General features: G+C 42.9%; 1 protein-coding gene across 2 annotated transcripts; it reads left to right on the top strand.

Annotated features, from left to right (window-relative positions):
• Nucleotides 1-12,423: 12,423 nt before the first annotated feature.
• Nucleotides 12,424-40,355, top strand: DRP2 (dystrophin related protein 2; the record flags this gene model as incomplete). 2 transcript variants are annotated; one of them, XM_079727356.1, is made up of 22 exons in its annotated part: nucleotides 12,424-12,540; nucleotides 16,647-16,810; nucleotides 18,400-18,556; nucleotides 19,970-20,090; nucleotides 22,081-22,349; nucleotides 22,727-22,873; nucleotides 23,321-23,399; nucleotides 25,040-25,100; nucleotides 25,420-25,481; nucleotides 26,893-26,967; nucleotides 28,130-28,331; nucleotides 28,554-28,639; nucleotides 30,536-30,693; nucleotides 31,039-31,205; nucleotides 33,351-33,462; nucleotides 34,718-34,854; nucleotides 35,176-35,241; nucleotides 35,506-35,571; nucleotides 36,463-36,606; nucleotides 38,401-38,638; nucleotides 39,788-39,908; nucleotides 40,231-40,355. In XM_079727356.1, the coding sequence occupies 22 exons, from the start codon at nucleotides 12,424-12,426 to the stop codon at nucleotides 40,353-40,355; spliced, it is 2,874 nt and encodes a 957-aa protein (XP_079583482.1). The 2 variants fall into 2 exon arrangements, with proteins under 2 accessions (XP_079583482.1, XP_079583483.1); XM_079727357.1 differs by having other exon boundaries at nucleotides 28,130-28,288; nucleotides 28,535-28,639.
• Nucleotides 40,356-72,089: the final 31,734 nt, after the last annotated feature.

Consider the following 72,089-nt stretch of genomic DNA (forward strand, 5'->3'; position numbering starts at 1 on the left):
TGCAGTTTCTATTTCAGTGCTTGTGATTGGTCTGTTTATATATATATATATATATATATATATATATATATAAATTTATTTATTTTATTTATTTATTTTTGGCTGCATTGGGTCTTCATTGCAGTGCATGGGCTTCTCATTGGGGTGTCTCGCCTTGTTGTGGAGGACGGGCTCTAGGCACGCAGGCTTCAGTAGTTGTGGCATGTGGGCTCAGTAGTTGTGGCTTGCAGGCTCTAGAGCACAGGCTCAGTAGTTGTAGCACACAGGCTTAGTTGCTCCGTGTCATGTGGGACCTTCCCAGACCAGGGCTCGAACCTGTGTCCCCTGAATTGGCTGGTGGATCCTTAACCACTGTGCCACCAGGGAAGCCCCTGGTCTGTTTATATTTTCCATTTCTTCCTGGTTCACTCTCGGAAGGTTGTGATTTTCTAAGAATTTATCCATTTCTTTCAGGTTGTCCATTTTATTGGCATATCGTTGCTTGTAGTACTCTCTGATGACCTTTTTTATTTCTGAGATGTCTGTTGTAACTTCTCCTTTTTCATTTCTAATTTTATTGATTTGGATCTTCTCCCTTTTTTTCTTGATAAGTGTGGCTAAAGGTTTATCAGTTTTGTTTATCTTCTCAAAGAACCAGCTTTTAGTTTTATTGATCTTTGCTATTGTTGTCTTTGTTTCTATTTCATTTATTTCTGATCTGATCTTTATGATTTATTTCCTTCTACTAACTTTGGGGGTTTTTGTTCTTCTTTCTCTAGTTCTTTTAGGTGTAAGGTTAGTTTGTTTATTAGAGATTTTTCTTGTTTCTTGATGTAGGCTTGTATTGCTATAAACTTCCCTCTTAGAACTGCTTTTGCTGCATCCCATAGGTTTTGGATCATTGTGGTTTCATTGTCATTTGTCTCTGGGTACTTTTTGATTTCCGCTTTGATTTCTTCAGTGATTTCTTCGTTATTTAGTAACGTATTGTTTAGCCTCCATGTGTTTGTGTTTTTTACGTTTCTTTCCCTGTAATTGATTTCTTATCTCATAGCGCTGTGGTCAGAAAAGATGCTTGATATGATTTCAGTTTTCTTAAATTTACTGAGGCTTGATTTGTGACCCAAGATGTGATCTATCCTGGAGAATGTTCCATATGCACTTGAGAAGAAAGTGTAATCTTCTGTTTTTGGATGGAATGTCCTATAAATATCAATTAAATCTATCTGGTCTATTGTGTCATTTAAAGCTTCTGTTTCCTTATTAATTTCCTGTCTGGATGATCTGTTCATTGGTGTAAGTGAGGTGTTAAAGTCCCCCACTATTACTGTGTTACTGTCAATTTCCTCTTTTATAGCTGTTAACAGTTGCCTTATATATTGAGGTGCTCTTATATTGGGTGCATATATATTTATAATTGTTATATCTTCTCTTGGATTGATCCCTTGATCATTACATAGTGTCCTTCCTTGTCTCTTGTAACATTCTTTATTTTAAAGTCTATTTTATCTAATATGAGTATTGCTGCTCCAGCTTTCTTTTGACTTCCATTTGCATGGAATATCTTTTTGCATCCCCTCACTTTCAGTCTGTATGTGTCCCTAGGTCTGAAGTGGGTCTCTTGTAGATAGCATATAGATGGGTCTTGTTTTTGTATCCATTCAGCGAGCCTGTGTCTTTTGGCTTGAGCATTTAATCCATTCATGTTTAAGGTAATTATCAATATGTATGTTCCTGTTACCATTTTCTCAATTGTTATGTGTTTATTTTTGTAGGTCCTTTTCTTCTCTTATGTTTCCCACTTAGAGAAGTTCCTTTAACATTTGCTATAGAGCTGGTTTAGTGGTGCTGAATTCTCTTAGCTTTTGCTTGTCTGTAAAGATTTTAATTTCTCCATCGAATCTGAATGAGATCCTTGCTGGGTAGAGTAATCTTGGTTGCAGGTTTTTCCCTTTCATCACTTTAAATATGTCCTGCCACTCCCTTCTGGCTTGTAGAGTTTCTGCTGAGAAATCAGCTGTTGACCTTATGGGAGTTCCCTTGTATGTTGTCATTTTTCCTTTGTTGCTTTCAATAATTTTTCTTTGCCTTTAATTTTTGTCAATTTAATTACTATGTGTCTCGGCATGTTTTTCCTTGGGTTTATCCTGCCTGGGACTCTCTGTGCTTCCTGGACTTGGGTGGTTATTTCCTTTCCCATCTTAGGGAAGTTTTCGACTATAATCTCTTCAAATATTTTCTCTGGTCCTTTCTCTCTCTCTTCTCCTTCTGGGACCCCTATAACGCGAATGTTGTTGCATTTAATGTTGTCCCAGAGGTCTCTTAGGCTATCTTCATTTCTTTTCATTCTTTTTTCTTTATTCTGTTCTGTGGCAGTGAATTTCACCATTCTGTCTTCCAGGTCACTTATCCATTCTTCTGCCTCAGCTATTCTGCTATTGATTCCTTCTAGTGTATTTTTCTTGTCAGTTATTGTATTGCTCATCTCTGTTTGTTTGTTCTTTAATTCTTCTAGGTGTTTGTTCTTTAATTCTTCTAGGTCTTTGTTAAACATTTCTTGCATTTTCTCGATCTTTGCCTCCATTCTTTTTCCAAGGTCCTGGATCATCTTCACTATCATTATTCTGAATTCTTTTTCTGGAAGGTTGCCTGTCTCCACTTCATTTAGTTGTTTTTCTGGGGTTTTATCTTGTTCCTTCATCTGGTACAAAGTCCTCTGCCTTTTCATTTTGTTTATCTTTCTGTGAACGTGGTTTTCCTTCCACAAGCTGCAGAACTGTAGTTCTTACTTCTGCTGTCTCAGGGGGGCGTTTTCTATGGTCCAGTAATTTTTTGAAAATGCTTCGTAACTGAATTATCCTCTTGAAGAGTCATAATATATATAAATGTGTTAAAGGCTCTGAGAAATACTGCTGTAAAGAAATCTGTTTAATTCTGTTTTACCCAGTATATCACAAACAGATTTGACCAGGGAACTCTTTTCTACATGGAAAAAATGTTTGTATCTTGCACACACAGTTTTAGAAATTGCTGCTCAAAAAAATCCTGGAAGAAATTGACATATAGAAAAATCTTTAAAATAATCTAATCCAGCACCACATTTTTAAGTGTGAAAGAATGAGAGGTTAATGAAATTGTTCTTTCTGAGTACTTGAGAGAATGGAACCCTTATCTCCTAATTCTTAGTCCCCCTGTGCCCATTTGCTGCTCCTCTAGCAGGTTCCCTCCTGTTAAACTAGTCCCAGGAAAATGAAGCAGGTTGAAGGAATAATCCTGTCATGTTGAGTGAGATGTTTGTATCTTATACATTTCTTTAGTTATTTTGTTATATCCGAAAATTCTGAATTTCCCTTTCAGCCTGGGATTTGTTGCATACTTTTAAACAATATGCTATGAAAATTTTTAGACATTCAAAGAGGTATAAAGAATAATATAATGAAAATCAGATTATCCACCACCCAGCTTAAGAAAAAAACATCTCCAGTAAACTTGAAACCCTCTATCCTTCTGTGATCAAAATTCCTCCTTTCCTCCCTCCAAAGTAACCACTTTTTGGATTTGGCATTTATTATTCTCATGCATCTATTTATACTTTTACTACATATGTATGGGTCTTTAAGCAGCATATGCCACTGCTTTATGTGTTTTTAAAATGTATATCAATGGTATGTATTCTTTTCCAATTTTTTTTTCTATTCAATGTTATATTTGTGAAACTCATCCACATTGTGATATGTGACTCTAGTTCATTCATTTTTCACTATTGTATAGCATTCCATTTAATGAATATGCCATGATTTATTTATCCATTCTGTAACTGATGGACATTTAGGCTGTTTCCAGTTTCTGGCTCACAGTTAGGGCTACTGTGATCATTCCTGTGTAGATATTCTTATGTGACTATTGCTATTGGGTATATATCTAGGAGGGAATTGTCCTGTTGCAGGGTATGAGAATTTTTCACTTTTGGGAGATATTGTCAGATTGCTCTTCAAAATGGTTTTCTAACTTATACCCCCACCAGTAGTGTATAAAGGTTTTAGATGTATTGCATTAATTGGTTCTTTCTTTTTCCCTTTCCAATTCCTATATCTTTTATTTCATTTGGTTTTCTTTTTTTTATTGGAGTATAGTTGATTGACAACGTTGTGTTAGTTTCAGGTGTACAGCATAGTGATTATGTTATAAACACACACACACACATACATCTTCTTTTCCATTATGGTTTATTACAAGATGTTGAGTATAGTTCCCTATGCTATACAGTAGGTCCTTGTTGTTTATCTATATGTTAATCCCAAACTCCTAGTTTATCCCTCCTCCCCGCCTTTCCCCTTTGGTAACCATAAGTTTGTTTATTAATTGGTTCTTATAATACAATTCTCCTCATGAGGATGCATCTCTGATCTTCCTTCCCACTGGAAAAAAAATTATTTCTCAAAATTACTTGACATCTACCTTCTCAGGAACACATTTCATTGTTTCCATTTGTAAATGAAGGAGTTGGCCTAAATAAGCTCTAAGGTCCCTACCAGCTTGACAATCTGTGTTCCCATGAGTTATTCATTAGTGAGAGCATCTGAAGCAGAACTTTGGTTTTTGGCTACATTGCAGGAATTATTTTAGGAACACATAACAAAGTTTGGTACAAATGAAATGTGTGTCTCGTCTCTTAGTGCCATGCTGTCAGGTAGAAAGGCAGTGCTGTGAGAGGGAGGGCCATCATGCAATGTCACCTTGGACTGGAGAGAGGAATCTGTAGCTCACAGGAAGGGGTCTTCTTTTCACTTCCCTGTTCTTTTCTGAGCCTCTCATGATTTAGAAGTCTTCCTTATTTATTTTCTTCCAAGAATAATAAATGATTGTTGTAAAAATTATATATATATATATATAATATATGTACACACACACAAAGTGTATAAAGTCAAAATGAGGGTCCCCTTCATACAACTCTCCAGAAGCAATGTCGCTGAACAGTTCGTTTTTTTTTTTTTTTTTTTTTTTTTTTTGCCGTACGCGGGCCTCTCACTGTTGTGGCCTCTCCTGTTGCGGAGCACAGGCTCCAGATGCACAGGCCCAGTGGCCATGGCTCACGGGCCCAGCCACTCCATGGCATGTGGGATCCTCCCGGACCGGGGCACAAACCCACATCCCCTGCATTGGCAGGTGGACTCTCAACCACTGCACCACCAGGGAAGCCCACACTGAACAGTTTTGTGTATCCTTGTAGGCTTTCTTTCTGTGCATACACAGAAAGAAGGTTTTTTACAAAACTGGAGTTATACCAGACATGTTCATTCTGACACTTTTTTTTTAACCTAAAATATATATCTTCAGCATCTGTTCAAATCAGTGAGTACAGATCTACCTCTTTCTTTTTAACAGCTACATACTATTCCATGGCATGAGTGGCTGCAATAATAGAAAAGATTTGAGCACTTACTAGATGTCAGAAACTATGAATTAACTCCTTACAACAAGGCTATGAAGTACGTCTTTTCATTATCCCCTTTTTTACAGATGCAGGGACTGAAGCATGAAGTCAGGGAGCTTGTCCAAACCTGTGCTGTTAGGTCTTGGAGCCAGGATGCAAACCCTAGTGTGCTGGCTCAGAGCCCACACTCTACACTGCTATGTGGTGCCACCTCTCCGACACAATCCACTTAACCAGTCCCTTGATGATGGAGATTTGAGTCAATTGCAGTTTTGCTATTGCAAACAATACTGTAGCAGACACCCTTGTCCACTTCTGCAAGTATTTCTGTAGGGTAGTTTCCTAAACTTCTCCAGTTTATAGGTGGAAAGAGCTTATTCATTTCTTCAAAAAACATTTACTGAGCGCTAAGGCACTGGGAAAGCTCTGAGGTCAGACTGGGAGAGTTGACTAGCATTTTACTTCCCAGATGTCCTTGGAAGTTCATTTAAATGCTCTGTAGGATTTGCCAGCTGGGTGATATCCCAGACCCACTGCATCCTGTCCATTCTTAATTGCTTGTGTCTTTGCCTGGGTAGTGGCATGTCTGAGTCAGCCCTTGGGCTCCCACCTGGTGGCCCATAGCCAAGAATCTTCCCTACTTTCTAAGTGTCAGTGACCACAGTGCCTCAGAGCCTGGGTTCTAGAATTTACAGATGCAGAATAGTGTAGCAGTGAAGAACTTGTATTCTGCGACACACCAGCCTGGATGTAAATCCCAGTTCCTCACCTCATAGTCACAATATCACTTTGAACAAGTTACTTACTGCCTGTGTGCCTCCGTGTTCTTACCTGCACAATGCAGACAACAGTAGTAACTACTTCATAGGATTGTCCTGAGGATTCAATGCTTGATGTATGTAGACTGATTAGTTAATATATGTAAAACATGGAATACAGTAATTTTTTTTTTTTTTTTTTTTTTTTTTTTGCGGTACACGGGCCTCTCACTGTTGTGGCCTCTCCCGCTGCGGAGCACAGGCTCCGGACGCGCAGGCTTGGCGGCCATGGCTCACGGGCCCAGCCGCTCCGTGGCATGTGGGATCTTCCCGGACCAGGGCACGAACCCGTGTCCCCTGCATCGGCAGGTGGAATCTCAACCACTGCGCCACCAGGGAAGCCCGGAATACAGTAAATTTTAACTGTTATTATTTATTTGACTGTGGAAAAGCTGCTACACCTACCTTTCCATAAAACAATTGAAGATGTCCATGGCACTTTGTTGAGGAGTGGGGAGGGAGGGAGAGCATAGCCGTTAAATAGCTAATATACTCACACAGCTCCAAATACAAAAGGTACAAAAAGATATTCAGTAAAAATTATATCTCCTATTGGTGACATGGGGCTTTTGTGGGTGTGAGTAATTATTCTATTTCTCAACCCAAGTCATGATTATATGGGGATTTACTTTGTAATAATTCAATATATTTTACACATATATTTCATGCACTTTTTTGTAAGTTATATTTCTCAGTTTTAGAAAGAGAGAAAATAAGGAAAAATCCCAAAGGAATGGAAGGAATTCTCCCACCTCTGTCTAGTAGCCACTTGACGCCATTCTCCAAAGGCAATCAATGTTAACGGGTTCTTTTCTATACTTTCAAAGATATTTTATTGCATATATAAGCACATATTTTCCTTTTTTAAAAACTAATGTAAACTAACCACTTTTTTTCTTGTTTCCTGTTTACTTAAAAATATATCTTAAGAGATCATTCTATATTGGCACATAAATAGTTCTTAATTCTGTTTTTAACAGCTGTACAGAGTTCCATTGTATGGATACACCATTATTTATTTAACAAGTCCTTAGTAATGGACAATTAGGTTGTTGCAGTTTTTTTGCCATTTCAAGCCTTGCTTCAAATGCTAACGTTCTGTATACATCATTTCACACAAATGCAAGAAATGTGTATATCCAAAGCCTTTCTCTTCATGCCCCTTGGAATTTGTACCTACAAAGTTGAGGATCTGTACACTCACCAGTTTGGAGTTCAATTCAGTAGATCAAGTTAGTTAGTTTTTGTCTCTTAATCCCATACCCCTATCTCACCTCTTCCTGATTCCCTTTCCCCACTGGTAGCCACTAGTTTGTTCTCTATATCTGTGAGTCTGTTTTCTTTTTGTTATATACACTTGTTTGTTTTATTTTTTAGATTCCACATATAAGTGATAACATAGAGTATTTGTCTACACATAAAATAATTAAGCAACAAGGATATATATTGTACAGCACAGGGAATACAGCCATTAGTTTATAGTAACTTTAAATGGAGTATAATCTATAAAAATACTAAATCACTATGTTGTACACCTGAAACTAATATAATGTTGTAAATCAACTATACTTTAATTAAGAAAATCAAGTCAGAAAACATTCACCGAGTGCCTGCTCTGTGCCTGGCTCTGTGTTAAAAATACATGAGGTAGAAATAAATACTGGGCATGAATCTTGTCCTCCACCAGCCAACAAACTTGCTTTCATGCTGAAATCCTGGTATTCCACATATATTTAAAGCTTTTATCTCTGCCTAAGTTAAACAATGTCTCCTCCCTGAATCCTCCCAGAAGGGCCTGCATATGGCTTTGAGAACTAGGAAAAGAGTATTCCTATTGGGAAAAAGCCACAGCTTGGTATCCAGCAGGATCCCTAGGGGAGAGCACAGACGAGTTGGTTCCACTGCAAAAGCATCCTCCATACTACTTCATGCATCCAAAGCTTCTCTCTCACCTTAGCTCAAAAACATCCATAAATATATCCTGTATCCCTCCAGCTTGAAATGAACAGTTCCTGCTCTGTGACTTCTCAGAGTATGATTTCTGTGCCCCACATAAGGTATGAATCATTTCTCCCCTGTGATACTTGTTTATATGTCTTATTTCCCACACTCGACCTTTTGGGTACCAAGTCAGATTCATCTCCAATTCCTCACAGACTCTGCAAGTTAAAAGGAGGAATAGGAAGAGAACAATCAGTATGTACAGGTAGTAATTGGGACAGGATGGAGATAAATAAAGAGGCAGAAAGAAGAATCTTTATGTAGAACAAGGAGCACTGGCCAAGAGTCAGGAGGTCCAGGTTCACTTGTGTCTCAGCATCTTCATCTGTCAGATGGGATCATAATTCTGGCTGGGCCAACCTTACCAGGTCCATTGAGGATCAAGAAAGACAGTACAGCAGGCTACAAAAGCATGCCCTACAAATACAGCAAATGTTAGCATTTTGATGTGTGGCAACTGTTAAACATTAACATTTTAGCAAACCAAGGTCTGGAGAGGTGAAATGACTTGTCACAATCAGTGGCAAAGTCTGAACATAACAGAAGGTAGTCACGCTAGTACTAGGAAGAGTTTATCCCTTTTTGGCCTGTGTTGGGATTAGAAGATCTGAATTCCCTGATTCCTGGATTTGTTTTATTTTTATTTTGTGAAGCATCAAACTGACATCAGGTCAGTAGAGGAGAATAGGAAGGAAGGAATTTAATCTGTAGAGAGGTGAACCTCAAAAGAGAAAAAAGGATAGTTTATGAAAGAAGAACTACAACTGGCCACTAAAAATGTAAGGAAAAATTTAAGCATTTCTAGTAATTAAGGATGCAAAGTAATCCTCAAGATGCCATCTTCACTTACAAAATTGGCAAAGATATTTTAAAAATAAGAATACTAACTGCCGGCAAGTGTGCTGGGAAACTGGCTCTCTCATACGTTGGGGGTAGTACAAAGTGATCTAACTTTTTTCTAGGGCAATTTAGAAGTATGTATTACAAGTCTGGGACTTCCCTGGTGGCACAGTGTTTAAGAATCTGCCTGCCAACTCAGGGGACACGGGTTCTATCCCTGGTCCAGGAAGATCCCACATGCCGCGGAGCAACTAAGCCTTTGCGCCACAACTACAGAGCCTGCGCTCTAGAGCCCATGCGCCACAGCTACTGAAGCCCGCGTGCCTAGAGCCTGTGCCCCACAACAAAAGAAGCCACCACAATGAGAAGCTGGCACACTGTAACAAAGAGTAGCCCCTGCTCGCCGCAGCTAGAGAAAGCCCGCGTGCAGCACCGACGACCCAACACAGCCAATAATAAAGTAAATAAATTTTAAAAAAAGGAAGTATGTATTACAAGTCTGAAAATGGTTCATGCCCTTTGATCCAGGAGTTTTCCCTTCTAGGAAATTATCCTACGGAAAGAATCACAAATATGCACAAGGCTGTTCATTGCAGTGTGACATGTTAAATTGTTAAATTATGGTATATCCATTCAGTGGGATAGTATACAACAATGATTACAGCTAACATTTATTGAACAGTGTGCCATTGCCAGACACTGCGGTAAGTTATTTAAATACATTATTAATTTTAATCGTTAGAAGTAGTCTACGAGGGCAGTCATCCCCATTTTACAGATGAGGACACTGAAGCTCAGAAAGGTTAACTTGTCTCAGGCCACACTGATATTAAGTTGAATAGTGTGGGTTTGACCCTAGGTCTGTCTGATGCCAAAACCCATGGCCTCAACCATAGCACTGTAACAGCTTTGCAGCCATTAGAAATCATCTTTTAGAGGAATAGTTAGTGAAATTCTAAACTGATCATGATATAAAAGGCAAATAAAAAAGCATGATACAAAATTATAAATATATAATGAATATATAAATAATATGATGACAATTTTATTTCCAAAGTGTAAGTATATATTTTTCACAGGAAAACTACCATAAAGATTCACACCTGTTAGTAATGGTTATCTCTGGATACTAGTATTATAGGTTATTTTTAGTTTCAGTTATGTTTTTTTATATTTTCCAGTTTTTCTATAAAGAACATGCATTACTTGTATAAAAAATATTAATGTAAAAAGAGGTCTGAAAGCAAGACTTTTGTAGCCATCATACTTACCGTATGTCCATAGCAGTACTTCATTTTTGATCTGAGTGATTAATTCTTTTATGTTGGTGTTGGATCAGAGGGGAGCCACCTTTTCAACCATTCTTTAGGGCAATCTCTTTGGGGATGAGGAACGATGTAGCTGTGTGATCTCTAGGGACTTTGACTACAATAAAGTGTCCTTCAGACAATAAATTCTTGCACCTTCGTGATCTGTAATAGTCCCAATCTTTGGACCATAGACCCATGAGGAGGAGGGAAGGGTACTTAATGTGAGGAGTCCACAGATCTTTAAATGTATAAGGATTTCTCTCACTCTGTAAGTGCTAAAAGTACAGCTACTATGTAGGTGTGAGTGGGTGAAGTGAGATTTTTTTATTTTAGGAAGAGACCCTTATATGTAAAATGTTGGGAACCACTGAAATAGAGACTAAAAATGGTGGCTATTTAATCATCAGGATCAGGAATCAAAGATGTTCACTTCCTGCCCAGTAGATCAAAGTTGGCACATCTTTGCCCAGCACTAAAAGATATCACTTTTATCATCTGCAAGCACTGTTTTAGCCACCCATCCTCATCACACTTGTGTACATTCACTAAACTGTCAGTTGGTCTGTACATTTAACTTTTTCATTCATGTCTTTTCTAAGCTTAGCTCTTGACATCAAAAGCTGAACATGTCTAAAGAATAGTTTATTACAGAATACTGCTTTCACCCGCCCCCGCCACATCAAATTTGCTTCTTCTCTTGTCTTTCCCTTCCTGCTGTTGGCAGCATTATCCACCCAGCTCCCAAATTAAAAACCTTTGACTCCTTCACCTCTCTCACCCTTCACCTCCAAGTGATCACCGAGCCCAGTGTTTTATCTCTTCAATGTAACTCAAAGCCATGTCCTCTGCTCCCTCCTCACTGCAACTGCCTGCCTATTTTGACAGCTCCTCAATGGGTTTTTGCCCAAGAGTATCTCTCCACAAGGTAGCCAGAGGGCTCTTTCTAAAATGCAAATCTAGTCATGTCACTCCCCTGCTTAAAGTCTTCAGTGCTTTCCTATTGTCTACAAGATGAAGCCTTAGAATCTTCTGCTTATCATTCAAGGCATGACCCAATCTGGCCACAGCCTCACCTGCTACTCCCCACAAAGCACCTACCTTGTACTCTGGTCACACCATACATTTTATTTTTGTGCTGTTTGGAATGTTCTTTTTTGTTTTATCTTCTCTGCTTAATGGCAATCTGATTTCTCTTTTATGACTCACTTCAAGTATATTTCCTCTAAGGAGGCTTTTCCTGACATGACCAGGTAGAACTCACCTCATCCATCCCTTCACTACAACCCATAAATACTTCTACAATTAATGCAAGTAACACTTTATGGCTTGATTTTCCCCATGTCTGTTCTCTCCGTATGTGAACTCCTCAGGGACAGGCACCATGTCTTTTTCATCTCTGTGCCTCGCAAACTCCAGCCATACTGAACTTACTGTTCTCTCAACATGCTGTGCTTTTTTTGTGACATCCTCCTTTGCACAGGTGGGTCCCTCTGCTGCGAATGCATTTCTCCCTTTCTTCCCTTCTCTGCACAGGCAAACATCTACTGAGTCCTTCAAGACTCATCTCAAATGCAGTCTCTCTGAAATCTCAGATAGAGTTAGTTGTTCCCCACTCTGTGCTCCCCTAGCCTTTTGGTCAAAACTCGATTATAGCATTTGCCACATAAGTGTTTTATTATCATTATCAGCTTATATGACTGCCCCCCTCCATCTCCCACACCCCATCCCCAGGCAGTGAAATCTCAGCATATCATCTTTGTGTCTCTAGCACGAAGCACAATAGAGAAACAATAAATACTTCCTTGATAAATAATTAAATCAAATTTTTATGGTACATGATAGCCTGAGAAAAACTATTGGATAGGTCAGTAAGCTTTGAATACTTATTTACATAACTGGTCAAGGCACCTCTAAGGAAGTGGTGGATTTGCAGTCCTTTTCTAGATCTTGACTCTAAATTTCTCCTTGTTACTCTTCCAGGTGCTTATGCTCAACAGTTGGTGCACTGCCTATCCTTACCTCCCCATGAGCCTCAGTTCTGATGCAACCTATGGTCATGCAGGGATGCCCTTACACCCTCCCACGATGTCATGAGTGGCGGGCAGCTGACCACTTCCATCACAGCAGCAGCCTCCGAAGCACCTGCCCCCAGCCTCAGGTAAGAGGCCGAGAGCAAACAGTGGACACAGGGTCTGTGTGTGATCTTGTGGGTATCCATGCTTCCTAAGGCTCAGGGGTTCTGTCCATATACATGAAACCTCTTGGACAGCACGGGGTCTCCTTTGGCCCATCCTTTTCACTCATGAGGCCTTTTATGGGGGTGGGAACATGGGGCAAAGGAAGTGTGTTGAGCTGGACAAGCCAAAGGGCCCACAATGGCTGAGGGGGCTGGTTTTATGTTAACCTCCCAAGGGAGGTCCCAGAAAAGCATGATCCTTCAGGGTATAGCCAAGGACAAGACAGGACCTTCCTTTGTCTTGACTTCTCTGTGGCTTACCTCATATTCCACACCTGCAGAATATTCCCTCTCCTTCCATTGGCTCTTCTTCTCAAGTCCCTAGTCTTACTCGCAGTGGGTTAACCCCACTAAGGCTCCCCTGAGTTTCATACTGGCCTCTCCTGTCTCTCTCCTCCCATAGAAGTGGAGTGGTGGTGCTGCGTGTGCCCACCTGCATATGTTCTAGGTGGTCAGAGTGTGTGTGAGAGGCAGTAATCCCAAGAGGGCAGCCCCCTTTCCTGACAATGAGGGAGGTCCAAGGGAAAGCTGACTAGACAAGAGAGAGAAGTATCAGCATACTTTGGCTTGCCCTACAATGCTTTGGGGTCCAGAGGCCACAGGAGTGTGTGAAAGTACTATGTTTCTTAGTGTCTCACAGATGGGCTGCGGCGCTGAGTCACTTTTGCAGCTGAATATACAGGGAGGAGGAAGAGAGAGACACGGATGGAGAGGTGGCATGGATGGAGAATGTAGGTGCTGGGGAGCCCATTTGGGGGAGAATAATGAGGGAAAGTCAGGTCCAGAGAGGCATAAGACCCAGGTCCTCCCAAGCTGTTTTCACATGTCTAGCCAGAGAGAATTTGCTGCTTGTAACATATTCTCAAAGTCAGTGTCAACTGAGAGTCCCCCTGTGCACCTACCCTTTCCCCAGACTGGGACTTTCAGAGGGTTGAGGGATTGAGAAGCATGGGTCCTTCCATAAGCCTTGCCCTGCTCATTGCCCACCCCCTCCAAACATCGCCATCTGGCAACGGGACCTGAGGGCTTCATTTTGTGACAGAGAATGGTGAGACCAAGCCCTCTCCTCAGTCACTGTCTACTTTCTTCTCTTCCTTTTCTATGGCTCTGACTTTGTCTTAAAGTTTCAAGAGATAAGGAGAGAGCCCTATGGGGAGTGGGGAGTGAGAAGCAAACATCCTGGCCACAAAAGCCAGAAGTAGAAGGCTATTGATAGGGAAAGAAAACTATGATTATTCATTATTTGCCTATTCTGTGCCTGGCTCTGCCACAGGGGACTTGTGATTATTAGGGGGAACTCGGAGGGGAGAACAGGGTGAGGGAGCATGGTAAAGGAGCCAAATGGGGGCATAGGAAACTGAGAAGGAGGCTGGAGGGAATGAAAGGCTAACATGGGTGGAGCCCAGCTCATCGTGGGCGCTTCCATCAGAACCAGACAACTAGGTTGTGGCTGGATCACAAGAGGCCATTTCTAACTCTGGGGCATTCCCAGTCTGGGGAACTCTGTGAGACTGGCTTGGGACCAATTATCCCAGCATAAGCCAAGCTGCGACCCAGAGCTAGAGCCACTCCCTGCTCTTGGCCGGCTGTCCCCTGCCATCCCCCATCCGCCCCGCAAGGCTCTACCCCGTAGCCCCAGAAAGGGTCAGGCAGCTGCTCTAACTATTCCTGTAGGTGGGCCTCAGCATGGAAACAATGTGGAACTGTGGAAAGCCCAGAAGACTCTGTGGGAGATAAATGAGGATTGGAACAGAACCCTTTTTGGTCAAAATGAAGTGTTTTGCCTCAGTGCTGAGGGGTGGGGGCCCAGCTTGGGAATGTTAACCTTTCTCCAGCCAAGTCTGCTGGCAAAGGAGAAGAGTGGCCACCTCCAGAAGGCGCCCTGCCCCTCAGGCCAGAGACCTAGGACAGCACAGGCAGGGCACAGGAGCCTCCCTGGCACTGGATCCCTGCATGGAGTTTCTGGGTTCCCTCTTGCCCTCTCCCCACCCTGCAAAAGTCCAGGGGGGGTTGCCCATTGACCATCCATCTCCCCCTGGCCTTAGAGTGCAGGGGGAGGTGTGTGGGGACGAGGCTCTCCCTCTTCTCTCATTTTCACTGTGGGCTTGGGTCCGTCTTCTGCTGCCCACCTTCCCAACCACAGCTCTGTCCCCAGGTGTGCCACACACATCTCTCACTGCCTCTGAGGACGCTTCCTTAGTCAAGGACAAGGCTTCTCACCAAGCTCATTGTCCTTCCAGACCTTGGGGAACTTGCTTACCAGAGGTTTGTCACCAAAGCAGTCTGATCCTTTCCTTCACCTCAGGGGGTGGGGGTGGAGGCAGAGTGAGTCCTTTGTGTCTTCCAGGGAAAGGGAACATAAATCAACAGAAGCTCCCCTCTTCGTGCCCCTCCTCAGCACCATGGAATGCTCAGTCCCACTCTCACCATCCTTGCCAGTCTGGGAGGGCCCTCCTGGCCCCGGTGTGGCGGGCCCAGTTGGGAGTGAGCCGGAATTCCCCAGGGACAAAGCCCTGATTCACCGTCTGGAGTCCTGACATAGCCGCCCCCTCTGGATTCCTGGGGGGTCAGTAAACAAACAGGGTGACAGATCCCGCCTCCTGGCCTGCCTCAGCTTTGCCCACCCTCCCTGAGGGAGCCTGCTCAGAGCCTGTCGGGACTCCGCCTTTAGCTCACCGGGCACTGGGTCCAGATTTGTGTGGAAGGATCATCATGGAGCTGTCCAATCCTGCAACTGGGTCGCCAGGCGGCACAGGTAGGGTCCGCTCCCGGGGACGCAAGGCAACTGAACTCAGAGCTTTGCCCCAGAGCCTGGCTGCTCTCCCGCTTCTCCTTCCGTGTGCGGCTGCGAGCTGTGGGCTCTTTTTTAAATCTTGAATATTTTTTATTCTATAGATGGGGCATCATTAATTTTATCAGCAGATACTTATTCAGCACCTACTATGTGTTAAGCACTTCGAGCTGTGGTTTGAATGGGATGATTGGTTTCCCAACTTCCCGAGAGTCTTGTGTGGGGAGGAGGTATGGTTTGGGGGCAAGGCGAGACAAGAGGAGGTTCAGCCACCAGGACCGTGTGCTTTCCACAGAAGGTGAGGAGGTAGACAGGCAGGCAGGCAGGTGGGTTTCCCGAGGCTGAGATTTCCTCTCCACACTCCCCTGCTCTCCACACTCCCCTGCTCTCCACCCCCTTCTGCCCCTGGCTGCGCAGGTCTGGCACTGCGTTGAAGGTAGCTAACTCCTGAAGGGCTACTTGGCACAACCCACACTCCCCCAAACCCCACAATACCCTACAAGGTGAGCAAGTGACGGGCTCTGAACTTGACGGCCCAAGGCGAGACTTTGGCAGGCTCCACGGCTGGTCCTCTTAGCTGTCGACTCTGGTCAGAGTCCTTTGGATCAGGACCCAAGATGCTACTTTAGCCCTTTCTCAACCCATGGAAGATGAACAGTGCTCTTTAGGACTCTTTCCAGCCTTCCTGACTGTGGCGGGAAATGTGAGCGGGGAAGAGGAAGAGGGGGCACCAAGGCCTAGATTCACTTGGAAGTAGGACATCTACTACTGATGGCTCTCTCTGGCTGCTCTCTCTCTCTCTTTCTCTCTCTCTGGAACTTTGTGGGACAGCCCTTCAGCTTTCTTTTCTAGAAGGTTGGCTAAACTGTGGGACACTGAAGTAAGAGCTGCAGCTCACCTTGAATGCCATGGTTGCCTGTGTTCGGGCAATTCTGAGCAGCTCTTATCTAACACAGATACTTCCAGGGTCCCATCTGGGCAGTAGTCCTGGCAAAATTGGCAATAATAAGAGTGATAATGATAGGAGTCAGCAGTTAAAAGTGACCGACCTGTCCCAAGAGAGGACCTTGCCATGGACAGAGTCGTGGAGTCATCCTTCCTCTCACCCCCCACTCCTGAACACACCCCAGAACCAGCCCTTCTCTCCCTCTGTTCACACTTGTCCCACGCTTCGCTTGGTGCACACCAGGGTGTGGCACACTCCAGGGATCACAGAGGTGTCTGTGTTTCTGTCCAGGTTAGAGCTGCTGCCCCCACCCCTGCGCCTCCTCACGATGGTGCTGGGGTGCCCTACCTAAGCCCAAAGCTATTCAACGGGCCTGTTGGTGCCGCTGGACCCCTGGAACCACCAGCCATGAATCTGTGTTGGAATGAAATCAAAAAGAAGTCGCACAGCCTCCGGTAAGGCCTGGCCCCTCGAAACAGGGGCTTTAGGGAGTTGTCTGGGACGGTGTGGCGCTCCTCTTGCTGCTGTAGCCCATCATCCTTTTCTCAGCCTTCTCGTCAGCCTCACCCTCTGTTTCTCCTCCTTTTCCTTCTCTGGCACTGGGGGAAGAACACTGGGTCAGAAGTCAGGAGACTTGGATTTGAACCTCAGTCTTGAATAGCTGTGTCACCTTGCATAATTGGTTTGAGTAATCTCTGGATTTTAGCTTCCACTTGTTTGGAGTTTTTTAAGGGAAAAAAAATGAGTAGAAGAATAAGAGTTGTCCTAACTATCTCCCAGTGTTGTTGTGAGGACTCAAATAACATATGAAAATGCTTTCTGAACTTAAATGTATAAGTTCAGATGTATAAATGGAGGATATGCTTACTGCCTCCCCCTCTTCGTCTCATAACTGTCCTCCATCTTGGTAGATCTCATCTACTCTCTTTCCCATCTTTTTATCCCTCTATTCCTGTCTGTTGCTTATCACCCACCCATGCCTCCCCAAACTAAGGGCGAATCAGTAAGAGCCTGAAGGCAATTTCTGTATCAGTTGTTCCTCTTTCCTCTACCCTTCTCTATAACCCCTGCCACCCCCACCCCCTCCACACACTTTTCCTCTCTATTCCCTATCATCAAAGACCAAGCTCCTGGCTTCTGGTGGGTTCTGGCGGGGATGAAGAGTGTGGAGAAGTTGAAAGAATGCAGGCTCTGGAATCAGACAAACCTGAGTTCAAATCATCACTGTACCAGTGACTTAACTGTGTGACCTTGGACAAATTACTTAACCTCTCTGGGTAATAGCAGTGCCTACCTCACGAGGTTGCTCTGAGAATTAGTGGAAGCAAAAATGGAGGTAAAAGGCTTGGCCCAGGCGGTAGGGATGCAATGACTAGTTAGCACTGTCGGCTGAGGGGAATGGGCTCGATGTATGCACACAGCCTGGGCCGGCCTCTGGCTTCCTACCACTTGGACCTCAGCTCATGGCTCATTTGTGGGGGAAGGCAAGCAAAAGTGATTATGCGGTACCCATTTTCCTCCTTCCATATGTCCAACTTCTAGCCTATGTTGTCCTCATCCTTTGGGACCCCTGGGCTGCTTGTATTTGTATGCAGCCTCACACACGTGCGTGCCCAAACTCAGCCACCTGACACGCCCTTTCCACCTACTTCATCCGCTTCTGCTCAGAAGGCAGCCTCCAAGAAGCCTCTGAGGGTGAGCAGCTTGGCATGACTTGAGGTCCTCTAGGACAACAGGGCAGCCAGACAGCTGTCACCTCTAATGGCCTTGCTCAGTTCACTACCCTTCTCAGCGTGATGCTGAACACTCAACTGAATTAACTGACGTCTGCCAAGTGTTTTGGTACCGTACTCCCTCTGGAGGTGCCTTGGGAGCCTTTGTGGGTGGGTCAGAGGGAGGGCTCCGGGCCTCCTCCCACTTTGATCAGAGCAACACCTCTTTCATCTGTTTATATATTAAGGTTCCACATATGTATTTGTTGGGGAAAAATGTTTTGCAACTTAACAAGAGGATTGGAAATCACTGGTCTTACCATTGTGTGCAGCGCCCGCCTAGAGGCCTTCTCAGATCACAGTGGAAAGCTTCAGCTCCCTCTCCAAGAGATTATTGACTGGCTCAGCCAAAAGGATGAGGAATTGTCAGCTCAGCTGCCCCTACAAGGGGATGTGGCCCTGGTGCAACAGGAGAAGGAGACGCATGCGGTAGGTTAGAGTTACAGAGGCCGTGGTGTGTAGCCTCTCCATCGGGAAGGGATCTCTTCTGCAACACCCTGACTGATGGATGCCCAGTTTCTGCTTAGATGCTTAAAGTCACAGGAAGCTGTGTACAGTCCTACTGGTCTGTGGATAGTACTCCAGAGAATAAGTCAAATCTTTCCCCTCTATTCTTCACATCAAATATTAACCTCCCTTAAAATTCTTCCCTGATTTGTAATGGGGACATGGGAAAATGAACATAATATAATATTAAGTGAAAAAACACAGGATCCAAAACTATATACCGGTGGATCTTAACTGTATAAAAATCGATATAGATATGTATGTATGTATGTATACACATGTATACAAACAGAAGAAGAAACTGTATCAAAATCTTCACAATGGTTAAATCCAAGTGATGAAATCAGAGTTTTTAAAATTTTCTTCTTCATACTTTTCTGAGATTTCTAAGATTTCTGTGACATATTTTACCTCTATAATCAGAAAATAACATGCTTCTTAAAATGAATCCAGAATGCACCAGAAGGAATGATAATTATGTGATGTGACAGAGGTGTTAGCTAATGGCAATCATATTACATAAATGTTTGAAATCAGTATATTGTGCACCTTAAACTTATGCAATGTTATATATCATTTATATCTCAATTTAAAAGATGAATACAGAACGAAATACCATACAACAAGAAAATAAACTATAAATGTGTGCCACAGCGTGGATACATCTTAAAGACAATATACTGAGTGAAAAAAGAGCCAAATACAAACAAGAGCACACACTGTTTGATTCCATTTATATAAAGTTCAAAAATGGGTAAAATTAATCGGTGGTGTTACAAGTCAGGATAGTGGTTACCTTGGGGGAGGGGGAATGAGAGAGTGACCAGAAGGGGTTATGAGGGAGCCTTCCAGGATGCTGGTGGAGTTCTGTTTCTTTATCTCAGTACTGGTTACAGAGATTGAATCACTTTATGGGAATTCATTGAGCTGTACACTTTTGATTTGTATACTCTTATTAGTGTATATTTCAACAAAAAAACTTATTAAAATTTTAATATAAATCTTGCCCATCCTGGCTTTGATTTGTCTAAGCCCCTCACAGAGGACTTTCTGAGTCTTCCAGAGAGCCAAGATTCCCAGCACCAAATCCCCACATTTCACTCTACCTTGTGGCATAGACAGACCCATTTCAGAGTAAATAGACCTTCCAGTGTCAGAGTTATTCTTCTGCCGAAGGAGAAGACTGCTCCTCTTTAGTCTGAGCAGCCCAAGGATACAGGATAACGCCAAAGGATCAAGCTGCACTGAGGAGAAGAAAGATTGTCGATTGCAGGATGGATTTCAAAGCAATTGAAAGACTTTCCTTCCCCACTGACCACGTTGCTAACTTCACAGGCCTTTATGGAAGATGTCAAGTCTCGGGGCCCCTATATCTACTCTGTGCTGGAGTCAGCTCAGGCCTTCCTGTCCCAGCACCCATTTGATGAGTTAGAGGAGCCTCACTCTGAGAGCAAAGGTGGGTGATCTTCCCCTCTTTCATCTTCTTCTTGAGCTGTGAACCATTAAACACCTTCCTGCCCTCCCCAAACTCATTTTCTCAACTGTTATCTAGGAGGATAATTTTCTCCTGGGAGTCCAAAGTTGGGAAGAAGCCAGATTCACACTATAAGAAAAAGCAAAGAGAACAGAGTCCAGAGCAGGGGAGATGAGCGTGTGGCCTAAAGCTGTATGTAGCTCTCTGGAGCATCATGTGTGGCCATTTAATAAGGCATGAAAAGGAAAAAAAAAGACTCAAATGCATTAAAGTAACTCAGTAAGTAAAAGTAGTAGTATGTCCTTTAAAAGCATACTGCTTTATTACAACATAGAGAGGCATGTGGCACTGCTATAATCAACCAGAAAATAAAAACCTTTAAAAAAAATCTAAAAGTTTTGGTGATTGCATTTGAAAAGAGAACTGATCGTGACTCTTTAATTCTGACCCTGGTGAGTTCTGGCCCCCTTTCATCAATAGAGCGGGTCACTGTAGGTCTAGGTTTAAATAAGGCAGCAGGGTGGGATCCGTGGTGCTCAGGTCTGAGTGGTGGCCCAGCACGCCCTCTTCTCTAGAAAGAGGCTTCAACCTTCTGAGACTGGTTATGTATAGCCTGAAAGGACCCTTTGTTACTGCAGCCCTTTGTCAATGCTGTTGACCCTCTCAGTTTACCTCGAGCCCCTCCTACTGAGTACTAACTAGTACTCAATTTACTGTCCGATGGGCCTCAGATAGAACGAGCTCAAGAGAGCAGGACAATTCCAATTAGTCTGGAGTTTGGGGGCTCTGAATCTACTTCTGAGGGGAGGTCTGAGGGAGGAAGAGGAAACTTACAATTTAGGAGCCTAGGTGGAAAGGCTGGGCAAATTATACTAACCTCTCCTTTGTTGGGTCTTCATAAAATACCTCCCTTTTTTGGAAGGAAGTGGGCAGCAGACACTAATGCAAAATCGCATTCCAAGGTCATGTGAATAGGACTCAATGACTTGCCTCACTACACGTCTTAAATATTTTACTCACGCTTTACCTTGCCCATTTTTTAAGAATATGAGGAAATCCTCATGATATAATAAGTGGAAAACACCAGTATGGTCTCTTGACTGTGTTGGTGGGTCCATGAACCTACACATGTGATAAAATTGCATAGAGCAAAACACACACACACACACACACACACACACAGAGAGAGAGAGAGAGAGAGAGAGAGAGAGAAAAATGAGTACAAGTAAAATTGGGGAACTCTGAACAAAATTGGTGGATTATGTCAATGTCAGTATCCTGGTTGTGATATTATACTATAGTTTTGCAAGTAGTTACTATTTGGGGAAACTTGCTAAAGGGTACATGAGATCTCTGTATTATTTCTTTCTTTCTTTTTTTTTTGTTTAAAGAATTTAGGCAGGAGCTGGAAGTGACGTGAGACCACAGGAAAGCTTTATTTATTTATTTATTTAAATTTATTTTTGGTTGCGTTGGGTCTTTGTTGCTGCGTGCAGGCTTTCTCTAGCTGCAGCGAGTGGGGGCTACTCTTCATTGCGGTGCGCAGGCTCTAGGCACTTGTGCTTCAGTAGTTGTGTCCCGCGGGCTCTAGAGTGCAGGCTCAGTAGTTGTGGTGCATGGGCTTAGTTGCTCCGCGGCATGTGGGATCTTCCTGCACCAGGGATCAAACCCATGTCCCCTGCTTTGGCAGGCGGATTCTTAACCACTGTGCCACCAAGGAAGTCCCTCTGTATTATTTCTTATAATTGCATGTGAATCTACAGCGAACTCAAAATAAAAATTTTAATTTTTTAAAAAGCTGAATCTTCAAAAGGAGCTCAACTATGAAAAAAAATGTATTTGTGTGTGTATGAATATATATACACACGTACATGCACACACACACGCATTTTACAAAGGGCTATCTGTCTCTGTCTTTCCATGGCTATCCTTGCTTGGCTGCCCTGACCTGACTTCGTGCCTGCACATGCAGATACCTCTCCCAGACAGCGGATCCAGAATCTTAGCCGCTTTGTGTGGAAGCAGGCAACAGTGGCCAGTGAACTATGGGAGAAGCTGACAGCCCGCTGTGTGGACCAGCACCGCCACATTGAGCGCACTCTGGAGCAGCTGTTGGAGATCCAAGGGGCAATGGAGGAATTAAGCGCAACTCTGACTCAGGCAGAGGGAGTCCGAGCCACTTGGGAGCCCATTGGGGATCTCTTCATTGATTCACTTCCTGAGCACATCCAGGCTCTTAAGGTATGCAGGCCCCCTCCCGTGGCTACAGTCCACCCTGGGACCAGATGTTCCTCACAGACCCTGACAGTGTTCCTGCTGCTGAGGCTCCATTGTTGCCCTGGACTTCAGTAGAGTCTGTTCCAGTTTCTGTGCTAGATCTGGGGGCTGGTTTAGCTGAAGTCTCCTCTGCCCTTCTACTGGCTTCTCTTTCCCCTGGTGTCTTCTGAGAGTAGAAAAGGAAGAGGATAAGGACAATTTCCCCCCCCCCGCCGCCACACATACCTTAGTCTGGTTGCCCTAATAGGCAAGCACTGAGGTTGCGCTATTAAAACAAAATGACTAATGGTTCCTCTTTCCTGTTTTCTCCCTACTGTGGCACTTGGGTTTTGGTTCTATAGCTATTCAAAGAAGAATTCTTCCCCATGAAAGATGGAGTGAAGTTGGTGAATGATCTGGCCCATCAACTTGCCATTTCTGATGTGCACTTGTCAATGGAGAACTCCCGGGCCCTGGAGCGGATCAACATCCGGTGGAAACAGCTACAGGTAAAAGAGAAGCCTGGAATGAGGCATGAGGAAAAGGCTTGGTATAACTAGGCTTGGGGGGGCCACTTACCCAGGCCCAAAGGAAGTGAAGGGGCATTGAATTGGAATCTATGTGGGAAAAGAGTTGTAGAGAATTTGGGGCCAGGAAACAGGCTTCTCAACCTCTAAACTGCAGGAAGTGATTAAAATGGTCTGAGAGGGGCCTGTCTGCCCCTCAGGGTAGACAGGGGCAGATGAAGGGTGACTGTGGCCCGGAATTAGGGATGCTCTTCTCTGACCCCTGGGAGTGCCATGGGAAGGCTAGGATTTGGGTGAATGGTGGGAGGATCTGGAGCTGGAGAAGAGGCAGCCTCTGAGGGAATTCACAAAGATTGTCAGAGGCACGTGGAAATCCTACCCTGGATATCTGGAATGAGTCCACTGACTTCTTGCACCTTCTTTCCATAGGTGTCAGTTGGTGAGAGACTTAAGCAGCTCCAGGATGCCCACCGGGACTTTGGGCCTGGGTCACAACACTTCCTCTCCTGTATGTGAGACAAACTGAGCTTCACTTGGTAGAAACTCAGCCACCTTCCAAGAGGGTCTACTCTTGTCCCTCGGGGGCCTGGTGGGAGCGCAGTGTACCTTGGCATCGAAGAAGCAGTAGGATAAAACAGTGTAGTGTAGTGGTTAAAAGGACAGGCTCTTGAGCCAGAGAGACCTGGATCTGAGTCACAGCTGCTCGACTTTATATCTGTGCAAGCTTGAAAAAAATAGCTTAACCTTTTTGAACCTCAATTTTCCCATATGTAAAAAGAGGGAAAATATTACATAGCTGGTAGAGTTATGGGAATTAAATGACTTTATTGTTCCAACAATATTTCTTGATGGCCTACTGTGGGCCAGGTACTGTTCTAGGTACTGGGGTTACATCAGTGAACAAAATAGACAACAATCCTTGGACGTGGAGAGCTTACATTCTACAGGAGGAAGCCAGACCATAAACAAATAAGTAAAATATATATAAAGTCAATCGGTGACAAGTGCTATGGAGAAAAAAGGAAAGCAGGGAAGACGTGAATTAGGGAGTGCTGGACTTAATGAGGGAGGCAACTGAGTGGAAACCTCAAGGAGGTGAAGGAATGAGCCATGTGGATATCTTAGGGAAGAGCAGAGGGAACAACAACTTCCAGCACCTTAAGGCAGGGGCATACCTGAGGAACAGCAAGGAGGCCAGTGTAGAACTGAGTGACAAGGGGAGAGAGCAAGAGGTCAGAATGGGAGCAGGAGGCCAGAGCATGGAGGGCCTGGAGGGATTGAGCAGAGGGATGACATGATCCGGCTTATGTTTTAACAGAGTGTTGGGGGGCAAGAGTGGGAGGAAGGAGACTTTTCAGGATGCATATTGCATATTGCAACAATCTAGATGAGGGATGATGGTGACCCAGATCAGGGTGGCAGCAGTGGAGATAGTGGGAATGTACAGATATGAAAATTAGATATGCACACAGAGCATTCAGCAGAGTATCTGGCACATAGTAGGAACTTAACCAATGTTAATGGTAATTAGAACTATTGAATTATAATCACTGGCATGCAGATACACCTGCAGAGGGCTCTTGTACCCAGGGAAACTGCAATGAGGAAGTTGGCCAGGTGACTGGGCCTCTCCTGGAGCATCCGTATGTTAAAGACACAGAGCAGAGAGAGACATCCTTTTCGAGAGTTCCTTACCAGAGAGGAGTGAGCAGTCCCATTCCCCATTGTCCCACAGGACTGAGAAGCTTGACCTTCTGGGGGAAGGGCTTTGAGCCCCATGAGGAAAGTAGGGTCCACTTCATATCCACAGCAGCACACTAGCTGCCTTCTGCTGAATGGATAAAATGGCAGACAGCTCAGGGAGAAGATAGGGTGGCCAAGGCCACCTGTTCATGCCCTTGTCATGTCTCTGGCACATGAGGGTATCAGTGACAACCTCTTCTCCTTCCCTCACCCAAACGTCAGGGAGAAAAGTGTGTTCCTTAACAGTGTTTACCCCAGCTCAGGGGCTGTTAAGAGCTGGCAATGAGAGTCAGGCATCCCCTTTTGGGCTTAACTATTTCTTTGAGAGGATAGAGCAGGGGAGTAACCAGGGGCCTGAAGAGCATTAGTGGTCAGCTTCTTTCTCTTTCTCTTCTCTCTCACCAGCCTCTGTTCAGGTTCCTTGGGAAAGAGCAATTTCACCCAATAAAGTTCCCTACTATATCAAGTGAGTGATCATCTGAATCGGAAATGGGTCAGTCACCTGCCCACCCCCTCCTTTTCCTGTCTTTTTTTCTATCTATCCCTCTCACCCCTCTCATCCCTGTTGGGATTCCTCCATCCACTCCAGTTTTTCCTCCTACTCATCTCAAGAGCTCAAGATTCTACCTGGTAAAGGTGAACCCTTGTGCTTTGGGATCCTCAGGGTTCACCCTCAGATCCTGCTCCTCCTTGCATCCAACCTATCGCAGAGGGGTGTGTGCATGTGTGTTTGAGGGGTTGGGGGGTGGTATAGACCCTGGCACTATTGATGCTTCTGTTTGTAGCCACCAGGCTCAGACAACATGCTGGGACCATCCCAAGATGACTGAGTTATACCAAACCCTAGGTAAGAATCCAAGTTTCCTGTATAGTGTGGAGATCTATACAGTTGCCTTTGTCCTATAAGAATATAAGGGAGTAGTATTCCATTGTGTGTGTGTGTGTGTATATATATATATATACCATATCCTATTTATTCATTCATCTGTCTACAGGCACTTAGGTTGTTTTCATGTCTTGGCTATTGTAAATAGTGCTGTGATGAACATAGGAGTGCATATATCCTTTTGAATTAGTGTTTTTATATTCTTTGAATAAATACCCAGAAGTGGGATAGCTGGATCACACACACACACACACACACACACACACACACACACACACACACACTCAGCCATAAGAAAGATGAAATCTTGCCACATGTGACAATATGGATGGACCTTGAGGATATTATGCTTAGTGACATGAGCAGAAAGACAAATACCATATGATTCCATTTATATGTGGAATATAAAAAGAGACAATCAAAATAAATTCACAAAAGGAAAACAAACACATAAATACCGAGAACAGAGTAGTGGTTACCAGAGAGGAAAGGGTAGGGGGAAGTTGAAATGGGTAAAGGGGTTCAACTGTATGGTGACAGATGGAAATTAAATTTTGGTGGTGAGCACTTTGTAGGGTATACAGCAGTAGAAATAAAATGTTGTTCACATGAAAGTTACAAAATGTTATAAACCAATGTTACCTCAATAAAAAATAAATTAAAAAAAATAGAAGGGAATCCTATTCAACAAGCAGGTGAGGGTGGAAGTGAGTCCTTGTGCTTTTTCCAGTAGCCTTCTTTCCTTTCCCCTCTGCACCTCCCTCAACTGGAAGCTCTATACTCTCCCTGAACGATTTTATCATCACATTAGGTAATCATGCTTATAGATGTGTACTAGATCTTCTTTGAAAGATACTATCCAGGCTACGAATATGACTCTCATGCACCTTATCTTTGACTGCCAAGAGAGACTCACTATTATGTGGTAAATTTTACCCATGTTGATGCATGTGACTATAGTTCATTCATTTTCACTGCCGTGAGAGTGTTCCATTGTATATACCACAGTTTCCTCAACCATTCTACTACTGATGGACATTTTGGTCGTTTCTAGTTTGGAGCTAACAAGAACTGTGCTGCTTGGTCAAACAAACAAGCAAAACATGAGAAAATCACTGCTCTAGGATATATAGCTGGCTGGGTCGTAGAATATATGAATGTTCAATTTTACTAGGTAATACCAAGTTGTTTTCCAGTGTGATTGTATCAGTTTACACTTCCACCAGCAATTCTCATTCATCCACATCTTTGCTGACGCTTGCTATTGTCAGACTTTTATTTTTTGCCAATCTGGCGGGTGTAACATGGTATCTTGTTATGGTTTTAATTTGCATTTCCCTGATCTGAGTGGGTCTCCTTCCATTCTCTGCAGCTGATCTGAACAACATTAAGTTCTCAGCTTACCGCACTGCCATGAAGCTACGCAGAGTCCAGAAGGCACTGCGTCGTAAGTCTCCCATTACACTTCCCTTATAGCCTTCACCCCACACCTACCCTTCCTCATCTGTTGACTGTTTCCCACTTTCATCCCACCTGTCCAGAGCTGTAGATTGGCTTTGTGGGGACTCTCCAAAGGCTGAGATATGCTGGCTGTGGACACCTGATTTTTCCAAGGCCCTTCTATTTTCCCCAACCCCCAGACTTATTTCCAAATTAACCCACAGCTATCCTCTTCCTTGTCCCTTCTTCCCTGCCCAAAACGGATAATCAAGCAAGTGTTTTATTTCAAGAAGTATCCCAGCAAATGGTTTGGAGCCACTGGAGGCTTGTGTTCTTTCACCATCTTGGGGTTATTGGATGTAGCAGCAGAACTGTTGAAGCGAATGCCAGTGGTTAGGGGACAACATGGCTGCATATATAATGTGCCTTCTGTCTTTTCTCTGAGACACTGTCCATTCAGTCTTCCTGGACCAGGTTATCTGGCTAGGCTGATTCCAGCATTGGAGGTAGTTAAAAAAATCCTCCTGGGCTTCCCTGGTGGCGCAGTGGTTGAGAGTCCGCCTGCCGATGCAGGGGACACAGGTTTGTGCCCCAGTCTGGGAGGATCCTGCACGCCGTGGAGTGGCTGGGCCTGTGAGCCGTGGCCGCTGGGCCTGTGCGTCCGGAGCCTGTGCTCCGCGGCGGGAGAGGCCACAACAGTGAGAGGCCTGCGTACCGCAAAAAAAAAAAAAAAAAAAAAAAAAAAAAAAAATCCTCCTGAGTTATGTCACATTTACCCAGGCATACCTGAGCCTTCATAACCAGTGACTAGGTTTTCAGAACGAGGTTCACAGACCAACTTATTTGCAGTTGAAATGCGTGTAAAGACAAAGAAAGTTAAAAAAAAGTGGTATTCAACCCCTGGGAGTTTACCCAAATCCCACCATCTTGAAACTGATGTCAAGAAACATTTGGGTATAGAAACATTTGGGGTTAATTTAGGGGGCCTTCTGCTGCCTTCTCCTTACTTGGGTTGAGGGTCTTGGTAAAGGGCAAGCTTGTTTCACACTTACAGATGGTTAGTCTGGAGATTGAGTCAGATTTGGTGATGCTGGTGGCCGTATCTTCCTGTCTAGTCCCTGGTGTTCTACTTTTGGCTATGCTTTCTCCTTCTCTCCTTTCCTTCCCAGTGGACCTGGTAACTTTAACCACAGCCCTGGAGATCTTCAATGAGCATGATCTGCAGGCCAGTGAACATGTAATGGATGTGGTCGAGGTCATTCACTGCCTGACTGCCTTATATGAACGGCTGGAGGAGGAAAGAGGCATCCTGGTCAATGTGCCACTCTGTGTGGACATGAGCCTCAACTGGCTCCTCAATGTTTTTGATAGGTAAGGACTTGCAGCCCTGACAGCCTCCATGGTGAAATTCAGTGGGACATCTGGAGTGGGCATGGTGGGAAGGAATTGCTCCCCTGGTGCACTTGGACTCAGCTCAGCTTGGGGCATGGCTGGCACAGAGCCCTGCTGGGATCAACCCTGTGAGGGACATGACTGCCAAGATGTTAACCCTTTACAGATATTCATATTCTCAGTCTCTTCTTTTAAACCTAGTGGTCGCAGTGGAAAGATGCGGGCATTGTCCTTTAAGACTGGCATTGCATGCCTGTGTGGCACAGAAGTGAAGGAAAAACTGCAGTGTGAGTACAACTCCAAAGTTTGGAGTAGAGTTGTGTGGAGGGAGAGGTGTGGTGGGAGGAAGAAAGGTCTAAGATAAGCAGAAGATCAGTCTTATGACTCAGCAGAGGGCTGCTCAGGCTACCTTGTAATGCTTCCTGGTCCAAGCTATTGCAAAGAATCCACAACAGCCAAAGGCCAAGATGGGTCTAAGGCCTGTTATTATTCCCACTGTTACTCCAAGGGCATTGGTTTCTTCTGATGTGGTGTAATTACTTGATGGGGATCTGAGTTGGGAACCTGGGATACCCAGGACCTGGACTTTCTAGTTCCATTTCCCTTTGGCCTATCAGGCTTAGCCCTCTCCCAATCTGAAGCTCAAACCACATCACACAAATGTGGAAGAGGACAGTTTTATTGTTTACGAGGCAGGTGTGTGCTGGTTTTTATAAATGGAATGGTTTTTACTATATAATACATCACTGAGAATTGTTCAATTTAACCTGACTGTCAAAAGCTTTGAAAGGCATTTATGGTTTTGGGGGTTTCCTGAGAACCTGCATCATCAACACAGGCATCGGAAATAAAATAAAAAGCTATACATTAATAAAAAAAAAACTAGGTCACACATTCTGTTGGAGACTTCCCATGTGATCACGTGGGTGGGGTGCAATAATCCCCATTATCTGGGAGGTGGACAACATGTAATTCTGTAGGTTTGAACCTCTCTGGTGTACAGTACCTTTGCTTTCCCCTCCATCCTCCATCATTTGTACAGCATTTTGCATTTTTCTGCAACAGCATCATTAGTGTCAAGTGTTTAATGTGCGCTGACCACTGTGCTACATGTGGTGAGTACAAGGTCCAGTTAGACATGGTCCCTGCCTCAAGTGGTTTACAGTCCAGAAGAGGATACAGAAGTACACAGAAAGCATTTTTTAGAGTGCTAATTAGAATAATCTGAATGGCAAAGGATATGTGCTATATCAGATCACAGCAGAGTGAGGACAGCGTCTAGGAAAGATTTACAGGGAAAAAGACTTTTCAAAGTATGTTCATAGCTATGATATAATTTATTCCTCCCAATGTTCCTTTGAGACGGGATGGACAGTGATGATTTAGTCTCCGTTTATAAGTAAGGAAACTGCAGCATAGAGAGGTTCATGACTTACCCAAGGTTTTACAAGCTAGTCAGTAATGGATCCAGAAATAAACCCCAGGCCCCCTGTCTTTTGGTTCTGTTCCTTTTCTGGGCCTTAGGTGACGTATGAAAAGGACAGACAAGAACCTCTGGAGGAGGTTTTCTAAAGTTGGGGTGGGACGGGGGAGTTCCCACAAGGGCAGGTATAGACCATGCTCAAATATATAAGTACCATAGTCTGTTCCACAGTGATTTAGAGTGAATTCTTAGATGATCAAATGTGTTGAATTATCCCCTTTTTTTTGGATTATCCATGCCAGTGTTTCTTTTCATCTGTGTGGATAACTGAGAGATTCCTACCTGAACAGGAGGGGAGAGGGCAGACTGACTGCAACTCATATTCAGGCACCCTTGAACCCCACACCCCTTCATCTTGCTTCTTGAGACTGTGTTTCCCCAGCAGTGTCATATCTGTGTCTGGCACCGCTCTCACACACAGCTTGCTCTCTGTCTTCACCCCTCTCTCCCATTGTCTTTCTGATGCTCTCCGTCTTTGTGTTTGACTCACTTTTTTCTCTCTGAACCCAGAGGAATGCTGCTTTTAGAACTCCTGGACTTCTAGAAGGTCAGGGATGGACCTTTAGGTATTCCAGTTTCAAAAGTCATTAGCTAAGTCAATGTGCTCTTTCCCTGTCTTCTTTTTCTGTTCTTTCTCCTCACACCATTCTCTGGCCATTCCTGTATCGGGCTTGGCCATGACTTACGGTGGGGCCAGCAGACCTCTTCAGCCAAGTGGCCAACTCAGGCAGCCAGTGTGACCAACGCCACCTCGGTGTCCTGCTTCATGAGGCCATTCAGGTGCCCCGTCAGCTGGGGGAAGTGGCGGCCTTTGGGGGCAGCAACGTGGAGCCCAGCGTCCGTAGTTGCTTCCGTTTTGTGAGTATGGAACTGGGGAGGGAGGGAAGGAGGAATGATGGGACAGAGGGTGGGAAGAAGGGAGGGAGGACTGAGAGCTGGGCTTTTGATCTGAAGTACTCAGATGCGAGGGAGTTTGTTGGGCTGGAGCAACAGGGCAGAGTGTTCTCTGGGCTTTTAGGGTCAGAGTCCTGAGGAGAGGGCACCAGGTCAACAAGGACAGGGTAGAAGGTGGACACCTCTGGAGAACAGTCTAACCCAGAGTCCAACCAGGTCTTGCTGTTTCTCCTCCTCCCCTGAGGGCTGCCATTCTAGGCACAAGACACTGGGTCTCCAACATCACTACTGGGCTTCTTGTTTCTCTAGAGCACTGGGAAGCCAGTCATTGAAGCTGCACAGTTCCTGGAATGGGTCAACTTGGAGCCCCAGTCCATGGTGTGGCTGGCTGTTCTGCATCGGGTCACCATTGCTGAACAAGTGAAGCATCAGACCAAGTGCTCTATCTGTAGGCAGTGCCCCATCAAAGGCTTCAGGTAGGGAAAGCAATACCTGCTGGAGTGATACTAATAATAAATAGGCCATGTTACATATAAATCATATATTGCAAAACAGGGCATTCCATAATTATATAATTACAACTAATCTATTGTATGTTGTTATATACTGTTATAATCCTTTCTACTGCAGAACGTTTAACTTTTAAAAAACTCAAAAATGATGAAATTTTTTTCTGTTAGTTGTGTTATGAAGTATTCAGACCTAGAAAAATGTATAGAGAAGCAAAAGGGCGTGGGGTGGGAGAACAGCACAGAGAGGGAAGTAATTTGTTCATTGTTTCCCAGGGAGCATTAAGTAGAACCCAGAAGCCCCCAACATCCTGACATATGAGAACACCTATGCACCAAAAGGTGTGCTGGCAAATGTGCTACTCTCTAGAAAGCAAAAGAGAAACGTGATATAGCATTGGCTAATTTCCATGATGTAAATACTCCCACTGTGGCCAGTGTCAGGCTACCCATAGGAGGTCAGGAAGAGACGCACAGTTGCACACCATTTATAGTATTTCCACCACCAGGTATAACAAATGTAGACAACCTCGAGAGCATAGATAATAGTGAAATAGGAAGTGATGAGTTTGAGTATTTATTACCTTTGTTTTTAATACCATTTGCTTAATTGTGAGTTTATACAATTTAATTTTTAAATAATGGCTGTATTTAACAACTGGCTTGGAAAATTCCTGAAATTTTAACAACCAGCTCTCATGAGCTTGTATGAGCAGGCTCCAGTGCCCCACGGTGGGCACCCACCACCAAGCTGAAGAAACAAACAATATTTTACAATATATTTATATATATTATATAATATATTTATATATCTACAAATTTATATATTATATACATATTTTATATAATATATAAAACAATATATTTGAAGTTTCCTTGAGTACATTTCCCTCCTGTCCCCACAAAGGTAGCCGCTATCCTGAATTTGGCTTTCATCATAAAATGCTTGTTTTTACCACTTTAAAGCACTAGCACGTACTCTCTTTACAACCACCCTGCTTTTTTTTTTTTTACAACTTTATTGGGGTATAATTGCTTTACAATGGTGTGTTAGTTTCTGCTTTATGACAAAGTGAATCAGTTATACATATACATCTGTTCCCATATCCCTTCCCTCTTGCGTCTCCCTCCCTCCCATCCTCTCTATCCCACCCCTCTAGGTGGTCACAAAGCACCGAGCTGATCTCCCTGTGCTATGCGGCTGCTTCCCACTAGCTATCTATTTTACATTTGGTAGTGTATATATGTCCATGCCTCTCTCTCACTTTGTCACAAGCAAATGAGGCACAGAGGTGGAGTTCACACTGCTGGCTAGTGTAGCTCCAGGATAAGATGTCGGATCCTCTGACTGCTCTAAGTCTAGACATTTCACCATACTATGCTATTAGGTCTGGCCAGTCCAGTCAGGCTTTGGAATTGGATCTGAAGGGCTAGTCTATATTCAGTTATAATAGAGTTATTATTATAAATAACTTTGGGGAATAATTTTTAGCCCACTTGCCCACGGCTGATAGAATCAGTTGTCTTCATATTGAAAGTGTGCCTTCTCCAAGGAAGGTGGTCATACCTGTGAAACTGGACCCTTTCAGGCCACCTTGGTTGAGAAGGTTATTTGATATAATGAGCTCTTTACCCCGTCCCACCCTCCCTTTTATTTTTTTCATTGAAGTATAGTTGATTTACAATGTTGTGTTAATTTCTGCTGTACAGAAAATTGATTCAGTTATACATATATATATACATTTTTTATATTCTTTTCCATTATGGTTTATCATAGGATATTGAATATAGTTCTCTCTGCTATACAGTAGGACCTTGTTGTTTATCCCACCCTTCCTTTTAAAAAAGATGGTAAGACAGGGCTACTTCCCGAACTTCCTGGGATTCTGAGCATGTGATTTCATGGAGGTCTGTGGTCTCTGGAGTAAGACTAGTCACCTAGTGAGGACTCTATCACTGCTATGCATAGGAGGTTAAGTGCTCCACGTATAGGAGGTTACTGTTCCATGCCTCACCCCCTTTTAATGTATGTGTATATTTGGATGTTTGGGGGAGGGGGAAGTCATTATAGTATATTGCATCCTCTTTCCTACCACCTGTCCTTTCCCCAAGGTATCGGAGTCTGAAACAATTTAACGTGGACATCTGCCAGACCTGCTTCCTGACAGGCAGGGCCAGCAAGGGCAACAAGCTTCATTATCCCATCATGGAGTATTACACCCCGGTATGGAGCCTCTGGGCCGGGCGGGAGGGGCAGGCAACTCTCAGCTTCTGGGTGCTTGATCCATTTTGTCCAGCATTAGCTCACTGTATTCTGCTCTCCGTTGGGGAGCATCCTCCAAACAGGCCTGGTGCTTGACCAATTTGGGGGATCCAGGGCTGTCCTTCTAGCAGAGCTTCTCCCTCACCCTCACCGGGGCAGTAGCTGGCTGCAGCAGCCCAGGACATTCTTGGCCATCTAAAAGGCACTCACTATTCTCCTGCAGAGAGAAGTCTCAGGAAAAAATAGAGACAGCAAGGCAGTTACAGGTGACTAGCCTTGGATCGCTCAATTTAGTTTTTCCTGCTTAGCTTCCTGGATTGTTTCTGTCCCCTGGTCTTCACCTGCTACCTTGTCATTGCTTCCATCCCTTCTAGTCAATACCAATGTTTGTGCTCAACTTCATTACTCAGTCTCCTGTGTGAAAAGGGGGTACGCTCTTTACCTGGGTCCCCCAAATCAACTGGGCTTTCGTTGGAAACTGTGCCCTTCATAGCTTCCTGAGCCCAGCATCCCTGAACTCCAGCCACAGAATTTCTCCTCTGCTATGTTCAGGACTCAGACCTCCAGGCTTAGCTTCCTGAGCTGACTCTCCTCCCTAAACTCCTTTATTCCTCTCTCCCCACACATACTCCCAAAGTCCCAAGCATGTCCCCAGCTCCCCCCACTGCTCTCTCCCAACTTACCTCCCCATCTCCATAATCCATCTCCCTGAGCTGTCATCTCTTCTCCAAATTCTTTTGACACAGAAGCATGTGTGACCCAATGGAAGCAGTGACCTTGACCTTTATTTTTTCTTTTATTATCATTTTAAAATAAACATTATTAACGTCATACATGGGAAACTGGCTAGAGATGGTAGACTGATAATTGTCTAGCTCCTGCTCATCTTCTACATCCCTAGAATTTATGTAAAAGATATTTAAAAGTTAACAACTATACAATCATTGTAAAAGATTCAAATTATATAGAGGCGTTTAAAGTATAAAACAGAGTCCCCTTTTCTCCTCAGTGCATTCCCCACCCCTCAAGTCTAACTTCCCTGAGGCAAGCAGTGTTCACAGTTTGGCATGTATCCTTCTAGATCTTTTTCTAGGAGCGAGGTGTGGTAAATATGAACAAGAGTGGACTACCAGTCATGGTCCGTGCTCCAGGGGAGTGGCCACACCTCCCTAGAATAGCCCATTAGGGTGAGTCCCTCTATCTTGTCTCCTCCCAGACCACATCCAGTGAGAACATGAGGGACTTTGCCACTACCTTAAAGAACAAATTCCGCTCAAAGCATTATTTCAGCAAACACCCTCAGCGAGGTTATCTGCCTGTGCAATCAGTGCTGGAGGCCGACTACAGTGAGACGTGAGTACCGGTAGCTGAGCAGGGGCTGCAGGCATCCTCACTGAGCCTAGGGATGTGCTGTGAAGGGGCTGAGTCCCACATGGCCTAGGGCCATCTTCCAGGGCAAAGCCAACTAGTGACAGGGCAGTTCAGCTGGGGCCTGACCAGGAATCTGACCTGAGAAACAGACTAGAATCCAGTCTCTGTATCTTGTTCCCATCAGCTCTTGGGAGCTCCCTAATTTGGTGGTGGTGTTGCGGGGTGTGGAAGGATGGTGGTGAGGAGACAGGCTGCCCAGCTACCCAGTCTTTGGTCTTCTGAGTCTTTGCTGCTTTCTCCTAGGCCAGCTTCTTCCCCGATGTTGCCACACGCTGACACACACTCCCGCATTGAGCATTTTGCCAGCAGGTACCACCAGATTTGGGGGAGGGGAATTGTAAGGAGTCCAAGGGGGAAAGGGGTTTTCAGGTGGGGCAAAGAGAATGAAGTCAGGGCCAGGGGGACATGCACAGTGGGCTTTGCAGCAGCCAGCGAGGCCTAACGTTTGGGGCGGGGGAGCGGGAAGTGGGACAGCCCCCCAAACCTGATGATCCTACTGTGGGATTACTGTCCTTGAGATGAAAGCAGTCTTCACATACTGTTTTCCCTTCTGCTCCTGCTCTTTCTTCCTAGGCTTGCTGAGATGGAAAGTCAAAATTGCCCCTTCTTTAATGACAGCTTGTCCCCAGACGACAGCATGTGAGTTTTCACAGATGCATATTTGCCAGGAATAGCTCTCCTTTGGGATCTTTCTACCACCACTTGGGGAGGGTATATCCTCAGTGGGAGGTGGGTTGTGTGTGGATAGCGTCCCTGACACCCTAAGGAAGGAAGTCTGCTTTCTGGGCACAGCATTTAATGAGAGAAGCAGTCTGCCCCCTATCAACCGAGCAGGGTAATGAAGGATGAACTACCTCCCTGCCATCTGCCAAGGTCCCTTTCTGTTGCAAGATCCCATCCTTTTATTCCTAACTCTGAGGGAAGAAGAATATGCCCTCAACTAAAGTTGCAGAAATGAGCCATTATCTTATGCTCAAAATGCCAATGCCCCATCTAGTGCCACATCAACCCTGGGGTGATACCAGGGACTTGACTGAAGTGTGGCCAGAGAGATTCCTTGGTGCTATAGCCCAGAGAAGGGGCCCTTCATCTCTAGGGAGGTCCCCGGCCTCCTCAGAGGACCTAGGAACTGTTGGCTACACGGATAAACCCAGCCCTGGGACTGGGACTCAGGCAGGCCACAATTCCCCTGGGGATGGGAAAGCGAAGCGGGGTGGGGTGGGGGAACATCACAGAAAGGGAAGTGATTTGCTCATTGTTTCCCAGGTCACCATAAGTAGAACCCAGGAGCCTCGGCATCCTGAAAACACTCTCTCCTACTACCCCCAGTAATGACCCCTGCCACCTTTGAACACTTTTATCCCTCTTAAACCTGAATACATGGCCTTTTCCCTCTCTATGTATCTTAGAGAGGGAATCCTCCAGCATGTGGCTCTCCTGGGGCTTGAGGTGGGAGCTGAGAACTCACACCCTGAGCTGTTTCTCACTTCAATGCCTGGGCCCCTCTTTCCTCTCCCCACCCCCACACAGAGACGAGGACCAGTACTTGCTGCGGCACTCCAGCCCCATTACAGACCGGGAGCCAGCCTTTGGACAGCAGGCTCCGTGCAGCATGGCTACTGAAAGCAAAGGGGAGCTCGAAAAGGTCCTGGCCCACTTAGAGGATGAGAACCGGTAGGTGTGGCAATGGCACAGATCTGCGTGGGTTCTAGAGTCAGACAGCGTAATTCAAGTCCTGAATTTCCACATCCTAGCTATGTGGCCTTGAACAAGTTACTTATATTCTGTGATCTTCCATTTCCTCATCTGTAAAATGGGGATGATGATAAGAGTACCTACCTCTTAAGGTCACTTGTGAAGATCAAATGATCAGGCATATAATGTGTTAGCCAGTGTCTGTCTGATTGGAAGTGTTCAATAAAAGCTAGCTATCCTAATAATTATTTGAATCCTTTTAACTCAACCCAAATATCTCCAAGTACCCAATAGATACAGGCAGAGAGAATGCAAACACAGAGAATACAGAAGAGACGATGCCTCTGCCCTCAAGGAACTTTCAGTTGTTGGAAATGGAAACAGGTCCTTATCACTTAGTGAAAGTAATAAGAGGAGGAGGATGCTGCATAGAGCATTTGAGCACTGGAAGAGGGAAGGTGAAGAAGATTATGGGGATGGCACTGATCTCTGTAAAGCATGGAGGGCAGCAGGAGTCTGAGGAGCATCCAAGACACTTTGGGGGTGTGTAGTAGAATCCATAACAACCCCCAGAAAAGTAATTCTCAAACATTGGTGTGCATACAAGTCACTTGGGAAGCTTGGTGAAATGCAGATTCTGATTTGAAGGTCTGGGGCGGGGCCGTAGTTCCTGCACTTCTAACCAGCTCCTAAAGGATGCCCATGCCTCAGGCCTACAGACTGTATTTGGATTAGCAAGTCCTTAGAACAGGGCCTATCTGCAAAGTATTTGTTACTGGTTCAAGACAAGATAAATACATAAATAGAGAGTAAACTTTTAGAAATTTTCATAGCAATTTGACATTGCCACAGTATCCACGCACATAATTAGTGGACTCGTCTTCATTGAATTGGGTATAGGCCAGGTTGAGTGTTGTTGCATTTGGGCAGCAAGTCACGTGTGGTGTGAGCTGTGTACTAGCTATGCACATTCAGACCATGTATTGATCCATGATGGATTGAAACCCCCCCCCCTGGTTTTTTTGCTATGGATAGTTTGAGAAGCACTGCACCAGAGCAGTGGTGGGGAGGCCCTGGGAAACACTAGGGATAGAGTGATTCTGTTGCAAAAAAGAAAAAAAAAAGTAATGTCCTCCAAAGGAGACCAACTCTTTGGAATCTGTTTCCTTGATGACTCAACATGGGTGTTTAAAGTGGGTCAGAGAGGAGGGTAGTAGAGAGAAGAGGAAAGATGGGTGATCCTTTGTTTATGTTATATCTTCCCCTGGAATCTAAAAGTCTAAAAAAGGAGTGGGTGAGTCAGTGGCCCTAATGCCTCATTTATTTGCAGACTGTGTTTCTGCCCGATTTTAAGGTCAGAATTAATCCCCGAGGCAGCACATCAAAGCCCTGAGACATTTGTTATATGAAATGTCAGCTCTCTCTGCTCTGTGGCCTAAGGATGGCAAAGTAAATGACATATGTGTTGGAGAGGAAGTGGATATGGCCATTCAAGCAAAAGCATGGCTGGGATGGACTTCCCTGGCTGTCCAGTGGTTGGGACTCCACACTTCCACTGCAGCACTGCAGAGGGCACGGGTTCGATCCCTGGTCAGGGAACTAAGATCCCATATGCTGCGACCAAAAAAAAAAAAAGCACAGCTTGGGGGCTGGGGTCGGGGTGGGGATGGGAGAGCAGAGGGATTGCTCACACCTAGGTATGAGGGGACACTGAGCCCTGGACAGTCAATACCCTGTGAAGGTCATTGGCCTTGGCTTCTCCATCCTTGGCAGGATTCTCCAGGGGGAGCTGAGGCGCCTGAAGTGGCAGCATGAGGAGGCTGCTGAGGCACCCACCCTGGCTGAGGGCTCTGCCGAGGTGGCACAGGACCACCGTAATGAGGAGCTGCTGGCTGAGGCCCGGATCCTTCGGCAGCACAAGAGCCGCCTGGAGACACGCATGCAGATTCTTGAAGACCACAACAAGCAACTCGAGTCCCAGCTGCAGCGCTTAAGGGAGCTGCTCCTGCAAGTGAGTCTGCGGCCAGGGGAAGAATCAGAGCAGCCTCCAAGCACAGGCGGGCCAGGGAGAGGTGCTTCTTGCTCCTGGGAGGTGGCTGTTGGAAGACTTTCTGAAGAGAACTGGGCTGGCAATCAGGAAAGTTGGGGGGAGGAATGGGCTGCTATATTACATCGCTCGGCCAATTCTCTTGTACCTAGCTTCCACTCCATCCTTGTGTGTTTACTCTCAAGCCACCGTGGGGCCTAGGGCTCAGGGAGGGCTTTTGAGGGCTCACTTCCCCACAACCCATTTGAATCTGGTATTGAAAGAACAAAGTTCAAAGAATCATCCAAAACGTTGACTTTGCTACTTTGATGTTTGCTGGAAAGAAGCAAGTTTGGACATGCTTGGCAACAGGAAGATTTTTATTGTGAAGGGATCACTTGTTACTTTTTGTCCCTTTCCTCTTTGAGAGGTAGTGTATAGGATGTAGTGTGGTTCTGGAGTTAGACAGCCCTGAGTTTGAGTGTAGTGCTGCCGATTAGTGGCTGTGGGACGTTAGGAAAGTTACTTAGCTTCACTAAGCCCCAGTTCCCTCATCTGTAAAACAGGGATAAAAATATACCAACTTCATGGAATTGTGGTGAACGTCAAATGAAATAATGCATTTCAACAATTTGGCATGATGCCAGGACTATAATAAACATTTCATAAATGAATAATTTATGAATAATTATTGTCATTATTCATACCAGGTAATACCACACTATGCCTCTTCCCCAGATCCTCCAAGGGATGGCCTCTAGATGAATTCCTGGAGGTCTTAACATTCGATATTATGTCATGAACCAAGGATCAGGTGTGCAACTCTACATTTCCAGAGGAATTGAGTTCTAGATAGCTTAATTATAGCTGAAATGACAGCAAGAGATATTTAGGGGCAATGGCATCCTTAGAAGAACTGGGAGCCTTTGATACATGTTGTTGAAGGAAGAGGGTATTCAGTAATTAAATATTCTAAGAAGTTTCGTGAAAGGGGAAACCACTGTTTGGGGCACCACCAAGTCCCAGGGCAAAGGGATGGGCATGATGTCTCTAAGGACCTTTCTGAGCTCGGGAGTCTGTCAAAGTAAGGTCAGGAAGGCAAAGCCACTTAAGTCATGCCTTACCTCTTGCTAGCCACATACTGAATCGGATGGCAATGGCTCCGCAGGCTCGTCCCTGGCTTCCTCTCCGCAGCAGTCAGAAGGCAGTCACCCCCAGGAGAAAGGACAGACTACTCCAGACACTCAAGCTGCAGGTGAGTTCCCCCAGCCCCTCCTAACCCCTTCCTCCATGGCTCTGTCTTGCCCCAGGTCTCCTGCCTAAGGTTCTGCTAGGGCTGGGACTGGTTTCTCCTCATGGCTTTGAGCTTAGGGTCAGGGATGATTGGCTTATTGACTGATTCATTCATTCCTTTATTCCACAAATGTATGTCGAGTACCTCATATGTACCTAAGCATCGTGCCGGGAAGATACAAATGCTATAGGTTCACCCTTCAGCTGGCAGCATCCTACCTCAGCCCCTTGGCCTCATAAGGGAATTTCTAGTTCTCTTCACACATCTTTCTTCTCCAACTCAGATGATGTGGGGTCAAAGAGCCAAGATGTCAGCCTGTGCTTGGAAGACATTATGGAGAAGCTCCGCCATGCCTTCCCCAGTGTGCGAAGTTCTGATGTGACTACCAACACTCTGCTGGCCTCCTGATGGAACCAGATCCCCATCCTATAGTCCACAGTCCTCTCCCAGTTCTGGTCAAAGCCTTCCCTCAGCCTTCACCTAACCTTTCCAGTCCCCACTGGCCCCACATTCCTCAGCCGGAGTTATCTGGGCTCCAGGCAGCAGCAGGGATTCGATGGTATGCGAGGTGGGTGTGTGAGGGCCGCGGGAGGGAGAGGCATGATTCCTCTGACTCTAGAAATGTGCCCTTTAATCTTCAAGTTTGAGATCAATCCCTTAAGTACAATTCTGTTGCAGCCCAGGCTAATGGCACTTGGAGGCCATTCAGATGGGGAGCAGAGAAGCTGCCTTGCAGAGTGAAGCAGTGCCCATTGGCCCCTTTCCATTCTCCATGGAATGATGGATTTGGGGGAGCCTAATGACCCGAGGGCTCCAGCACTGTGAACACACGGGACTTAGCCCTGCTCCCTGGCCCAACACAGGGAGGTGACACTGAAGACACTCCCATTTCCCCCCACAAAGTGCCCCTGAAAAAGTCTGGGCAACGTGTGTCATACAACTTCAGCTCAAAGGCATAGATCTAGTCATCCCGATGCTACCTAGATGCTGTTTCCTCCTTGAATATCTTCAGTTCCTTCTGCCTCAGTCCCTGGCAGACCTTTCTCAAGGGGGGGGGGGGCGGGAAACAGTTCATTCAGGTTCCTATTTTCACCTTATATTGGGAAACATTAAAGAAATACTTATGGGCTTAGATATTTTCCCCAGATCCTCCTCTTTCCTGAAAACCTCAGCATCCCGAGAGACCAGCTGAGTTGCTCTGGGAACCCAGCTGAAGCCACCCTTGGCTCTTCTGAGTTGGCCTTCACAGCCCTGGGGGAGGGCCGGCAGCTGCTCAGCAAGGGGGTCTTCTCCTTGGGTGAGGAAGGGGAAGCCACCCTCTAGACTGGAGGAGCGTGACCACCCAACACCCTTTCAGGCTGTGACCCTTCTTTCTCTTAGGCTGAATCAGATGAGGTGGCTGATATCCCCCAGCTAGTCAGAAGGCAGATGCAACAGGCCATCCTGAATAGTGGCCCTTTTCTAGTATCCACAGGCTACAGATCAGGAAGTTGGCCACTTTCCACAGAGACAACAGCAAGGCCTTCCTTTGCATAAAACCATTCTTTCTAACTCTGGAAGGTGAACCCAGTCCTCAAACTGAGCTAAGTCTTCCTAGGCAACATATACCATAATCCCTTTATCCAGAAACTGTTCAGAGTAGATAGTGGGGGTGGGGGGATGGGGGGTGGGCTTGGGGACTTTGAACAGAGTCAGAACCCACTTAGGCAGCTTTCTACCAAAAGGAGCTTTATAACTTAGAACCCTGCAATTGACTTAATTTGCCTGAGTTTATATACATACATACCTATCCTACATATCTACTGTACATCAGTACTCCCCTGGCCTCACTCACACATTAAATTCTAATACCTCTTGAAGTATTAATGTTCTGCCTTGCTCTTTGTTAGTCCCAGCCTCTGGTTGGACAGAGAGATGCTTCCTGGCTGCTCCCCTAGGATGTCTCTCCATTCATGTTTGAGGTGAGCTGTCCTCAAGACCAAAGCAACAGAAGCCTGTGGCCACAGAGGAATCTAACAGGAAGAGTCACTCTGCTCTCTTCATTCATTCCACACCTTGCTCCCTGGAGACCTTGGCCTTGGGTGAATCTTCCTGGGCTCCTCTAAACAATGGTTCAGAGGCCAAAATAGAACAAACCCAAGCTCTACTCACCCCATGCAGAAAGGGAGGAACGAATAGCCAGGCTAAGACACAGAGTACATCCTCTTGCCCCTTCCAGTTTCTAAGTCTGGCTCAGGGCCTTAAAGAAAGTAGCAGTTGCTACCAAGGTCAGGAGGGTGTGAGACGGTTGGGGTGCTTTCTTATAATCAAGCAGCAGGCCAGTGGGTAGAACTGCTGGGAAGGTAGACATCTGCAGGGAAGGCAGTGGCTTGGGTCCAGAAGCCAAGGATTGCCTCCTTCTAGAATCACCAGGGGGCACTAAGCCACAGGTTCAGGGTGTCAGACTTCATCATGACATCTGCCTTAGAGCTCATGAGGTCTCTGGGCAGGAGCACCTGTGATGTATGGCGAGCAGGTGGCAGGTGGGCATCAAACACAGAGCCTGGACATCAGTTACTGGGGTTGGGCGTGGGGGAGCTATATTTGTAGGAGTCTAGATTGTAGGTAGGAATAGTATAGAAAAAATTTGCTCTAGGACACAGAGTTCAGGGTCTTTGAGGCATATGCCTGCCTAAGAGAAAGTGAGGGCCCTGTCCTAGGGCTGTGGAGACTTACCTGCTCAGCTGGTAAAGAGGGCAGAGGTTATGAAACAATCTTACCAGGAAAGTCCTGGAAAATCCTTTTCATAACTGCTACTCCACCCGAGAGATCTTGGGCTGTTGAGGGCCTGTGGCAACTGCAGTGGGCCATGGTAGAGAAGACGTAGATCTCGTTATGTAGGATTTGTGCTATAGGTAGACTGAAGCAGCAAGTCAAGAGTTGAATTCTCAGTAACAGGGTCAATGACACTTGGTGGTCCCGGGTTTACCCTGATGCCCGAGGTGAGTATATCGCTTGAGAGTCCAGTGATAGTCACTGCAGCATGTGTGGACAGTTTTCCCGCAGTGAGGTAAACGGGTCTTTGGGCACTGTGAATTCAAATTAAGGTGGGATTTACTGAGATGTGTTGCATGTTGTTAAGCATCTGTTGTGTATCTTGTCTCCTAGAGGTATGGTGTGTGATGCTGTGTAGTTTTTGGCCCCGTACTGGAAGGTGGTGAAGGGAGTTGCTGGGTAGGCAACCTAATGAAAACCCCTGGCTTGTGGGATTAGCATCAGTGATAAGGAATGTGTTTGCTGGGGTTGTTGTCAAATAGTATCGGGGAACAGTTAGGATTGATAGGTAATGTATTCTCGACAGAATCTGGTAGAGGCCAAAAAACCATTATGAGGGTGCCTCTGCTTCTAGTGAGAGCAGAGTGGAGTCAGGTTGACTGGGAAACTATTAAGGAAGGCTGACTGGCTGGAGGACATCAGGCTGTTTGTTGTATGGTTCCCTAGAGAGAGTCCTACCCAGGAGGATATTCATCCTTCCCCCCAGAATGGAAAGGCCTTCAAATGCCCATTTCCTTCCAGGCCCAAAGTTTGGAGATATTTCCTTGTAGAGAAACCTGTTTGAGTTTGTTGTACTTTAGGAGCTGGCCTGGCAGGCCATGGTAATGCGAAACCCCGAGGCCAAGCAGAGGCAAATCCTGGGAGATGGTTTCCTTCCCGATGAATTTTAGGGAATACCCATGATACTTGAGGTGTGTGTTTGGGATCTGGGCTCCATAGTCAGCTTTGGGCTAGAGCATTCCTCGAAGAGGCATTCTCAATAGCAGACTCACGGCCTCTGAGACCATTTCAGGCCAAGACTCTCATCAGAGTTCCCTTGACATAGGTGACAGATAACTAAGAAAGTAGCTACGTTAAGATGAACAGTCCTGGAGGAGAAAGTGGGGGCCCTGCCCTAGGGCTGTGGAGACTCACCTGCTCAGCTGGGCAACTCTGTCTCTGGGCCTTCCTGCCAAAATCTGGCCCTGAGAACAAAGGAATACTTCAGCTCCTTCTTGTTCTTTAAACACCAATGACTGTGGGAGAGGGAAAGGCTCAAGGCCAGGGCTCAGCTCCCAGCCTCCATCTCCTCCCACAGCTGCCGCCTTTGGAGGGGCACCTGCTCAATGTCCTTGCTGTCCCCAGGGCAGTCTTGAGGCCGGACCGAAGCCTGCGATGCTGCACGCTGGCTGCAAGGACTGGTCACAAGGATGGGATTTGGGGAAGTGGCAAGGCTGGTGCACAAGTCTAGAAAAGTTTGGGATGAAGGGGCGGGGCTGGAGACAAATTAGTTAACTTTGCCACTCACTGTGGTGCTTTTCCCCTTTCCCTTAAATTCTGCTTTGAAAAGAATAAATTCGTATTTGTTTACTTTGGTTCCTCTGGTTACACTCTTTGACTCTGACACTCCACATCTTTACCTTATTTGGGTGTGGGAGAAGAGGGTGGGGCCAAGAAGCCACAGGAACACTGCAAAACATAGGCCACCAGAAGAGTCCAACACCTACAGGACAAGAAGACACCCCCACTAGCCCCATCCACCACTGTTACCTGGACTGTTCGCCTCTCAAAGCCCCACACAGATTAGCTAGTTATCGGCTCATGGGATGAGCTCTTTATAGCAATTGTTCTTCAACACCATCCTCATCAATCTGAGGAATTTTTTCACCAGCCTAAAGCATTAAGAGAAAAATCTGGACAATGCAGTGAGTTCCCATAAAGTTACATATATTCAATTTAAAAGTCTATCCTTTATTCTAGGTTATGGTTATATATTTGGGGGGGGGGTGTTAAAATGTCCCTGTGAATTGGTGGCGATAGTTTTTTTTTTTAATGCCATTTTCTGGCAAAATAAAACCCTGTCCCTCCGCCCCAATGCCAATTTTTCTTTCTTCACTGATCTATAATATCACTGTCCAACAGAAATATAATGTGAATCACATATGCAATTTTAAATTTTCTAGCGGTCATATTAAAAAGGTAAAAATAAACAGGTGAGATTAATTTTACTAATATTTCATTTTACCCAATATATGCAAAATATTATCATTTCAACATGTAATCAGTATAAAACCATTATTTAGATATTTTATGTTCTTTTTTTATTAAATCTTAGAAATTGTCAAGTAAGCTGACAGATTCAACTGGTAAAAAAGAACAGGAAACCCACATACATCCAGGCACTTTATTACTTAGAGACAGCAAAAGCAAGACCAGCAATGGGATCTGTTCTGTGTCGCTGTTGCACAGGATGACACTGAAACAAAAGGGGCCAGATGACATGCAACATGAATGGCAGGACACCATGTTGCTGAGTACCAACTCCACACCGCTGCTAAGCAGCTCTATGGCCTGCAGCTGGACCCTCTGGGGCAAGGGCAGGGGAGTGGGGAGGCAGGCAGAAAGTCTCATGCTCACCAGAATGAGGGAGGCAGATGAGAAACTGCCCCATGACAGCCTCCCTCAAAACAGGGAGGTGAGTGAGAAATGGTCTTGTCTCAAATCCTCGTGAGATTGCCCGTCTTCCCAGGTTCCAGGAGGATCACAGGGCATTCTGCCAAGGCCTGGGGCCACCTGCAGTTGAACCTTGCCTAGGTGGAAAGACACACCTCAATTTGGCCTGGCCATATGTCAAGTGCTCAAGAGCCACACATGGCTGGTGGATACCATATTGGACAGTGCGGTTCTGTAACATGCCAAAGTCACAATCACTGGGCTGTTGAAAAGGAAAGCTTCATGATATATTATGTGTGTGTGTTGGGGGGAGGGAGGGAGTCAGGGCGGCAATAAGCCTTGGGTGACTGGAGGGCAGTGGTGAAGCAGTTACCCAGGGTTACAAGACGTCGTAGTAGAGGGAACAGAAGGGCACCACAGATACACAAACTTGCTCCTTCCCGTTGTCTTCCCTCCCCCACTGCCTCTCAGCAGAGCTCTGGCTGCTCTTGGGCTACAGTATTGGACAGAGGCTGGACTAGGGCTCTTCTACTTCTCTCACCCCTGGATGCCACCTGTGGTCTATGTGCCACTCTCTCCGGCCTCAGTCTTTCCAGCCACGTCCCCAGGGTACTTTTTATGTTTCTGCCCCAGTCCTATGCCATCCTTCATCTGGAAAGGTCTATCTTCTTTTCAAACCCTGCCTCTTCCCCCACCTTCTGCCTCTGACAATTCCTTTTCCCTATTCTTTCTTCTCATCTTTTAAATTCTGGGTTTCTGGAAAAAAAAGTTTAAAAAATCATCTTGGTTTTCAAGCTATCCTCTAACTTTTCTCCTAATCTTGGCTTCATTTTGTTTGTCCATGTCTCTCTCCCTTAGACCCACTTCTTCCCTGCATTTGTCCCCAGCATTCCTTCTGCCTTCATCCCTTCTCCATAGGCCCTGCCCGTGCATACTGACTTCCCCTTCTCTGCCCTTGGCTTATTACCTTCAACTTGGAATGAGAGCACTAAAAGTGGCAGAGAAATCTTGGGGGTTCATTTCCTAGAGTGGCACCGACTTCATCAATTGGGACCAGACCTGGGTCTAGCTGGGCTACTTCCAGAGAACCTTCAGATGTCTCTTGGTGATAAGCATTATCACCCTTGATTTCCAGATAAGGACACAGAGGCTCTAAGAGGTGTAGGGACTTGCCCAAGGTAGGTAGCAGAGCCAGGATTCCAACCTTGTGTTCCTTCCACTACAACATAATTCAGTGCAAATATTGGAGCTGCCATTTTTGTTACTTCTCTGTACCTTCTCTCAAAATCCCAATGATTTATGGTGAATATGAGATGATCTGCTTAGTTCATTAGGAGTTATCCTAAGAGCTCTTTAGAAGGATGTCCCAGTGCTGACAGCATCTTCTTTCATTTCCTAACTGCAGAATTTATTGCTTGTCTCACCAGTTTCCTTTTGGATATGAATGTACTTATCATGGGAGCTGTTTAATAAAGTGACAGTAATCCACTTAAGGAATTTATTTATTGCTTAAAGAATACAGACTAGAAACTCTTAACATAGCTGAAAATCACCAAACTGGCCCAGGGTTTTTAAGGAAGTTTTCACAGGCAATACAAGTATCTGTTTTTTTGTTCGTTTTGGTTTTTTTTTTTGCCACGAGGCTTATGGGAGTTCCCAGACGAGGGGTTGAACCCCAGGCCATGGCAGTGAAAGCCTGGAATCCTAAACACTAGGCAACCAGGGAGCTCCCACAGGTATCTTTTTTCTAACCTTTTCCGATGGGGGTTAGGAAGAAGAGGCTCAGAAGAAAGATAACAGCTCAGAATTACATCTCTGCTCTAACTAGTCCCATAGCTGCCAAATAACCACCAGACACAATCCTAAAATCATTAACAACAGAACAAAGATAGCAGCAGCAAGAAATCATCCCTGAGCCGGAAAGCAGCCTTTAATGCCTGAACAGAGACAGGATACAATCTAGTATCAACTGCTGCCAGATAGGCACTTAAATCACTGTGGCAGGTCCTAGCCCGTGGTAGAAATGGTTTGACTCTATGTTTTAGGAAATATTTGAAACAAACAGAAGAAGAAAAAGCTAAAAATCTATGCAAACCAGATGGATAGCCTTCAGGTTAGACTGTCCGCCTTTGGCAAGCACGGGTGAATCATCTGAGACACCATAAAAGAGAAACAATTTACGTTAATTCTCAAACTGATAAAGAGAAGCAAAGTCCCATAGTTGATTTGGGTCTTCAGGTCTACTACTTTTTAATACTTTGTCCCTTTCTACGTGGCTACAAACTTTGAATATAACTAGCAAAAAAAAAAAGAAAAAGAAAGAAACGTTCAGAGAAACAAATACAAATGATGCAACATAAGGCAATGAAAGGAGAAGAAACAGGTACAATATCATCTAGGTCTTCAGTCTGGATGGTGAAGCCAAGGTTTGTGTGCCAGGCTAAAGGCTCTCCTCACTTCAGAAAATCGTTCAGTCTTTCCCGTAGAGAAATGATCTGTAGGGAGAGGCAGAAAAACACGAAAAATTCATCTGAAATCTTAAGTTCCATGACTTGATCTAGAATTTACTTATATAAACCAAAAAGAGAGACTGTAATTTGGCATTTACAAGGTTATCTTAGTCTTACAATGTTCCAAAGAACAGTGCCACAGTCAAAAACGCAAACACAATGATGCTGTCCTTTATCATGCCAAACTTATAAAAGGAAGCTTCAAATTGAATATACTAAAGAAATTAAATATGCTTGCTGTTAAGAATTTGTACTTCTGGGAAGAGTGTACAGAGGTCACAGCTCACTGTAGGGGCAAAGGAGATGGGATCACTGTAGCCATAGTCTAAGACTCAGAAGATAAGGCAGTTGTGATAGCCTCTTGCCCCACTGAACGCACCGTGTCTTAAACCGAGTCTTAGCTGCTGCTTCCTGCCATGTTATGAGACCCTTGAAAACTGGCTCAGAGTCCTAACCAATAACGAGTCTGATGACGTTCTACTTGCTCTGATGCTTTCTAAGTCAGAAGCCCTGAACATTTTGTGATGTAAGATTTAATTGTTTTACTTACTTGAAATGGCAAAGTGACCAATAACACTCAGGTATACTGTCTTTGAGACAAAGATTGTTTTTGAGTATTATTCAGTTTAGCTCGCCCCATATCAGTGTGGATTTTCATTTTGTGGAATGACAGGAATGGAGTATTACAAAATGATCCTGTGCTGGACATGAGCTACCAAACTGCTATAATTGCTAGCTGTAGTAATTGAGAGCATGTTTTCACTCAGATGCTGACCATGATTACGATCACTGACTTCTCCAGTTCTTTATCCTTTACAGGCGCTTTCTCCTCCCACCACCTCCTAAAGGGAGGTTTTTCCTTAGGTTCAGACTTCTTGCTGAACAGTCAACCTGGCTAATTCATCTATCCCCACAGCTTCAATGATCATTTCTATGCATGAGGCACTCTCCGATCTCCCATTTTAAAAAGTGTTTCCAACTCAACTGACCATCTTCTCCATCCCCCACCCCCCAAGAATCCTCTTCAAGTTGTCTTCATTCCTGTTAGTGGCTCACCATTTTCCAGTCACCCAGGCTCTGCACTACTCTTTGTTCCCTTTTTGTCCTGGAAATCCAATCAATTTTTAAGTTCTGATTCCTTCTGTCACTTGCATCTTCCTCTAGTCTTTCCCCCCTCCAATTTCTCCTATATACTGCTGGCAGAGAACATTTCCTGAGTTACTCCCCAGGTGAAAAAGCTTTTAAGGCTTGTTATGACCTACACCAAAAACCTAAACTCTTAAGCCTGGCATCACCACCTCTGAGCCATTGTGAATGCTACTTTCTATACAGAATGCCTTCATTTCTCTCTTTATTAGAACCTTACCCACCTCTTAAGGCCCCAAACACCATCTCTCTATGAAGCTTCCCCTAATCTCCATGGACAAAAGTGATCTCTCATTCCTTTAAATTCCTATCCCTCTCATGTATTTCTCCCCAACTGGAGGCAGAGACTGTGTCATAAGCATTTTGTAGTTCCCTGTGGAACCTAGCTTTAAGTAGGTGCCCAATAAATCTATGTTGAATAAATGAGCTAACATAAAGGGTTCTGAGTGAATAAAGCTTACAGCTGTAGTTCTATGTTGAAAATAGCACTCCCCCAATACTAACTACTTACATGGAGGAAAACAAAGATGTTTAGTGGGTGCTAAAGCAATCCTGGCATTAACTGTGCACATGGCTGTTTATAAGCAGTACTTGGATGAGTGACGTGCTGAGGGGAAGGGAATATACAGAACATAAGAATTCTCCTGGCCTTGTTTGTATGGGGATGAGCATGGGGGATGGCATCACTACCTTAAGAGCTCTATGCTCAGGAATTCCCTGGCGGTCCAGTGGTTAGGACTCCGCACTTTCACTGCTGAAGGTGCGGGTTCCCACAAGATGCGCGGCGTGGCCCCCCCAAAAAAGCCCCATGCTAAGTCCATCCTCATAATACGACCTCCAGTCTCTTTAAAACTGCTACCCTACCCTCAACAGTATAGGGCTGGAACCAGCATACATTTCTATACAGCTACTTGACCCTCACTTATCCCACGCTGCCCTCTTTTCTTTTCACTCTGCTCACTCTCTTGTGGCTTTAAATAATAGTCTTTCAAGTTAGAAATCTGGTATACATCCTTAACGCTCTTTTCTCCTTCGACACCCAGTAATTGGCCCAATTCCCATCAATTCTACCTTTAAAATACATTCTCTCATATATAAATGTTCACAACAGCATTATTCATGGTAACCAAAAAGTGGAAACAACCCAAATGTCGACTGATGGAAGAATGGATAAACAAAATGTTGTATATCTGTACAGTGGAATATTATTCAGCCATAAAGTGGAATGAAGTACTGATACATTCCACAACATGGGTTAACCTTGGAAACACTATGCCAAGTGAAAGAAGCCAGACACAACAGACCTTGTAGTATATGTTTCCTTTTTATATGAAATAACCAGAATAGGCAAAGTAGGCTAGTAGAAAGTAGATCAGTGGTTGCCTAGAACTGGGTGGGGGGGGGTGGTGAGTGGGAGGGTCAGAAGAAACGGGAAATGACTGCTAATGGGTACAGGTTTCTTTTTTGGGTGATAAAAATGTAAAACTGATTGTGGTGATGGTTGCACACTTCTGTGAATATACTAAAAGTCATTGAATTGTACAATTTAAATGGGTGAATTGTATGGTATATGAATTATATCCCACTAAAGCTGTTATAAAACATTTTTATTGCAGTTAAATATATATGTATATATATATGTATATATATATATATATATATATATATTCTTTCCAAATGAAATAATGTCATTTGAGGCAACATGGATGGACCTAGAGATTATCATATTAAGTGCAGTAAGTCAGAGAAAAACAAATATCATGATATCACTTGCATATGGAATCTAAAAAAAAGATACAAATGAACTTATTTACAAAACAGAAATAGACTCACAGACATAGAAAACAAACTTATGATTACCAAAGGGGATAGCAGGAGGGGGGAGGGGAGATAAATTAGGAGCTTGGGATTAACATATACACACTACTATATATAAAATAGATAAAAAATAAACAACATGGACCAACTGTATAGCACAGGGAAGTATACTCAATATCTTGTAGTAACCTATAATGGAAAAGAATCTGAAAAAGAATACACACACACACACACACACACTCACACACATACATATATATATAACTGAACCACTTTGCTGTACACTTGAAACTAACACATTGTAAATTAACGATATTTCAATAAAAAAAGAAAAAAATATTTATTCTTTCCATCTCCATTGCCACCTCCTTATTTCAAGTTACCATCACCTTTTATTAGATGACCCCACAGCCTCCTAACTGGCCTCCCTGCTTCTAGTCCTGCCCTCCCACAATCCATTCTCCAGATAATAATCAAAGTGATCTTTAAAACTTCTAAATTAAATGTGACTCTCCTGCTTAAAGCTCTCCAGGGGCTCCCCATTGCACTTAAGACTAAAACCCATCCTCATCATGGACTGCAAGGGACCATACAATATGGCCTCTGCCTACTTCTCCAACCTTACGTTAAGTCATTCTCTTCCTCACTTTAAATACTGCAGAGGTCCTCAAAGAAGCCAAGCTCTTTTCCAATGTGGGACCTGGCATACGCTCCACCCAAGAAGCTCTTCATACACTTTTTGCCTGGACTTTTCCTTCAGGTCTCTTAAGTATCACTTCCTCAGAAAGGCTGATTATGATCTCCCCAATTTAATTCAGGACTCTATTCAGATAGCACCACTGACTCTCTCTCCTTCACAGCCCTTCTTTATGATTTGCACCTTTATATTTGTATGATAATTTGTTTGCTGATGATCTTCCCTTCTAGACTGTTAGCTCCATGAGGACAAGTATTGTATGTGTCTTATTCAACACTGTGTGTACATCCAGTGCTTTCCACTTAATAGACATTCAATATCTGCTGAATGAACGAATTTTCACAAAGACTTTGTTCCAACCTGCTACCCTCATTTAGAAGATTGGGCCACTACTGTTCCTGTGAAAAGAACAGCCAGAAATGAGATTGGGGTGGGGTGGGGTTCTCTGCATCAAATGGTTTCTGGTTGATGTGAAAACACACTTCTCACCTCCTCATTTATTTGTTTTTCCCGTAGCTTAAGCTGCTCCAGCACAGACTGTAAATGACCCTGGAAAACGAATTATATAAAAGATGAATGCTGAGTCTCAGAGGAAAAGAGAACCAAGAGAGACAAAGAGTTTGGCAAATAATTTGATAAGTAAGAACACTGTCAGTCGTAACAAAAGAGTACTTTAAAAAAAGGATTTAGAAAAAGAATGTCTCTATGTGTATAACCGAGTCACTTTGTACAGCAGATTGGCCCAACATTGTATATCAACTCTACTTCAATAACAACACATTTTAAAAAGGATTTAGAGTATAAGAACTATACTCTCCAACTGCAGGGCCATTCGATTTGATTTTATACACCCTACGTGGCATTTTTTTTCTTGCCCTAAAACAAAGAGTTAGAATGCCTTCATGTTACCTTTTTCTAGTTTAGCACAAATCCTTTGACTGTGGTGACCTACTTAAAGAGCTGGCTTGGAATCTGGTGCTGACTCCTTCATTCCCCTGCACTAGGGCAGAATATTACCATTCTTAACTAGTACTGCACACGACAACAACCATAATACCATATATCTGTATCTTTCAAAGTATGTCCACATCTATTATCTAACTTGGTTATTCTGAAGGACAACACTCTATATAAGCATAGTTCTGTGTCAAGTTGCTCCCCTTCGATGACAACAGCTCTACAGAAAAAGAAATCTGGCAAGGAATTCTCCAGATGCTTCAGAATTTCCCTCACTGTAAAAAGGGAAGCAAACATGGCCTAAACATACATTTTCCTTTTGCTGATATGTGTATTAATAAAATATGTATAATGTGTATTAATAAAAGTAAAGCATGATATTAATTTTTGTTCAAGCAGGCATCATAAAAATTTTAAATTAATTTAGTTTATCTTTCATTGTAATGAATATATTTTGGTACAGAGCAACAGGGTTCAATCTATGCCCTACCACTTACTGTGGTCCTTGGCAAGTTACTTAATCTCTTTGAATTTCAATTTCTTATCTATAAAATGGGAATAGTGACAGCACCTGTATTTCAGGGATGTCAGGATGAAAGGAGATAATACACATAAAATGCTTAGCTCTGTATATGCCTTTCACATAGTTAAATGCTCAATATTGGCAATTATTATCTCAAGTCTCCTGGTCCCCTCCCAAAAATGCTTATATAAGATGATCAAAATTACTCAGGTAAAAGGAAATAGGGCTATCTTTTATTAGGGGTATCTAAGAGGTTGTTCAGGTTCATGAATGAACCAGAATGCTGCACAGAGATGACATGAGTGGAAACACAAAGACGGGATTTTGAAAGTAAGATATCAGGATATATTTATACCAGCCAACAAGAATTTACCTTGAGCATTAGGTTTTCCACTTTCATAATGACCTTCTTCTGTCTTTGTGCTTTGCGCTGAATCTTTCGGAGCTTTTTCTGCATGTAACGAGTCTGCTTCTGAATTTCCATGACTAACAGAGATAGACAAAAACTTCATGTATCTAAACATGGCCTAAACTAGTGGACCAAGATCCAAATCCACTAAAACTCCACTACACATCTGAGCAATAATTTCTCAAACTTAACTTTGCAACTAACACGTGTTTAGAGTCAGTCTTTAGTACTGCCACCCACTCTGTCCCACCCCTTTGTTTTTCCCTAACTTACCTGTTGAGCTGGCTCCCTCCTTTGCCTCATACTGGCCAGATTCAATGAACTTGTCCTGAGGCTCCCTTTCCATATGCACATCATAATAATCTTCCTCCTCTTCCTTGTCTTTATCCGCATCATCATAGTCATCCTCTCCCTCTTCATCTTCCTCCTTATCATGCTCAACTTCAACACTGTTACTGCTAGAGTCATTGACCATCTCCCGAAACACACCATATTCTATGGGTTTTAAGCACAAGGAAGGTGAAACCATCTGAAGCTTTTCAAATGACTCCCACTCCAGCTGCAATTATACTCCCCCTCAAGTTTACTGGGCAACCAATGAATTTTAAAAATAATTTTTCTCACAGGAAGATTATTCCTTTTATAAAACAAGGACAGGAAAGGCAAAACACTGTAACATTCATTCATGTATTCAATGATCAAAATATTCAGAGAATCCAAGGGCCCACAGGAATTTAGAATAGCAGGGATGGATGGGATATTAGAACCCCAATCTAAAACCCCTAAACTTGTGGGACCAATACGAGGGGAGAAGGGCAAAGGCACTCTTTTTCTGTGATTGGCCTGTGAGTTTATGGAGAATGGTCCTACACACAGTCAACACCTGCCCTCTTGAAGCGCCTGCTTTGCCTGTATTAATGCACCTGGTGAAGTATGACGCTGCTTACAGCCACTCATTTCTGAGACTATCTCAAAGCCTGGAATGAAGCCTTTACTTTCTATTTCCTTGGTTTCACCTTCGGCCATGACGACCCATCCTGAAAGGAGAGGCAGTCAAGGAAAAAGCAGAAAGAAAGCAGAAGGCAAACTTGAAAGGGAAGAGGCTCTCTGGCTGAAAGTGCTATTTAATTTAGTCCAACTTCAGGCCACTTGTATGTGGATTCCTAGTATAGAAAAGTGCCTTATACGGAATTACGCAAGTAAATAATTTCTACTACATGGATGTACTGTTCCTAGCTAGAAAGTAACATTTCCAAAAATCATAAGTTCTGTACATTAACATCAGCACACAATATCAGAAATGAGAGCTTGTCACCAAGTGCATTTGGGGTGGAACAGACTACACAGAAAATATTTAGTGTAAAAGGATACGGACACTGATAGCTTCAGCATCTGAGCGCAGCAGTCTTTTCACTTCCTCTTCCACATCAGGAGGTTCAACGTGCTGAACCAAAGTTGGAGAAGAAGGAATACCAGGAGCCTCACTTAACACCTTGGGTCTTGCAGAAATGTCCTCTTCCTACATACAAATGAATTCAAATAATTAGGCCTCTTTAAGATACATCCAATCCAATTTCTACTTTAAACAATGCTATTTATGAAGGAAACTTTGATCAGGGTCTATATTTTTGTACAGTAAGCTTACTTTTTCCCCAATCGAATTACTTGAGACATTTAATCTTTTCAATCTGCAACTCTATATTAAAGACCTCCTCAGAGGCATGACCCTTAAGCCTCAGGTGTTAATTATTTGCGCTGACCCACACTGGCAAAGAACTATAATTTTTTTGTTACTTGGAAGTAATTTGGTTTAAAGATCCAAAATCCCAGATTCCACTTCTCCACATCTTTATTATTAGAGAGTTTCCTATAAAAACTGGGTCTTAGCCACATATTCTCCCTTAAATCCAGTTTTAGACAATTATCTCCACAGCAACCAATTCATCATGCCACAAATAGAGATTAGAACTTTGAGGGGGAATAAGTAATTGCAAACAACTGCTGGTAAGAGTGAACCCTGGCTTCCAAGAAATGGTTTTTAAAAATAAATATCACAGAAAAGAAGCAGATTAAAATACACAGGGTCACTGATCAAATTGTATCTTTTGCTCTCGGAGTTGTCAGACATTAAACAATGAATTTATTTTTCAGTGAATCAAATTCAGTGTGTGTATGGGAGTGGGGGTTACAGGTGAGAAGGAAGGCTTGAAAGTAATCTTTATGATTTTTTTGATTTGTTTGAAATTAAAGAGCTGTGAAATAAAACACAGCATAGGTTAACAATAAAGTTATATTATGATTTGTCTACCTCAGGAGAGCGGACTTCTTCAATTTGTTTGATATCAGTGACCTATGAAATAAAACACAATGAACAATGAAGTTATATTATAATTGTTCTACTTTACTAAAGCTTGAAGAGTTCTAGAACCATTCTTAATGTAGTTTTATATTTAGTAAGCACTCAATGAATGCTGTTGACTGACAGTATAAAGCCAAAGCAACCATGTTCATAGATTAAACATAGTAAAGCTACTGATCTATAGGTTTAATGCAATTCTTATCAAAATTCCAACAAAGTTTTCTATAGACATAGACAAACTTACTCTAAAATGTATATGGAAAGTTACAGACTCTAGAATGGCTACAACAATCTTGAATAAAAAAATAAAGTGAGATCAGTCTTCCTGATTTCAAGGCTTATTACAAAGCTACACTGTGGAATCAGTGATTAACACAGATTAATGGAACCCAGAAAAAGAAACTCACACAAATATGCCCAACTTATTTTTTACAAAGGTGCAGAAGCAATACAATGGACAAAGGGTAGCCTTTTTAACAAATGGCGCTGGAACAATTGGACATGCAAAGGGGAAAAAAAAGAACAACCTTGAACTAACTCTCAAACCTTTTACAAAAATTAACTCAAAAATGGATTGCAGACTTAAATTAAATGTAAAACTTTAAAAAGATAGTTAGGAGAAATCCTCAGAATCTGGGCTAGGCAAACAGTTCTTATACTTGACATGAAAAACAAGATCCTTAAAAGGAGAAATCAATAAATCAGACTTCACCAAACAAAAAAACTTCTGCTCTTTGAAAGACCCCGTGAAGAACATAAAAAGACAAGTTACAGACTGGGAGAAAATATTTGCAAACCACATATCTGAAAACTAGTATTTGGAATATAAAAAAGAACTCTCAAAACTCAACAATAAAAGCAATCCATTTAGAAAATGGGCAAAAGGCATGAACAGACACTTCACTGAACTGGACATATAGAGGGCAAACAAGCACATGAGAAGATGCTCAACATCTTTAGCCATCAGGGAAATGCAAATTAATACCACAATGAGATCACTACACATCTATCAGAATGGCTAAAATAAAAAATAGTGACAACACCTAATGCTGGTGAAAATGTAGAGAAATTGGATCACACGTACATTTCTGGGGCAAATGTAAAATGGTGCAGCCACCTGGAAAACACTATGGGTAGTTTCTTATAAAACTAAACATGCAACATACCCAGTAGTAATTGCACTCCTGGGCATTTATGTCAAATACATGAATACTTATGTTCACACAAAAACCTGCTGGCAGCTTTATTTATAACATTCAAAAAATGGAAACAGCCAAGATGTCCTTCTACGAGTGAACAATTAATCAAACTGTGGTACATTCATAACACGGCATACCACTCAGCAATAAAAAGGAAGGAACTATTGATACATGCAACAATCCACATGGACCTTAAGGGAATTAATCTGAGTGAAAAAAACAAAGCCAGTCTCAACTGTTATACTTTGTATGATTCCATTTATACGACATTCTCGAAATGACAAAATTATAGAGATGGAGAACATACTAGTGATTAGCAGGGGTTAGAGCCTGGTGGTTTGGGGTGAGGAGGAGATGGGTGTGGCTTTAAAAGGGCAAGATGAGGGATCCTGGTGGTGACAGTACTGTTCAGTATCTTGACTGCGTGGGTGGATACACCAACATACACATGGGATAAAATTGCATAGAACTAAACACATGCACACACATACACAGGAGAAAGTAAAACTGGAACAATTTGAATAAGATTAGTGAAGAGTAATAATGTCAGTTTCCTATTTGTGATATTGTACTATAGTTTTGCAAATGTTACAATGGGAAGAACTGGGTAAAGGGTACACAGTACCTCTTTTCTATTGCTAATAGCTGCATGCGAATCTACAATTATTTCAAAATAAAAAATTTAATTAAAGAAGAAGCCAAGGCATAGTACTCCTGTAGTTTGCCCAGGGTTCTACAAGTCTGAGGTAAGGTTAGAAATACAACCACAATTCCCAATTCTCAGGTTCTGGATGGGTTCACTTTAAAACAAGATTTTGCAGTTGGAAACTTTTAAAAGCATTAGCAGAAGTTTCAAGTTCATGACACATCTAGATCCCTAAGTGACTACCCTATAACTTCAAGGGTCAAGTCTGTTTTTGTTCGTTACATATTTCCAATTGTTAGCACACAGTGCCTGGCATGTTGCTCATACTCAGCAAATGTTTATTGGACATATAAATGACTGAACAAATGAATACCCAACTGACTGTCTCCCTTCCCCTCCATTCATAATCCTCTTCCAATCCAACCAGTAGACACAGAAATAGCATGCCACTAACCTTTTCTGTTGTTTTGCAGACACTTCTCTTTGTGACATTCCTAAGTGGTGGAGTCACTAAAATAAATTCAACACGGTGAAATGTATATATGACTGATGGTAGTCACATATCTATCTGAATTTGATAAGGTCATGCTCTAAGCCACTGGCTCATGACACGACTCGTTCCTTTAAGAGCATCTGGATGTCTACTGAACCAAACACCTAAGTGTGGTAACAGATCCCTGGCTCACAAGTAATTAGGATCCAGCAGATAAATGTAGTTAGCCAGAATGAGCAAGGGACTGATGACTTACTGCCACGCTTCCAGATATGTTTTTTCTGTCTCTCCTTTTCACTTTTCCTGCTTGCTTTAAGATCAGTAGAGGTAACCGGTTCTTCAGGATCAGAGTGGACACCACCATCAGCAGTGCACACAAGCATCTGCATTTAACAAAGACAAAGAAGTTGACGGTGGCCACAAATCTTGGGTTAGTAATGGATGATAATCATTCTTACCACCAGAAATCCTGGAGCACAAAAGTAAGGAGAATGCTACCTGGCATTTCCAGAAAACCAAGTATTACATACACTCATATGCATTCTCTATCTCGGCAGCACAGCATATGGACTCTGAGGTTATTGTTGTTGTTTTTAGCTCCAGTGCTTACCACTGTGGAAGGAATGTGTTGAAAACAAGATATATCTTAGCATTTTGATTTATAAAGGAAACAAAATATCAACAGTAGAGATGATGAATAAGAACCAATGTAAACCTCCAGAGTTAACAGCACACTGCTTTAACAGGAATTTCAGACGAAGATCCCAGATGCTCATATTTTTCAAAGAATGAAAGGCACTATAAATGGCAAACAGGAGGCTCTAAAAGCTATTTGGATAAAATATAGTAGTGAAAAGTGATGGATCAAACACCAAACCAGAACATGACATTGTATTCCCTGTGCAATTGAGCTGGAAATTAGAAATGACAAGCAGGTGAAAAAAGAATTGAAAGAAAGAAAAGGAGGGAGAAAGGAAATCCTTGAAGGATGTGTGGGCGAGTAGATTAAGAAAACTTGTCCATACCTGGGAAATATCTGCCGTTTTATAAAAAGTTCTTTTATCCAGAGTTTTCAGGCTTTCAATAGTATGAGGCAAATCAACCAGCTTAGCAGACAGTGAGACACCTTCAACCCCAACAACTGCATGACGTCCATCAGCTGAACAGAAGTAGAAAAGATTAAATCTGACATCTTCCCAATGTACTCTCAAGACTCCTGGGGTTTGAATAATGAAGACTTACGGGGGACAGACGAGTCTTTCATTGAAACTTACTATTTCTCACAATGTCATAATTGTGTACGCAATTAGTAACTTCCCACAGCAAAGAAGGCAGGGTATATGGAGCTCTTTTTTTCTAGTTTATGTCATTCCATCAAAAGTAGCTAAGTTTCTTGGTCATGGTTGTGAACTAAAGTGAATGAAGTGGTGACTGTTTCATTCTCATCTTGAAAGGCCAACTCCATTCATTTAAACCCATTCGTTTGGACACCATTAGGAGCATTCGATCATGTCACTGTACATGGGTGTTTTCAAAGGGTTGGGTAAGGGGAGGGTTGATTCTAGAATAGTACTAATAAGTCTCAAGTTATAATCTCTAGTTAGTTTCACAAAGATAAAATTCTACACAATAGCCAGAGAGAGAGAGAGAGAGAGAGAGAGAAAGAGAGAGTCAGCCATATACTGACAACTCTGAATCCTGCCCAGATGTCTCAAACATGAATGTCTCTTGATACAAAAGGATTCAAGTGTAATCTTCTATTAAGTGAAAAAGGAAAGATGCAGAACTATGTTTGACATGATCCTTTTTGTGTAAATTATCTTTAAAAATATAGAGAGATTATTTATACGTTGGTATTATGCATAGAAGTTTTGTCCATAAGGAAACACAAGGAGAAAAGGCCAATATTAGTTATCCTTGGCATTGGGGTTGAGGCACTGTGAAGGAGAGTTTCACTTCTCCTTTTCAACCTTTCTGTTTTATTTGAGTTTTCTAGCCATGCATTTGTATTCCTTTTTTTAAAAGTGTCAGTAAGGGCTACCAGAGTGCTGGGATTATGGGCCATTTAAAATTTTATTCTTCATATACTTCTCTGTATTTAAAAATCTAATAAATATTATTTAAAAGAGATAAAGGTATGTCACTTTTGTAAACAAAGAACAGTACATCCACCTGTCATTCCCCCGGACAGTCAGAAATCACAAAAGTTTCATATAGGAGACAATCAGCAGTATGCAAATCCCACAGTTGACCTCCAAGTTCTTCCTTATACACACCATGCTAATTACCTCAAGTTGTATAAGTTCTACTTCCTTTCCTCTAAAAGGAAGAGATGGAAGTGACTGAAGCCTCTCTTTGAGTCCATCAAGACAGAGACCACATTCTATTCTTTGTCACATCCTTGGTATCTAGTATTGTGCCTGACACACAGCAATCCCTTAATAAACTACTGTTCAGTGGATGGTGAATGGATATTAACTACTTACACGAAAAGTCAATGTTCAGTTTATCCTTCATGGCAGCACTTCCAGAACGTATTATCTTCCTGACAGTAGAAGCATGTTCCTAAAAAGGAGGTAGATTGAAAAATCAGAAGGATGAATTGTCTACTTAGCAGGTAATAGAACAGATATGTCAGAGACTGTCCTCCCTTAAATAGAACCTTAAACTTCCCAAACATTAGGAACAATGCCATGTACCATGAGATACTGTGCACTGGGTAAGTCAAGTTAGGATGAGGTTGACTCTAATGTTATTGTTGTCTTTTAGCAGCTATAGATAATGCCTTCTCCTAGCTGTACATTCCTGTTTCTCACTGTTACCCTTCAAGTTGTAGTTGCTAAGGGAAGGCTTAGCTGCAGTTTACTGGCTATATTAATTAACCCTAATTGGGGAAATACCTTTCTGAAGCCCATCCTTAATATACCTTTCTTAGACTAAATAATACTTAAATACAGGTATCAATAGGGGAAGAGTCCCTAACACAATGCTGAAATGAGCTTCAACAGCCTTGCATGATGATGAATTTGAGGAGACAGTGCTAACCCCTCCATTGCCCCTTTTGAGGTGACAGAAAGGAACTCTCTTTTAGAAGAGTCTTATCTTGGCTGTCCAGTGAGCAAGGCTGTTGGCATCTGTGATAAGTGACTGAATCCATATGGCATCGTCCCACCTGTTTGCCAGGAAATCAACCCACACAGTAGGTGGCATGTGCAGGACAAAAGAAATGCTGCTTAAAAGAGTACACACTAGGATAGGACTGCTAAATAGAACACAACTCCTGGGAAACAAATGTTCTTGGTTTTTATAGCCTACCTTAAATAAAGAGAAATGCTACAGAATCCAAGCAGGGCTGATACTTATGCACTGAAGATATTTGGCCTGAGATACAAGGGTTTCTTACCGGAGGCAGACGCAATATAAACTGGTCCTCAAGTTCGTAAGGAGGTTCATCTTGGCTTCTACTCATCTCTTGTTTTGAGTTCATGAAAACAAAAACAAAACCAACAGAAGTTACCAAAAACTCCTCTTGCCCCCTCTAGTGACCACTTCTGGTAGTACTGGTTACATTATACAATATCTTGCTGATAACCCTCACTGCAATGATGTGTGTACAGCTTCAAAACACTTTATTTGACATAACTTGATTATTTATAAAGTCACCTTATGTCCCCTCCCATATGTGCAGATTTTCCAACGTTAATACTAATTACATGATAACAAATGAAGTAAGAGCTGTTACACATGATTTAGTCTTCTTGATATTCTTAGGCTCTCCGGTAAAGGATTAACTCATCAATACAGTGGTGACTACCAAAGCAAGTAAGCTACATACCTCTGCAGAGAAGACTGCCAACCAAAGGCCAAAATCAACCCAAAAAACCACTGGCAGAAATGCTCTATGATGATTTGAATGAAACACAGCTTAATTTTCAGTATTTCACCTTAATGATCAATAAAATGGTAGGAATTAAACAGTCCGTGTGAGAGCAGGCAGCTTTTTATGACTCTAAAGCCAACATCAACAGCTCCGAGCTACCTCGGGGAAAAGTTAGGAGTCCCAGTCTTACGGCTGGGCTATCTATATAAGTACATCTAACTTCATGGAATAGACTCATTTCTGAAGGGATGATAATGGAAAAACGTAAAATCTAATTTGATTTATTCATCACTAACATTTACTCCATGTGCCAGGCTCTACATTGAGTGCATAAGGTCTATTATTTCATTTAATCCTCACAACCACCACTTATTTGAAATACCCCTAAAAGCCATTTGAAGGAATCCTAAGATGAATCCATATATATATATATATATATATATATATATATATATATATATATACACACACACACATACATATACACACACACATATATATAATGCACATTCTGTAAAGTGAATAATCTCCAAGTTGATCTTCATTTTTTCACCTTATTTTCCATCTATTAGGGATATATCTGTAGTGGCTTGCATTTTGAGTTTTAGGGCCCACACTACTTCTGAGCAAATTTTTTCTCAAAAATGGAAAAAAGCGGGCTTCCCTGGTGGTGCAGTGGTTAAGAATCCGCCTGCCAATGCAGAGGATGCAGGTTTGAGCCCTGGTCCAGGAAGATCCCACATGCCATGGAGCAACTAAGCCCATGTGCCACAACAAGTGAGCCTGCACTCTAGAGCCCGTGAGCCACAACTACTGAGGCCCGCGCACCTGGAACCTGTGCTCCTCAACAGGAGAGGCCACCGTAATGAGAGGACTTCGTGCCGCAGCGAGGAGTGGTCCCCGCTCACCGTAACTAAAATGAAGGTCCGTGCACAGCAGCAAAGACCCAGCGCAGCCATACATAAATAAATAAATAAATGGGAAAAAGCAGTGTACATATATGAAACACTGACAAAGTTTTCTTACGTTCTAAGGACACTATGTTAGACACCAAGTTATAAAATCTTATAATTTAAGTTAGATGAAAAGCTCCAGATAATGTATAGCTCCTAATACTCTGTAAACCATTCATTGAGTTCTGAGTTTTGAATTCGAATCTCACTTAAAAGCACTGGAACCTTTTTTAAAAAACACATACAAGTGAATATAACAAAAAAAGAAGCAGACTCACAGATATACAGAACAAACTAGTGGTTACCAGTGGGGAGAGGGAAGGGGGAGCGGAAGTGTAGGGGTAGAGGATTAAGAGGTACAAACCATTAGGTATAAAATAAGCTACAAGGATATATTGTACAACACGAGGAATATAGCCAATATTTTATATTAACAATAAACAGAGCATAACCTTTAAAATTGTGAATCACTATATTGTACACCTGTAACTTATATAACATTGTACCTCAACTATACTTCAATATAAAAAACTTTAAAAAGTGGGGGGAGGACAAAGAATATTTAGCACTACCAGTTAAAATAGAGAAAAGGAAAAACAAACAAACAAAACCTCATACAAGTGAGTCTGAGACCCCTTTACAGGTAAATCATTCACCAGTTATGATTTCAGTCCTTTAGGCTGACTTCAGAAACTACCAGAAAGGCATAGAAAGCACAAGAGAGATCAGGAGTGAAAAATCAGACACCCAGGATGGGAGGGTGGGGCGGGGCGGGGGGCAGGAGAGAGAGAGAGAAAAAGAGAAAAGGAGAAAAAGAGATTGATTATTTGTGATAGCCATCTCTCTCCTTTTCCTGCTTCATACAGTTATACACACACACACACACACACAAATACAAAAACTAAATGTAAAGGTAAGGGGTAAAGTTAATTAAAATAAAATAAATTGAATAAAAAATCTTGGGACTGGGTGCATTGCCTAACATAACAGTAACAAACATTTAAGTTTGGGAGCAGAAATACAGATTTGAAGAACTAGCTGCTAAGCAAGATTTTATCAGATCAGTAGTAACTTTTAGATTCCTCAGCAGAATTAAGACTAAGGCATTTTGTTCATTTCAGTGCCTTTCTGGCAACTCCTCTCTTATGAAAGAAAGAATGTAAGAACTGGAACCATTTCAGAGAAGGTAGACACCCCTGGTAGAAATGAGTTTTAATGATTTTTTAGATTTGCTATCTGCATTTATACAATGAACTGGTTGCATCATATTTCTTTTAAGAAAAGCCATCCACATTTTTCCAGCAAGCACTCTTTGATACCGAATTAAATTAACAGGACCGCTCTCCACCACTCACCACCCCCACCCAGCCAGCTCCATCTCACTTCATCAGAATTAGAATTGGAATCAGAATTATAACTAAATGGAGGGCGCCTGACCGCAAGCTCCCAGCAGCACAAGTCAGCACAAAACTAAGTTGGTAGTTTCTCAAGTTCATAGCCGCTAGCTGCAGTTTGGAGGCAATGACCACACCATCCTTATCCCAGGGGCACTAAGCTCCCAAGGGAAGACCGCAGCCCTAGGCTTTGATCGCATTTCCCTAGAAAACCTCCCACCAGGCCGAGGGGCCCTAAGCCTTCGCGCCACCCCAGGTGGGCTGGGAAGGGAAGAGCAGCGGGTGCCAAGAGCCCTCTGACCGCCGGACTCACACGTTCCTCAGCCGACTGGTGCCGGGACGGCCTCTCTGCATAGGGTGGTTCCAGAGAGAGCGAGTGGGCTCCGGGCGGCCGGCGGACTGTGTGGCGACGGGTAGGAGCCTCGCGCGCCACCCCTCCCCACACTTCCGCCACCGCGGACAGGCAGATGGCCTCGAGGCGGCGGCCAGCTCGCCGCGTGCCCGGGCGGTAGACTCGAAGGGTGCTGATTGCGGCCGCTCAAGTACCTCATGGAGCAAGGCTTCAGAACAAATACCCTTTACACAGGCACGACCCTTGGGTCGGCCACGGGAGTTTTACCAGCACACAGTGATAACTGTCAAAGGGGTGGCAGAATCGGTTGCTCTGCAAATCCGTTAGGTTGGACCGATTTGTTCCTTGGTGACGAGACCTCGCCTGGTGACAACTACACCGCCCACGCAAACCCATTAAATAACTAGAATCCGCGCCCAAACTACTCTAATTAGCTGATCTCTTACGGGAAAAAATCTTAAAAACCACTTACTTGTCCCTTCTCGTAAGTTTTCCACAGAGGTTCTGGCAGCAGCCTGGTTGCCGATGGCGGCATCAGTTTGGGCGCCAAGATGGCCGGCAGTTTGGGCGCCACGACCGCCGGCAGTTTGGGCGCCACGACCGCCGGCAGTTTGGGCGCCACGACCGCCGGCAGTTTCAGCTCCATGGTCACCGGCAGTTTGGGAATATCGGACGCTCGTTACTTCTGATGTTGAATCTGGTGTTAAATCATTTTTTGAGGAACGGCGGCGCCGTCCCTCAGGACGCTCCATGGTCTCTCTCGTTGAGATCACAAAATGGCCGCCTATGGAATCATGTGACGTAAACGTTTCCAGAACTTTCCTAAAATGAAACCGTTTTGAAAATGGCGTCCTTAAAGACACAGGGGTAATATTAGAGACATTAAGTGGTGCCTCTTAGAGATTATAGACGTGAAGTCTCTGTTGCCTTCGCTTATCTAAATTTCATGGTAAGGAATAAATATTTTTAGAAGACTAATTGTTGTACAGTCTTTTCTTCTGGATACGTGATATTTTTTTTCCCCTTCAGTGAAGCGAAATTGCCAGAGCTTCAGACCGAGGCAAAACCATTTTTTGTCCCTTTGAGAATTCATCCACTGATCTTTACTTTAGCATAATGTGGTGAGGTACATTGAAGATTATAATACAAAATGGACCAATGAAACTCGTTTTTCATGTACTGTAGAAAATTCTTGATGGCATTTATATCAAAAATAATTCTTTAATAATAACTCAAAGGAAAATTTCTATTCTCAGTAACTGAAATACCCAAGTAATTGTGTCTTTTGAATCATTGGACAATGTGAATTATGTAATTAATTTTCCTTTTGATGGCTGCTGGGAAGCTCAGAATCAGTTTGGCAACCCACCTCTAACAACTGTGAACCTCACTGGCATATGTTGATCTCTTGTTTTGAATCATCACATTGTCTCCCAATCCCTAATTATTTTTATCTGGTGTGGTAAATAACACTGAAAACTGCTTCAAAACTTTTTGTCAAGAGAATCGGATATAAATATTAGATAAATAAAAATAGTGCTCTGACAGAAGTGTCACAAGGAGTATGCCTATGGGTGAAGGAGGGGAGGATAGTAAGTAACTGCTCACTTACAAACTCAATCATCCAACAAATGTTAATTGATAATCTAATATGCCAGACTTGATTTGAAATATTTATTAAATGCTTAAAATATGGTAAGACTTTCATGAAAGGAGGCAAAAATTAAGGCACAAACATACACATATGTAATTTTTTCCTTTACTGCCAGATTTCCAGCCCCTTCTTGAGGAAGAATGGAATGAAAAGTGAAAACAAGAGAAAGGCACGAATTATGGTTTCTCTTGGTAGGGGAGAGCAGAACCAAGAAGTAGCTCTGACGTACAGGTAAAAACCTGTCATATACATACTGTCATATTGTCAGAATATTTTTCTGGGTTTTGTCCTGTCATGTTGCTGTCTTTCTGATATCTTCTTCTGAAACCCCATCCCCTGCAAAGCCTTCCTCTCTCTCCCTTGACTATGGCGTCAGTCAATTTCATCATTATAGGAAATATGCAGTTGCATATATTCCTTCAACAGAAGTATGAGCTATGGGCCAGGAACTGTTCTAAGGTTAATAATCATTAAGCACTTATTAGGTGCTAAGCTTTATTTTTTTTAACATCTTTATTGGAGTATAATTGCTTTAAAATGGTATGTTAGTTTCTGCTTTATAACAAAGTGAATCAGTTATACATATACATATGTTCCCATATCTCTTCCCGCTTGCACCTCCCTCCCTCCCACCCTCCCTATCCCACCCTTCTAGGTGGTCACAAAGCACCGAGCTGATCTCCCTGTGCCATGTGACTGCTTCCCACTAGCTATCTATTTTACATTTGGTAGTGTATATATGTCCATGCCACACTCTCACTTTCTCACAGCTTAACCTTGTCCCTTCCCATATCCACAAGTCCATTCTCTACTAGGTCTGTGTCTTTATTCCTTTCTTAGCCTAGGTTCTTCATGACATTTTTTTTCTTAAATTCCATATATATGTGTTAGCATATGGTATTTGTCTTTCTCTTTCTGACTTACTTCACTCTGTATGACAGACTCTAGGTCCATCCACCTCATTACAAATAGCTCAATTTCGTTTCTTTTTATGGCTGAGTAATATTCCATTGTATATATGTGCCACATCTTCTTTATCCATTCATCCGATGATGGACACTTAGATTGCTTCCATCTCCTGGATATTGTAAATAGAGCTGCAATGAACATTTTGGTACATGACTCTTTTTGAATTATGGTTTTTCTCAGGGTATATGCCCAGTAGTGGGATTGCTGGGTCATATGGTAGTTCTATTTGTAGATTTTTAAGGAACCTCCATACTGTTCTCCATAGTGGCTGTACCAATTCACATTCCCACCAGCGGTGCAAGAGTGTTCCCTTTTCTCCACACCCTCTCCAGCGTTTATTGTTTCTAGATATTTTGATGATCGCCATTCTGACCAGTGTGAGATAATATCTCATTGTAGTTTTGACTTGCATTTCTCTAATGATTAATGATGTTGAGCATTCTTTCATGTGTTTGTTGGCAGTCTGTATATATTCTCTGGAGAAATGTCTATTTAGGTCTTCTGCCCATTTTTGGATTGGGTTGTTTGTTTTTTTGTTATTGAGCTGCATGAGCTGCTTGTAAATTTTGGAGATTAATCCTTTGTCAGTTGCTTCATTTGCAAATATTTTCTCCCATTCTGAGGGTTGTCTTTTGGTCTTGTTTATGATTTCCTTTGCTGTGCAAAAGCTTTTAAGTATCATTAGGTCCTATTTGTTTACTTCTGTTTTTATTTCCATTTCTCTAGGAGGTGGGTCAAAAAGGATCTTGTTGTGGTTTATGTCATAGAGTGTTCCGCCTATGTTTTCCTCTAAGAGTTTGATAGTTTCTGGCCTTACATTTAGATTGTTAATCCATTTTGAGCTTATTTTTGTGTATGGTGTTAGAGAGTGTTCTAATCTCATGCTTTTACATGTAGCTGTCCAGTTTTCCCAGCACCACTTATTGAAGAGGCTGTCCTTTCTCCACTGTATATTCTTGCCTCCTTTATCAAAGATAAGGTGACCATATGTACATGGGTTTATCTCTGGGCTTTCTATCGTGTTCCATTGATCTATATTTCTGTTTTGGTGCTAGTACCATACTCTCTTGATTGCTATAGCTTTGTAGTATAGTCTGAAGTCAGGGAGCCTGATTCCTCCAGCTCCATTTTTCATTCTCAAGATTGCTTTGGCAATTCGGGGTCTTTCGTGTTTCCATAAAAATTGTGAAATTTTTTGTTCTAGTTCTGTGAAAAATGCCAGTTGTAGTTTGATAGGGATTGCATTGAATCTGTAGATTGCTTTGGGTAGAAGAGTCATTTTTACAAGGTTGATTCTTCCAATCCAAAAACATGGTATATCTCTCCATCTATTTGTATCATCTATAATTTCTTTCATCAGTGTCTTATAATTTTCTGCATACAGGACTTTTGTCTCATTAGGTAGGTTTATTCCTATATATTTTATTCTTTTTGTTTCAGTGGTAATTGAGAGTGTTTTCTTAATTTCATTTTCCGATTTTTCATCATTAGTGTATAGGAATGCCAGAGATTTCTGTCCATTAATTTTGTATCCTGCTACTTTACGAAATTCATCGATTAGCTCTAGTAGTTTTCTGGTAGCATCTTTGGGATTCTCTATGTATAGTATCATGTCATCTGCAAACAGTGACAGCTTTATTTCTTCTTTTCCAATTTGGATTCCTTTTATTTCTTTTTCTTCTCTGATTGCTGTGGCTAAAACTTCCAAAACTATGTTGAATAAGAGTGGTGAGAGTGGGCAACCTTGTCTTGTGCCTGATCTTAGTGGAAATGCTTTCAGTTTTTCACCACTGAGGACGATGTTGGCTGTGGGTTTGTCATGTATGGCCTTTATTATGTTGAGGAAAGTTCCCTCTATGCCTACTTCTGGCAGGATTTTTTTATCATAAATCAGTGTTGAATTTTGTCAAAAGCTTTCTCTGCATCTATTGAGATGATCATATGGTTTTTCTCCTTCAGTTTGTTAATATGGTGTATCACGTAGATTGATTTGCGTATATTGAAGAATCCTTGCATTCCTGGAATAAACCCCACTTCATCATGGTGTATGATCCTTTTAATGTGCTGTTGGATTCTGTTTGCTAGTATTTTGTTGAGGATTTTTGCATCTATGTTCATCAGTGATATTGGCCTGTAGTTTCTTTCTTTGTGACATCTTTGTCTGGTTTTTGTATCAGCGTGATGGTGGCCTCGTAGAATGACTATGGGAGTGTTCCTCCCTCTGCTATATTTTGGAAGAGTTTGAGAAGGATGGGTGTTAGCTCTTCTCTAAATGTTTGATAGAATTCGCCTGTGAAGCCATCTGGTCCTGGGCTTTTGTTTGTTGGAAGATTTTTAATCACAGTCTCACTTTCAGTGCTTGTGATTGGTCTGTTCATATTTTCTATTTCTTCCTGATTCAGTCTTGGCAGGTTGTGCATTTCTAAGAATTTGTCCATTTCTTCCAGGTTGTCCATTTTATTGGTATAGAGTTGCTTGTAGTAGTCTCTTAGGAAGCTGTGTATTTTTGCAGTGTCTGTTGTAACTTCTGCTTTTTCATTTCTAGTTTCATTGATTTGAGTCCTCTCCCTCTTTTTCTTGATGAGTCTGGCTAATGGTTTATCAATTTTGTTTATCTTCTCAAAGAACCAACTTTTAGTTTTACTGATCTTTGCTATTGTTTTCTTTGTTTCTATTTCATGTATTTCTGCTCTGATTGTTATGATTTCTTTCTTTCTGCTAACTTTGAGTTTTGTTTGTTCTTCTTTCTCTAGTTCCTTTAGGTGTAAGGTTAGATTGTTTATTTGAGGCTTTTCTTGTTTCTTGAGGTAGGCTTGTATAGCTATATACTTCCCTCTTAGAACTGCTTTTGCTGCATCCCATAAGGTTTTGGATTGTCGTGTTTTCATTGTCATTTGTCTCTGGGTATTTTTTGATTTCCTCTTTGATTTCTTCAGTGCTCTCTTGGTTATTTAGTAACATATTGTTTTTTATGTTTTTTTCCCTGTAATTCATTTCTAATCTCATAGCATTGTGGTCAGAAAGATGATTGATATGATTTCAATTTTCTTAAATTTACTGAGGCTTGGTTTGTGACCCAAGATGTGACCTATCCTGGAGAATGTTCTGTGCGCACTTGAGAGGAAAGTGTAATCTGCTGGTTTTGGATGGAATGTCCTATAAATATCAATTAAATCTATCTGGTTTATTGTGTCATTTAAAGCTTCTGTTTCCTTATTTATTTTCATTTTGGATGATCTGTCCATTGGTGTAAGTGAGGTGTTAAAGTCCCCCACTATTATTGTGTTACTGTTGATTTCCTCTTTTATAGCTGTTAGCAGTTGGCTTATGTATTGAGGTGCTCCTCTGTTGGGTGCATATATATTTATAGTTTTTATATCTTCTTCTTGGATTGATCCCTTCAGCATTATGTAGCGTCCTTCCCTGTCTCTTGTAACATTCTTTATTTTAAAGTCTATTTTATCTGATATGAGTATTGCTACTCCAGCTTTCTTTTGATTTCCGTTTGCATGGAATATCTTTTTCCATCCCCTCACTTTCAGTCTGTATGTGTCCCTAGGTCTGAAGTGGGTTTCTTGTAGACAGCATATATATGGGTCTTGTTTTTGTATACATTCAGTGAGCCTGTGTCTTTTGCTGGAGCATTTAACCCATTCACGTTTAAGGTAATTATCGATATGTATGTTCCTATGACCATTTTCTTAATTGTTTTGGGTTTGTTTTTGTAGGTCCCTTTCTTCTCTTATGTTTCCCACTTAGAGAAGTTCCTTTAGCATTTGTTGTACAGCTGGTTTGGTGGTGCTGAATTCTCTTAGCTTTTGCTTGTCTGTAAAGCTTTTGATTTCTCCATCAAGTCTGAATGAGATCCTTGCCATGTAGAGTAATCTTGGTTGTAGTTTCTTCCCTTTCATCACTTTAAGTATATCATGCCACTCCCTTCTGGCTTATAGAGTTTCTGCTGAGAAATCAGCTCTTAACCTTATGGGAGTTCTCTTGTATGTTATTTTTCATTTTTCCCTTGCTGCTTTCAATAACTTTTTTGTCTTAATTTTTGCCAGTTTGATTACTATGTGTCTCGGCATGTTTTTCCTTGGGTTTATCCTGTATGGGACTTGCTGCGCTTCCTGGACTGGGTGGCTATTTCCTTTCCCATGTTAGGGAAGTTTTTGACTATAATCTCTTCAAATATTTTCTCTGGACCTTTCTCTCTCTCTTCTCCTTCTGGGACCCATATAATGCGAATGTTGCTGCATTTAATGCTGTCCCAGAGGTCTCTTAGGCTGTCTTCATTTCTTTTCATTCTTTTTTCTTTATTCTGTTCTGCAGCATTGAATTCCACCATTCTGTCTTCCAGGTCACTTATCCGTTCTTCTGCCTCAGTTATTCTGCTGTTGATTCCTTCTAGTGTAGTTTTCATTTCAATTATTGTATTATTCATCTCTGTTTTTTTGTTCTTTAATTCTTCTAGGTCTTTGTTAAATATTTCTTGCATCTTCTCGATCTTTGCCTCCATTCTTTTTCTGAGGTTCTGGATCATCTTCACTATCATTATTCTGAATTCTTTTTCTGGAAGGTTACCTGTCTCCACTTCATTTAGTTGTTTTTCTGGGGTTTTATCTTGTTCCTTCATCTGGTACATATCCCTCTGCCTTTTCATATTGTCTATCTTTCTGTGAATGTGGATTTTGTTCCACAGGCTGCAGGATTATAGTTCTTG

The sequence above is a fragment of the Hyperoodon ampullatus genome (assembly GCF_949752795.1).
Source record: "Hyperoodon ampullatus genome assembly, chromosome: X".
In the NCBI taxonomy this organism is placed as follows: Eukaryota; Metazoa; Chordata; class Mammalia; order Artiodactyla; family Ziphiidae; genus Hyperoodon; species Hyperoodon ampullatus.